This window comes from Carassius carassius, chromosome 43 (genome assembly GCF_963082965.1).
Source record: "Carassius carassius chromosome 43, fCarCar2.1, whole genome shotgun sequence".
Lineage (NCBI taxonomy): Eukaryota > Metazoa > Chordata > Actinopteri > Cypriniformes > Cyprinidae > Carassius > Carassius carassius.
The window spans coordinates 27,038,648-27,106,440 of record NC_081797.1 but is presented as its reverse complement, the minus strand read 5'-3'; the positions used below and the strand labels follow the sequence as shown (position 1 = coordinate 27,106,440).

The 67,793-nt window shown below is 42.9% G+C and overlaps 1 protein-coding gene across 2 annotated transcripts; it reads right to left on the bottom strand.

Moving 5' to 3' along the window:
• Positions 1 to 7,334: 7,334 nt before the first annotated feature.
• Positions 7,335 to 39,185, bottom strand: LOC132124883 (CD44 antigen-like). Of its 2 annotated transcripts, XM_059536030.1 has the most exons (7): positions 39,032 to 39,185; positions 17,993 to 18,161; positions 17,756 to 17,892; positions 17,592 to 17,675; positions 11,035 to 11,286; positions 8,448 to 8,529; positions 7,335 to 7,887 (listed from the first exon to the last, which is right to left on the bottom strand). In XM_059536030.1, exons 1-7 carry the CDS (start codon positions 39,096 to 39,098, stop codon positions 7,761 to 7,763), a joined length of 918 nt encoding a protein of 305 aa, XP_059392013.1. In that variant the 5' UTR covers positions 39,099 to 39,185; the 3' UTR covers positions 7,335 to 7,760. The 2 variants fall into 2 exon arrangements, with proteins under 2 accessions (XP_059392013.1, XP_059392014.1); XM_059536031.1 differs by lacking the exons at positions 7,335 to 7,887; positions 8,448 to 8,529 and adding an exon at positions 10,211 to 10,594.
• Positions 39,186 to 67,793: the final 28,608 nt, after the last annotated feature.

The following is a 67,793-nucleotide window of genomic DNA, read 5'->3' as shown; positions in this document are numbered from 1 at the left end:
CCAGGTATGTCGGTCCCTTCAAAATTTTGAGACAAATAACTCCAGTTTCATTCCGTTTAGATCTGCCCACTAATTATCGTATCTCTCCAACATTCCATGAATCACTTCTAAAACCTGCTGGTGGTCCGGGAGGAGAACCGGAGGATGAAGCCAGACTGCAGAATCCCCCGCCTATTCTGGTGGACGGCGTATCGAGTGCACAAGTTGCTTGACTCCAGGCGCCGGGGTGGCACTCTCCAGTATCTGGCCGATTGGGAGGGGTACGGACCGGAGGAGCGTTCTTGGATCAGAGCTGGAGATATCCTCGACCCCACACTCACAGAGGAGTTTCATCAGACACATCCGGAGAAACCTGCCCCTCGACCTCGTGGTAGACCCCGGCGTCGGTTGCTTCCTCGCGTCAGGAGCCGCTTGCAGGGGGAGGGCTCTGTTACAAAAGAAGCTCCCGAGCTGTCTCCTTCCCACCACCAGAGGGAACTCTCACCTGAATATTGACTGCACCCATTGAACTCCAATTCCAATCCTGCCGCATTCCAAGGACTAATTACACACACACCTGCAAATAATATACACACACACATATAAGCAGCTCACTCACTCCTACTCACCGCGAAGTCTTGATTTGCCCCGGCTGTCACTTCTGAGCGTTTGTATCCATTTATTCTGCCTTCTTGTTTTGACCTGGACTGTTTAACGTTTATCGATTGTTCTCTGCCTGCCCTGATTCGGATTGACCTGTTCCTGTGATTGTTTGCTTGTTACCCTGATCTTGTGCCTGTATCTGGTTCTGTCTCAGCCCTTCCTTCTCCATTGTATCCACTGGTGATTGACCCTGTCTTGTCTGACTATCGAAATAAAGCTGCAAATGGATGCCGCCTCTGCTGATGCTTCGCAACAGTTACTGCTGTGATGTTGGGAAATGTCAACACTTGTTGATGCTTTATTTTTCGATAATTTAGCCACTGTATTGAATAAATACATGGGGTTATGTTTGTTTTCTTCTAAAAGAGAAGAAAAGTAATCGGATCTAGCAGTTTTTAATGCTTTTCTGTAGGATAGGTTACTTACCTGCCAAGCAATACGAAATACCCCTAGTTTTGTTTTCCTCCAGCTGCACTCCATTTTTCGGGCTGCTCTCTTTAGGGTGCGAGTATGCTCATTATACCATGGTGTCAGACTGTTTTCCTTAACCTTCCTTAAGCGTAAAGGAGCAACTGTATTTAAAATGTTAGAAAAGAGAGAGCCCATAGTTTTTGTTACATCATCAAGTTGTTCTGAGGTTTTGGATATGCAATGGAATGCAAATGCTTGTCACTCATCTCTTGAGAAGAGGAACAAATACGAATGCAGCTTCTTATTGGATAACACTCACAATGAGCTCATTCAGAGCCCTTCAGCACTGAATGAGCAAACTCCCAGCCAAAAATAGATGGCAGATAGATTGTGTGCATCCTCAAGTGCCAGAAACCTCTGGAATGGAGGCACACACTTTTCACACCAACCTGCCTTGGTCTCTTTCATAGAAGGCGAACTTCTGTTTTAGACACTCCAAAAAGAAAGTCTTACTGGTTAGTAATGCATGAAGCTGGTGATGTTATTTGTGGAGATGATCAATCATCTTCTGCTGAAATCTTGGGAGATTTAATGTCTTCTTTTATTTCAGTTGATTTCAGTTATGAAATACCAGTTGAAGGTTGTTGCTGAAGTCAGTTGTAGTGCTTGTGTTTCTCTTTCCTTCAGTGATTGCGCTTGTTAACGGCAGCTGTTCATCACTAATGCTCAATTAGCACTTAATAAATTGCATATTATCTCCTTGACTTTAACACTGCTTCAGTGTTACTTTAAAACTTTTGTAGTGTGGGACCAAATATGCTCCAAGTAGTTTCAAAGGCACTTCAAAGGCATTTTTTTTACTAATATGAGTGTTGATGTGGATTTAAGTGTACGCTCACTCTAAGATCAAACCTGAGCATATGCGCACTTCATAAATGAGGCCTCCGATGACAATGATTTCTTCTCCAGACCACTCACCACAAAGTTGCAAAGTCCAATTAAGCTTGCTGGTTACCTTGCATGTGCCTCAGACACTTACTTTATTCCATCCCATCCATCAAGAAGCTATCTAAGTGTTACGGACGCAGACACAAAACGAGAGATCTAGTTGCAATGTTTAATGGGGAATCCAAAAATCAATCCAAAAAACAATAAACATGAAAAACACTAGGGAACACGAGAAAGCAGGGTGACCTGAAACAAGGACTCCGTGAAACAGATAGAAACAGACTGGTTTATATGGACAGATGAAAACGATGAAAGTGGGAACAGCTGAGTGCAATTACCAGGTGTGCAATTAACAGTGATGAATGGGACAAAGGCTAGTGGGAAATGTAGTGCCTGCAGTGGGGTGAATATGGGGAAGTGAGACCACTAGTGGACACCCAGGGAAACAAAGACCAGACACTGTGAAATTACCCCCCCCCACCCCCCCAAGGAGCAGCCACCAGATGCTCCACCGAACACAAGAACAAACCAAAGAACACAGAGACCAGGAGGGAGGTGGACTGGTGAAGGATAAGGGGGAGGGTTGGAGGGCCAGGTCCATAGAAGGGAACAGGGACAGGAAGTGAAAAAAAAACAAAACAACAACATCGAGATGAGGAGGGAGGTGGACCGGCGGAGGACCAGGGAGAGGGACGGAGGGCCAGGTCCATAGAGGGAAACAGAGACCGGAAGTGAAAAACAAAAAAACAACAACAAAAAAAAGAGGCGCAGAGGACCACCACAGCCGAGCAGACGAGACAGATGCCCACCAGGGCAGTGCAGAGGACCACCACCTCAGTGTGGTCGAGACAGAAGCCGACCAGGGCGGCGCAGAGGACCAAATTGCAGAGGACCAAATCAGCGGGGACCTGGTCAGTGGGGACCTGACTCGACTCTGGACGGTCAACTGAGGCTGCCATCCGGTGCAGTGGCACTGTGCCGGCGGCCATCTTGTGCAGTGGCGCTGGGCCGGCGGCCATCTTGTGCAGTTTTGCTGGGCTGGCGGTCATCTTGTGCTGTGGCGCTGGGCCGGCAGCCATCTTGGGCAGTGGCTCTGGGCCGGCGGCCACGTTGTGCTGTGGCGTGGGCTAGCGGCCATCTGGTGCAGTGGCGCTGGGCTGGCGGCCATCTTGTGCAGTGGCGCTGGGCCGGCTGCCATCTTGTGCAGTGGCGCTGGGCTGGCGGCCATCCTGTGCTGTGACGCTGGGCCGGCAAACCATCTTGGGCAGTGGCACTGGGCCGGCGGCCACGTTGTGCTGTGGCGTGGGATAGCGGCCATCTGGTGCAGTGGCGCTGGGCTGGCGGCCATCCTGTCTGGAGACACAGGTCTAGAGTCGGCCATCGTGTCTGGAGGGACAGGTGTGGCTGGGGTATCCCACTGAGACCGATGCTGTAGGTACCTGGTGAACCCCCAAAAGTCCAGGATCTCCAGCCCCTTCATCTCCCAACCAGGCACAGGGTCATCCAGGCAGGCGTTAAAAAGGTCTTTAAGTGCCTCATCATTGTACCCCAGTCCTACTGCCATAGTCCAAAGCATTTGCGCCAATCCACCCCCCTCACTCCCCTCTTGACGGAGGGTGATTAGATTTAGGAACCTCCCCCTCCGCTCCTCTATGCTGGCTGGGGAATGGATACGAAATCCCACATTGCTGGATCTGGGCATGATGGACTCCTTGTGTTACGAACGCAGACACAAAATGAGAGATCCAGTTGCAGTGTTTAATGGGGAATCAAAAAATCAATCCAAAAACAGGCAAGAGGTCAAAAATATAACAAAAGCAGTCCAAAAAACAAGAAACATGAAAAACACTAGGGAAAACGAGAAAGCATGGTGATATGAAACAAGGACTCCATGAAACAGATAGAAACAGACCGGTTTATATGGACAGATGAAAACGATGAAAGTGGGGACAGATGAGTACAATTACCAGGTGTGCAATTAACAGTGATGAATAGGACAAAGGCTAGTGTGAAATGTAGTGCCTGCAGTGGGGTGACTATGGGGAAGTGAGACCACTAGTGGACACCCAGGGAAACACAGACCAGACACTGTGACACAAGTTAAACACACCTACCTGCCTAAGCTGCATGGGAACGACTTTTTAGCTGTGCTGATCTGTTATTCACAACCAAGCGAAGCTGATTAGACTCTGTGAGCTTTGAAAACCAGCTTCTGGTTGAAAATGAACAGAAGGTTCAGAGGGTGAACTGTCCGAGATGTGTAAATATGTCCAAGTAAGGCTCTTTCCCAGCTGTTTGATTTCAGGACACTGGGTAAAGTTCAAAGTGTTTACAAAGTTCCATAATTATTTTTAGTATTATTTTATTGTGTTTTGTTGTCTGGATCTTTTCTGATTCAGTAGTTACTGATGATAATTCATTAAATATCACTAGCTGAAATGTAATTAAGAAGTCTGAATAGTTTTGTAAAGAGTATTTTGTGCTTTTACCCAATTACTTTTTTTAACACCAGTAGTTGTAAATGTGTAATTTCAGCAATGTAACAGTACTTGTACTCGAGAACAAATTTCCAGTTCTGATCTGGCATTCAAAGCAGTGAGCACATTATCATCTTAACTTTACTCTTGCAGAATGGAAGAGAACTGAAAGGAGGATCAGAAAGCAGGAGACAAAGTAATAGTAACAACTTTATTGAATAACCTTTCTTGATTCGTGCTCAATGACAAGTTGACTTATCTGAACGGCACTGGTGATATACCAAGCAAGGGCGCAAGTATAACATTAAAAGTAACCAGTCATTTAATATTTTAATACAAAATTAATATTAAGAAAAAAATCAAACACAGAGAGATGCAACAGCATGCAGTACAACATAGATGTGTGTTTGCTCTCTTGATGCCCCCCCCCCCCCCCCCCACATGCTCTCACTCAAACACATACAGTATAGATTGCTATTAAGAACTCAATATAGACCTTTACAACTCTTGCTTCCTTACGTTTTGTTTCAGATGCATGTCCATCTCAGTCTCTAAGGTTCTCCTTTCTTCTGTTTTCGTACTTATTTTCTCTGGTCACGTTTTTATAATGTAAAACTGGCAACACTTTACAGTCTGAACTAATGCACAGCTAACATATGACTCATGTGAAACTAAGCCATTCATTGCCTATTGGCCAATCAGCAATGAATAAAGAATTAATCTGGGCCTGGTTCCCTTTTAACGCTCACTCTTAGCGCGCTAAGAAGACTCAAAAGATATATCTTACCAAAGTTGTTTATGTTCCTAAGTGTGTTCCCCCGAAGTGTCCCTTAGGAAGCTTCTTAACACGCTGCCTCTTATGTTCAACATTACAAAGGCGCTGTCCCGAGTGAAGGTGCTGAATTATTTGCCATCGATTGCTCAGGAATCGATTTTCCACTTCACGCGAAGGTGCATTGCAGCGTTAAGAAAGACAACACATTCTATGCAAATGAAACATTCTTCAACTTATTCCAGTAACATTTATTTTAACATAGTTTAAGTTATCAGTGGAATATAGACGATAAATTAAATTATTACAATCAGAACTGATTGGCAAGCAGCTGCAGTTACTTCTGTTTAATGCTGTTTTGATTGCCATTGGTTAATGTTTTCAATAAAAAGCAACCTATCTATAATGAACAGAGAGAGAGTTAGATACAGAATATGCTGGGGAAGCAACGTAAAAAAAGGGCACCAAGCTTCTCGTCAGAGGAACTTGAAGTTTTGCTGGACCTTGCCACCAGGTCGGAGATCACACCCCTATGGTCCACTATAACCTGCACGTTTATGGCCGTGTATCCCTTTCGCGATATGTACGCCTGATCAATCACTGATTGATTGGAGATAGGGATGAGTGTGCCATCCACCAGGCCCAAGACTCTGAAGATGCCAACAATGGCCGGCACCGTCTTTGATTCAATACAAGGACACGTTGGATCGCTGCAATTGTTGGTTGCTTACTGGACACCACCATGCTTACACATTTATAGATCTTAGCCATTTAGAGCCAAATTAATTGTCAGAAGTGATTGCCAATTTAAATGCTTTAATGACATTACAAAATAGCGTAGGCTAATTACCACCATATTAGTTCTGATACCACATAAAGTCAACTTCATAAATAGGCCTGTATCCATTGCGAACATATTTTATTATTAGTCTTAAAATGTCCATAAGATAAAATCATTGTTGAGCCACACAACACTGTCAACATACCATAGTTTGACTTGTACTGCGCTGCGCTGATTTCTAAAGACTGCTGCACAGTGGCGGTGACTAGCGTCTTGAGCTCAAACAACGCTAAGAGAGAGCTTACGAATGGTCCAGACCAACCTTACGAAAGTTTGACTTACAGAAGATATACTTAGCGTACGAATGTGTCAGGAATCATGCCATAAGGTTAAGAGAGAGGTCAAGGAATAGGTTAAGAACTACTTAGCGATAAGAACGTTTTGGGGAACCGGGCAATGATTAATAAATTAAGTCATATGATTTATAGTTAACTACATGTGTCACGTGTATTAATTCCTTATCAACATCTAGTAAGCTACTAACAGTGTGAATGAATTACAACAATGTTTCAAAGCCATGTATTTCAACTTCCAGGAATCTGATTTAATAAATCATTTCGTCATAATTGCAGGTGATGCTGGAGATCATAGAAGGTGATGGAGGACTGGAGCACATCTCATCTAGGTGGTGCCAAGTAGCAATGAACATGCTGCTCACAAAGATACTCAGAAGACATGAGAGAAGAGGTAAAAGGAGCTCTTTCTCACACAAGGCCAGACAAAGTTGGTCTCTGAGCTGTGTTCTTATGATGAGATGATTGACGACAGGTGCTGGTGATGGTGAGCATTGTGATTGGGTGACAGGACAAGACAACAGCCTAATTCACTTACTGCTGTCTTTCATTAACGTTAAACAAACAGTTAGAGAAAATCACTCACTGCCCTTGACTTTTGTAGCTTCCACAAGACTTAATCTATAATATATACAGTTACGAATATGCAGTTTTATTTTACATTTGTTTTTTTTATTCAATTTCTTATTTTATTAGTATTTTCTCTATTGAATTTATTTGTGTTATTGCTTGTTTTTTATTTGATTTTAATTACTGACTATTCACTAATGTCTAATAATGTTTGAACTGATTAAACTTATTTTAGTTAGGCTAGTACTGTTTTTTTACATTACAAAAAAAAAAAAAACATATCTGCAGTTGTGCTTTGATAGAAATGTCAAAGAATGTGTTTGGATCAGGTAAATCGATTAAAGTCATTACCATGGGAGCATATTACTTAATATTATGAGTTAAGAGTCAGGTGCCTCTACAAGTCATAACAATGTTATCTTTGCAAATACTTAGCTAATGCTTTTTTTTTTTTTTTAAACCAGACAGCTGGAAGTTGGAATACGTACACGCTTTGACTCACTGTGGTGAACACAATAATAAAATGACTTAAATGTCCTAATTGAACTATGGCCTAATCCTGGTTTAGTCTAAGATCTGTCAGTGAAACTGGGTCTATTGATCAAACATTTTATCAGATGCTGATGTAAGTAATGAGTGGCTTAGTTCTTTACAAATCATACATTATCTCAAGACTATCTGTGCATTAGTTCAGCATGAATGAAGGCATATTAGTGCATCCTTATTGTAAGGTGTTAGTGAAAAACTGCTGGTGTTCTCATTCCTCTGGGTTTCCTCCATTCACTTATCCACACTGATCTGTTACATTAGATCTCAGATTCAGTATTCACGAGTTTGACAGTCTCCTGCTCCTTTGTGAATGAAGCTGCTGCACCATTTCCTTCTCTGCTGCTCTCTTTTGTAATAATCAGTGTCTGTTTCTTGCCACACCATCTGTGGGAAAATAAAACATGCACATTCACTTAAACCCAATAACACTGTAACTTAATCAATTGCTGGCAGCTTCATTTCTGTATTTTGTCATTTTTATTATAAAATGTTGTGTACTGTCTGTTTATTCTTTTGGAGCACAGATGTTTAAGTGCCCTTTATTTAAAAGATATTTAGGGCCTGTTCAATACCCACACTTGCGGGTGCACGCATAGAGAGGAAGTACAAGCAATATGATCCCAGCGCTGATAAACGCCAACACTATCACACCCCACCCAAGCAACTTTGAAGCGTTACATTTAAAAAAAACCACAAGCCTTCCTTTAGAAAAGCAGCGTATATTCATCTAAACGACAGTGTTGATATCGTGGTTTCTAAACCCATTTGGCAAGACTTAGCAACTGTTTTAGCAACTTAGCTTTTATCATAACAATCAAGTGCTCTTTTATACACATTCAAGATCACACTTGCACACAGTGGCCAGAATTACCAGCAGTACATAACACAAGTAGACAAATTGACAAGTGTGTGAGGCTGGTGGTATTTTTGTATGTACAATGTACCTTTTTCTGTTTGCTACAATAACACAGACAAACAGAATGAGAAGAACTGCCAAAATGATGGTGAGCAAAAGGATGAGCCAGTCTGAGGATAAGAATAAATGAGATGTTATTTCAAAACAAGGAATAAAGAAAAAGCAATGCAGTTGTGCAAGTCAGAGTGCAAATTGCTAAATAATCACTATGTCAGCAGTTTGGGTGTGTGTTCTTAATAGACAAAATATATATTTTCATGCTTTTCCCTTTTCGTGTGTTCTCCCAGTATGTGAGGTTTGTCTGCCATCAGCAAATAATCAAATAGATATTTACAATTTTTAGACAACCAAAAGCTGTTAGGCACAAGCTTCCGATTAACTTAAAAATATGCTGCTTTAAACTGAGGCTGTTTTTGACAGATTTAATGTATTCAACAACACTCAGGGTCAACTTTGTTTCGCATTTGTGTTTGTACTGCAAATGTAATCATGGGATTCAAAATTCTACTTCCACAGTTAATTCCACAGTTTAATTCAGACAAAGCTGTACTTAATGAGTAGCATTACGACTGTATATGTACTATGAAAAAAACACAGCCCTTCATTTTCCCCATCCGTCAAGGATGGTGATCATACCTCCTAAAACGGTTTTTAACTCCAGTCCTTAAGGGTCAGTGTCCTGTTTAACAATTACCCTCGCTACCACTTTTTCCAGTACTCACCCAATACGATACTTTTATTTTTGGTACTTGCTGATACCAAGTACCGAAACTGATATTTTTTTTGCATTTGTTAATTTTTTTATATTGGGTACATAAACCAAAAGAGTATGTATAATGTTGAAACCTGAATGTTAAACCTGAACTTCAAATTATTTCCCCAGACTTGGTCTGAATAATTTTTGGTCCCAAATTTGTATTGGTTTTACTGGTAGTCCACTGTATAAAGAATTGTTGGATATAATTTATCACAGTTTACTTTATTTTGCTATCCTCACTTACATAAATAACCTGTAGTGTCCTGTACCCACTAATAAAAAAATAATAAATAAAATTATATCTGGTCTCTGAATAATTTTTGTTTTGACTGTATATCCTTTGGTTATTCTCACACTTAATTATGCCCATTAAAATTTATTTTCCAACTTTCTTTGTTCATTTTATTCCTCTGTGGTTCATCATCTGTAATTTAGTAGCATTAGAGCTTCATTGCAGCGACTTCATATAATTGTACTGTAATCACACGCTTTTCTGTAATAATGACGGGAACCACTTGTTAAAATCACCTGGGATATTTTCACAAATAGAAGTTGGATTTTTTTTTTTTTACCTGAAACGTGCTGTGATTTGTATTCCAAAGCCACTCATATAATGCAGAAACACTCAAGTAAGCAAGACACGCACAACACGTGCATGTGTTTGTACTGTTGCAGAACGAGAGGGACAGCAGTAACATACTCCCTAGCGCAAATTATTTTTATAGTGAATGCTCCTATAAACTCTTTTTTAAGATTTAATTTTAATCCAAATGCATGTGCTGAGTGAACCAAAGTTCACACAACAGAAGTTAGCACGCTCTCTTTCGCTCTTTCCCTACCATTAAGTAACTTGTGCATTGTTTTACTTACTTGTTTCTGACAAATCTGACCAAACTACAAACTTTCCAGTAATAATGGGAATTATTTATCAGCTTGCGCACGTCAGCTATACAGGCGTTAATTCTGGATGTTTAACATTATATTCTATGTAGACAACCTTACTCTCTAATAACTCCATTCTGCTGTCTGTTGTTCTGTTGTCAGAGTTTCTTTGTCTGAATATGGCACTTATCACATGCTGTGTGGTATCTGCGTTTGGTATCGGGGCATTTTAACATGTACGAGTATGATTACAGGAGCTCAGTATCTGGCCCGACATCGATAGCTGCTGACCTACAAAGTTTAGCACCAACTTGCCTCGATAGACCTGCCTGGAAGTTTCTAGCATGCCTAGTAAGAGTTGATTACTTTGGTTCAAGTGGGTTTGGAGGTAAACCCTGCAGGTGCAGGACTGGAAACCTGCCTGTTCAGAATTGCATTCAATTAAAAGACAGATGGGTTAAAACAGGGATTGATAGTGAAGCCTGCAGGACACTGGCCCTCCAGGACTGGAGTTGTTGAAGATCCCTGACCTAACCCTATATAAAAAATAAATAAAAAGTATATTCTCATCATGTATGTTTTGAAGCAAAAGGTACTGGTTTGAGCTGGTTTAAGCTGGTCCTCAGCTTAGGGCCAGCACATGACCAACATAAACCAGCTCATGAGCAGCAGTCATGCTTCAAAACATAACTAATGAGCAAATGCGTTTTTGTTTTTTTCATGCCTTATAATGATTTTGTTTAATCATGCCTTAAAGCAAATAGTAGACTCAGAATGAATTTGCAATTAATTACATAAAAGAAATACAGAAGCACAGTAACAGAACAGATTAAAGAAGAGGGAAGAAGTCATTTTCAGTAACAATGACATACAATTAAGAAACAGAACAGTGTATTACTGTATATTTTGTAAAGAATTAACTTATGAGAAGATAGATGTGGTTAAAATTTCCATGACTTTAAACAGAAAATGTCACCTGCTTTATTTGATGTTGTTTGACTGATAGATGCTGTTTTACTCAGTCCTGAGGAAGTTGTGAGCTCTGTACCACGTGTATCAGGGTTTATCTGATCATCTGTTTGATCAGTGCGCTTCTGTTCCACTGGGCTCTGTGTGGGGCTTCTCTGCATCCAGTCAACTGGAGTTGAGGACTCGGACACAAATGTGTCTTCAGATGCTGAATTTTCAGACTCATCCCCTCCAGCATTTGTATGGTGTGTTGTGACTTCTGTCGAATGTAAGTTATGCAGAATTACAACTTGCTGTCTTATAGGTATTACTTGAACTTATTTATCACTGCCAAAACTAACAAATCAAAACAGCTTAGCATTTATGTGGTCATTTTTAAAGAAATAAATCGATCTGTGCAGGGATGGAAAGTTTGACAGGGTTTTTCTGGAAACTTAAAGGTCCCATGACATGGATTATTTCCTTTTCTTTAAATGCTTTTTAATGTTTCCTTAGGTGTAATTATATTGTTAGTATGATTTTTACATTTAAAATTTAGAAATAAAAAGCATTTTTTATATCCTGATATTAGCCCTCTGGCTTGATGTCATGTGGTGGAGTGGAGGATGAACCCAAATGCAGACAGTAGTCACAACAACACAGTTTATTATACAAAAAACAGGAAAACAAAACCCACGAGGGGGCAAAACAAGGGCTAGACAGACGAAAGATGACAAAACTAGACTAACACTTTACAAACTAGACTATGACTGAAACAGGATCAAACGACTAGACAAGACTCTCTACAGACTTACTTACGGACAGCTCTCACATTGATTAACATATGACAACAGTTGGCAACATTTGGCAATGAACCGACAAAGGGACAGAGAAACACACGAGGTAATTAAGGGAGGCTACTAATGAACACAACAGGTGGAACAGGTGAAACAATGATGACAAAACTAGGGTAACAAGGGGGGCGGGGCAAGGAAACGAGACAACACAAGCACATGGCCCAAAGACAAGGCCATGTGCTTGTACACAAAACACAGGCCTGTCATGATCCTGCCACAAGACTAGAGAAAGATCAGGACATGGAGGCAGAATCATGACACTTGAATGCTCTGTTTGAAGGGGCGTGTCTGCTGTGAGACTCCGAGTAAACCACAACTGTTGTGATTGGCTGACATCTTTGCATTCGAAATGTGTATTACATGTGGACCCCTCATATATATATATATATATATATATATATATATATATATATATATATACATATATATATATTTACTATTACAGCTGTCAAATCGTGGATTTGTTGATTATATAATTATTTTTCCGATCTTTTCCCATCACATGAAAGGCTGCAGTGATGAGCAGCATTGAGTAGACCGAGTCTGTTTATCGCGTGAATGCATTGATCTCATTATTGCAACATGTTTTCTCTCACAAAATGTTTTCACCACAACTAACAGCAAACACATGAATACAGTAAGAGCTTTGTTGTGCAGCATAACAGCGTCATTCATTGTAACGGCAGTTTGGGCAAGAGTGCAGATATACTCGCGATGTGTGAGAGCTCCGAAAAAATAAAGGGAGCGTTCTTTGATCGCTCTCTGTAGTTAAATCACAATTTAAATAACAGATTTGTTTGATGCTACTAAGAGAAACAACGTGAAGTTGATCGTTTAATCACTGGCTTGATTCACTGATGCATAAACAGTATTAAACGATTTAGAAAGAAAGTCTGTGTGAACTTGAATAATTAACTACACATCAGAAATCACTGATCACAGATCAGGCTTTAATGAACACTGTTACTCACTGTTTGTGCCGGTGCTGTCGAATCCATATCATAAAAGTCTGTTTGTAACGCCTGTGCTGACATTGCGACTGAATTATATGTAAATATTTGGGCGGGCAAAGCAGAGAAAGGGGAGGTAACATTTCTCTTTACAACGTCACAAAGAGGAGATTCCAGATCAGACCGTTTGAGCTTCTGTTTTCTCAAAGGCAGAGAAAGATAGCAAAATCTCGATTTACACCGATTAAAATTTTTAGAAACTTGGGGACCACATACAGGCTAGGGGAACTCATTATAATGTTAAAAAACCTCAGAAAGTGAAATTTTCATGTCATAGGACCTTTAAGAACAAGTAAGACTGATGCATGTACACATGAATTCAAAGATAACACTGATCTACAGAACTTGTCTGCTTAAGAGATCAAATTTGATATTAATTATGCATTTTGATGTGCTGAATTCATGTATGACAGTGTGTATATATATATATATATATATATATATATGACATATTGTTTTCATTTGTTCAAGGCGCACGTTTCTGTGTGAGTAGTGTGTGATCCTCAGTCATTTAGTGTGTGATGGCCAGATTTTCTTCTTTGACTATTTACAAAGTTGGTAAGTGTATGAAGCCCAGTGTTTTAAAATCTACTAAGATTATAAAACCCACATAGGCAAACAACATGAGGAATGATTGTTGATGGGAGGAGTGTGGCCCAGATCAGGCTAAGATCTGGCAGCATATTATGTGACCCATGATAAACAAGATAAATACAATATTGCATGATAATGGTTAAATTGTGTAGTAAAAAAGTGTAGTATTGTTAAAATGTAGTCTTTGAAATGGCAAGTCAAAACAGAATGAAAAATTATCATTCATTTAATCATAAATAAAATTAAGTAAATCAGTCAAGTGCACTTAATTAAAATTGTATTAAACTGTATATTATTATTCTTGGGATAAATAATCTTAGAATCCTTACATGAAGAGAGAGAGCAAGATCATTTAACCATTATCATGTAATATGTATTTGGTTTACCATGGGGCACACACTGATCTATAATAGAGAGTGTTTGATAAGTTTTACGGCAGCGATATCAAACGCTCATTGGCTCTCGTCGGTTTCGTCATAGGTTGGGACATGGTGTGTTTCCAGTGATGCGTGTTTTGAATGAGAAACACACGCCTTGACGGAGTGGATCGGGATAGTATTTTCAGCGTTTAACAACTTAAATTATGCCCTGCTCCTCACACTACTATTATATTCTGCCAGAGTGGACTGCAACTGCAATGCATCGTCATTTGGACTACAGTGATACTGCTCTGTCACATCTGTAATAAATAATTATGATTAGTTATGTATCTGTTACGTTTCTCTTATAGACTGTATACTTTATACACTCACTCTTCATTGGTTTATTTCTTCTATATAAAGGTAAATAGAAAACCAATGCCATTTTTTTATTGCACAGTTACATGATGTGTGGGTTTTAAGTCTGATTTTCTATTTAGTTTAATGTACTTTATTGCCATAGTTTGTGTGTACATTTCAGACGGCAAGCAGTTTCGGCCCAGAACCGGCCAGATGTGGGCCACATCTGGGCCAAGACTATGTTGCTGTCTGGGTTACCAAAGCATGTCACAAAATGAATAATGGAGATTAAAGTAATACACAATGTAATAATATGAAATATTAAGTTTCTGTATTCCAGACAGCAACAGTGTTGGGCCAGATCCGGCCCACATCTGGCCCGTGTGAAATCCATGCTTGCTGTCTGGGTTGGGTCTGGGCTATATAAGGCTCAGGTGTGGCTCAGATTTGGGGATTCTGGTTTACTTAACCCTCTAGCCCTCTTCAGTCATTTTTGACCGAAAATTTTTATATTTTGAAATGTAAAAAATTGTAGCTTCAACAGAATGAGATGACACTTGGTGACTTTTGTCACATTAGCAATATGAACACACAAAAAAATCATGGACATGATTTGGATATGTTAAAGAGTCAAAAAAAAGTCACACTTAACTTCTTCGCGGTCAAAAATGACCGACATAGGAAAAGAATGGGAGAAAATAGAAGAAATGTGAAAACTCAGTGAATCTTTTGGTGGTACAAACTACAAATCAGCCACTGGTCAGGAAAAAAGTGTGCAGCAATCAAGGGGTGACTCTCCAGAATATCAGGAGGGCAAAATAGACACCAATCAATAAATGGAAAAAATACAAAAGGGGCTCTCTCTCTCTCACACACTCACACACACATAGAAATGAACTGTTAAGACTGCAAGAGAGCACATTGTGAGAATATGTGAAATCAATAAATGAAAACAAAAGGCTTGCTTTCTCTCTATCTCACACACACAGAAATGAACTGGTAAGACTTCATCAGAATAAAATCTTTTTTTTTCCAAGTTATTGAATTAAAATCAATAAATCATAAATCAAAAAATCCAAAATTGATTCTCATTCTCTCTCTCTAACATTTCATTCCTTATTTTGTTAGATTTTTCAATTATCAAATACTGAGTAACAAAAATGCTTTCTATGTGTTCCCTTTCTATCAAGATTTTAATGTTTGACTGTAATCATAATGTAAAACCTGATACTTATCTAACCAAAAAAATTTAAACCTCGACAAAAAGTTATCTTTTAGAATGTCTAGATATAGATCTAAATGCAAAACCTAAAAAAATGAAGATATGAGGTCTAAAAAACTATGGGCTCTGAATATATCTCTATAGAGTGCTAAAACCAGAGGTTACGCAACATTACACAAGTTTTTACTTTTTTAATGCCTCCAGATTGCCCAATTCTCACATCAAAAAATGGATTTTAAATGCTTTCACTCTATTTTAATGAGATCTTTTGCATTTATTAAAAAAGAGTAAATAAATAAAGAGATAAAAAAAATATATATTAATTCTAATGGAGAAAATAGCTCATTAAAATTGTATAAATATTGCATAGTATCATAAAATTCCATAAAAATCATATAATAATATAATAATCAAAAAATATTATTGAACAAAAATATATTACATTGGTTTTCCTGAAGAAAAAAAAAGTAACATTTCACAGCTTCGGTCACTTTTGACCGCGAAGAAGGTAAGTGTGACTCCCAAACGAAGAGGGTCAGAGGGTTAAGGCTGAAAATTGGCACCAAAAATAAAACCTGTTTTGGCCCAGATCAGGGTGATTAACTGGCTGAGATTCGGGACGGTTATGGCCCATGTGTGGCCCTTGTCTTCAATCCAGTTCTGGGCCACTTCAGGGCCATCATTCTTTGTGGCACTTGGACCAAGGGAAAAGAGATTGTTTGGCCTGGATCTGGGCCAGAAGACATTTGCTACGTGGGAAGTCGTGTAGTGCATTCCAGCCTTAATGCTTTAAATCTCCACAAACAGGTTATATAAATAACATTTATAGTATTGTAACACTCAGCCCAGAGGGTTATTAAAATTGAAATGGGGTCTGACTTTTCTGTGTGAGAGTTCAAATGTGTTAAAAGAATGACATAAAACAGAAATACGGATACTAAGAATAGTGTATTTACAGGTTCACAATAAAAGACTTCAAAACAACACTATAAAACCAGGTAAACTCAGTCTGTTAAAAGAATACAGGTATTTTGTCCACACCCTAAAAACAGTCCAAGAATCCCAATTTGTCATTGATCCGGAAAGGTAAGTCCAATGAAAAAGAAACTCTGTGAAGCTGTGAATCGCTTCCTGGATTGTTTCCCATGCTACTCTTCTTGTAGTACTTCTGCTTCCTGTCAGGTCACTGATCAGGCCAACCATACAGTTATTAAAGACACACACACACACACTAAGATGGTTAAGAGGCATAAAATGGACATGGGAAAAATTAAAACCAATTAAAACTTCATAATACATAATATAATACACCAATGTAATAAATAGAGCTGTTAAAACATGTCCCTTGTGTGACAGTGTCACATAGTCTCCCCCCTTTGCCTACGGCACCTCGGGGAAGTTCTGTCACCCATTGTCCATAAAATGTGTTCCCACTTTCCAGTGTGGCTTAAAATGTCTTTGAAATAAATGAGCTAAAACTAGATGTTCCCAGGTGGGCCTTAGTCTGCTGGAAGGAGCTGGGGAACGGTTGTAGTGTGGTGGCAGCTTGTACCAGCCTGGGTAACCCTGGGTAGATGGCACAGTTCCTCTCTGGTAGACTGCCTCCCAAATAACCTGTATTCTTTTAACAGCCTGAGTTTACCTGGTTTTATTGTGTTGTTTTAAAGTCTTTTATGTGAACATTGTAAATACACCATTCTTACTAAACATAGTTCTGTTTTAAGCCATTCTTTTAACACCTGCAGTTCTCTCACACCGTAAAATCTGACCCCATTTTAAAATGTGTAACCCAGATCGTTACAGTATTAATAATACGTCAAAAAAACAATTTCTCCATTGTTTCAATGTGAAATCATTTACTGTGCTAGTCACTCACTGTTGTTTAGTGTGTGTGGAAGGGGATTGGGGGGGGGGGGGGAAATCTATATTAAATTTGCAGTGTCAATGCAAAAGGCACTGTAGCATATGCATAAAAAGAGCTAATCAATGATTTTAAGCAAGTGTACTGTACAAATAATGTGCTAAAAATCAAACAAACATTAAATATAAAATCGTACATTAAATGTAAACATCCAGTCACTGGGTTTGATATCTTCTTATACAATTCATGAATATACTTTTTTTTCCAGACAAAATTTCCTTCCAAATACATTCAATATGTTATTCCTTGGTAACTGTCATACCTGTAAATGCTGAGACAGAGTCGCCATCTGTTTTGTTTAAACTGTCAGGGTCAATCATAGCTGTGCAGTTCTTCTCTGACGTATCTGATTAAAATCAATGGTTTGTTAAAAAGATAATTGATTGTTTCTTGATTAAAAATGGCAGAATATGGTTCAAATCAAACCTTCAGCATCATAACAGATGGCATCATATTTTTCACTGTTTTGAGTTATTTTGATGATGCCGGTTTGGTTGCCAGCACAGTTTTTATTTTGGATGTGACGGAGTATCACCACCTCTGAGCCGTTTATCCATCCATACCTGCACACAAAATGTAAGTTTATATTCAGGTGGAGTGCAAAATATGAAAGATTCTGTATGCTTAATTGTCATTTGTTTATGTTTATCTGACTATAAGAACCTGCATGTCTGAAGTCCTTTATTGTGGGCTTTTTTCACCTGCTCCAGACTGGCTAATGAAGAGGCTAAATGCTCACACAACCTCCTGGCCTCCTCAAACGTCAGACTATAGCGTTCTCTCCCCTCCACGTGAAACACTCCAGCAAAGCTGCAGCTCCTTGAGCGTACAACTGCAGGAGAAACATTAACGATAGGAATGAGTCAATTTTATTAGAAGCAAGATTTTCTGAAACATCAGAAGAAGGAAGAGAAAGGAAACAGTGAGAGAGACTGAAGGTTTAGTGCAGATTTGAGGTTAAATCTTAAAAAGGGAAAGAAGCTGACAACACATAAAGATCAAGAGTTTTAGGACTAGTTAATAACGCCCCACATCTGTCTGGCTAACTTTAGATGTCACACTGCTGAGGTGAAAGGAGCAGGTGAGGCATGGATCTAATCACAGACTGATTTCCTCAAGTAAAGCACAGGAAGAAGAAGCTAATACAACCATCAGAGTACAACCCCAGAAATCTTAAAACATGAAGTGACAAATGATGACTTAAAATGAGGGTGAACGAATAGATATTGTATATATAGATGCCTCATTTGTGACTGTTATATATATATATATATATATATATATATATATATATATATATATATATATATATATATATATAACAATTATAGTCATTCTTTAATTGTATGTTTAATTTTCAAAGCTTACTATAATATTAGTTCTCTTACGAGAGCTCTCTCGTACTGCGTCTTAGCTAAGACGCTACGGGAAAAGTCTCTTTTCACGAAATACTGAAGCAAAAAATTACCCTTAATTTTGTATTTTTGTAAAGCGCATTTGCAGCAGTACACAGCCATAGGCGAGACGGCTTGTTCGCTCATTGGCTTGTTCTGCAGCAACTGCACAGCCTATCAAGCGCAGGCTGATGCTTCGCGCCCTTCTTGCCACTTCCCGCCGAAATGGGTGTGGCCCAACCTATAAAAGGAGCTCGAAAAGGCTGACTCACCTGATTTTTCATCTCTTGTCAATGTCAATGTCACCTTTATTTATATAGCGCTTTAAACAAAATACATTGCGTCAAAGCAACTGAACAACATTCATTAGGAAAACAGTGTCAATAATGCAAAAATGATAGTTAAAGGCAGTTCATCATTGAATTCAGTTATGTCATCTCTGTTCAGTTAAATAGTGTCTGTGCATTTATTTGCAATCAAGTCAACGATATCACTGTAGATGAAGTGTCCCCAACTAAGCAAGCCAGAGGCGACAGCGGCAAGGAACCGAAACTCCATCGGTGACAGAATGGAGAAAAAAACCTTGGGAGAAACCAGGCTCAGTTGGGGGGCCAGTTCTCCTCTGACCAGACGAAACCAGTAGTTCAATTCCAGGCTGCAGCAAAGTCAGATTGTGCAGAAGAATCATCTGTTTCCTGTGGTCTTGTCCTGGTGCTCCTCTGAGACAAGGTCTTTACAGGGGATCTGTATCTGGGGCTCTAGTTGTCCTGGTCTCCGCTGTCTTTCAGGGATGTAGAGGTCCTTTCTAGGTGCTGATCCACCATCTGGTCTGGATACGTACTGGATCCGGGTGACTGCAGTGACCCTCTGATCTGGACACAGACTGGATCTGGTGGCTACGGTGACCTCGGAACAAGAGAGAAACAGACTAATATTAGCGTAGATGCCATTCTTCTAATAATGTAGCAAGTACATAGGTTGTTATGGGAAGTGTTTCCGGTTCCGGTTTACCTAATTAATGCAGCCTAAAAATCCTTTAACGGATTTGGATAATAAAAGCATATTAGTATTTTATGTGTATGCCAGGTTAAAGAGATGGGTCTTCAATAAATAGTTTTGAGAATGTAGCGGACGTATAGGATTATAATGTAAAAGGAGCTCATTCAAATACTGAGGTGCTAAACCATTCAGGGCTTTATAAGTAATAAGCAATATTTTAAAATCTATGCGATGCTTGATAGGGAGCCAGTGCAGTGTTGACAGGACCGGGCTAATATGGTCATACTTCCTGGTTCTAGTAAGAACTCTTGCTGCTGCATCTAGCTGTAGTTTGTTTACTAAGCGTGCAGAACAACCACCCAATAAAGCATTACAATAATCTAACCTTGAGGTCATAAATGCATGGATTAACATTTCTGCATTTGACATTGAGAGCATAGGCCGTAATTTAGATATATTTTTGAGATGGAAAAATGCAGTTTTACAAATGCTAGAAACGTGGCTTTCTAAGGAAAGATTGCGATCAAATAGTCTTAGCTACCATCAAGTCTTAGACAGTGTTCTAGGTTATTACAAGCAGAGTTTTTAGGTCCTATAATTAACACCTCTGTTTTTTCAGAATTTAGCAGTAAGAAATTACTCGTCATCCAGTTTTTTTATATCCATCCATCCATCCATCCATCTTCTACCGCTTATCCGGGGCCGGGTCGCGGGGGCAGCAGTCTAAGCAGAGAACCCCAGACTTCCCTCTCCCTAGACACTTCCTCCAGCTCTTCTGGGGGGACACCGAGGCGTTCCCAGGCCAGCCGGGAGACATAGTCTCTCCAGCGTGTCCTAGGTCTCCCCCGGGGTCTCCTCCCAGTGGGATGTGCCCGGAACACCTTCCCGGGAAGGCGTCCAGGAGGCATCCGGAACAGATGCCCGAGCCACCTCAGCTGACCCCTCTCGATGTGGAGGAGCAGCGGCTCTACTCTGAGCTCCTCCCGGGTGACTGAGCTTCTCACCCTATCTCTAAGGGATCGCCCAGCCACCCTGCGGAGAAAGCACATTTCGGCCGCCTGTATCCGGGATCTTGTCCTTTCGGTCATGACCCAAAGCTCATGACCATAGGTGAGAGTAGGAACGTAGATTGACCGGTAAATCGAGAGCTTCGCCTTGCGGCTCAGCTCTTTCTTCACCACGACAGACCGGTACATCGACCGCATTACTGCAGAAGCTGCACCGATCCGTCTGTCAATCTCCCGTTCCATCCTTCCCTCACTCGTGAACAAGACCCCAAGATACTTAAACTCCTCCACTTGAGGCAGGAACTCTCCACCAACCTGAAGTGGGCAAGCCACCCTTTTCCGACTGAGGACCATGGCCTCGGATTTGGAGGTGCTGATTCTCATCCCAGCCGCTTCACACTCGGCTGCAAACCGTCCCAGTGCATGCTGAAGGTCCTGGCCTGATGAGGCCAACACGACAACATCATCCGCAAAGAGCAGAGACGAAATCGTGTTGTCACCAAACCCGACCCCCTCCGGCCCCTGGCTGCGCCTAGAAATTCTGTCCATAAAAATCATGAACAGAACCGGCGACAAAGGGCAGCCCTGCCGGAGTCCAACACGCACGGGAACAAGTCTGACTTACAGCTGGCAATACGAACCAAGCTCCTGCTCCGTTCGTACAGGGACCGGATAGCCCTTATCAAAGGGCCCCGGACCCCATACTCCCGGAGAACCCTCCACAGGCCGTCGCGAGGGACACAGTCGAATGCCTTCTCCAAATCCACAAAGCACATGTGGACTGGTTGGGCATACTCCCATGAACCCTCCAGCACCCTGTAGAGGGTATAGAGCTGGTCCAGTGTTCCACGGCCTGGACGAAAACCACACTGTTCCTCCTGAATCCGAGGTTCTACTATTGGCCGGATTCTCCTCTCCAGTACCCTGGCATAGACTTTCCCAGGGAGGCTGAGAAGTGTGATCCCCCTGTAGTTGGAACACACCCTCCGGTCCCCCTTCTTAAAAAGAGGGACCACCACCCCGGTCTGCCATCCCAGAGGCACCGTCCCCGACTGCCACGCGATGCTGCAGAGGCGTGTCAGCCAAGACAGCCCCACAACATCCAGAGACTTGAGGTACTCAGGGCGGATCTCATCCACCCCCGGTGCCTTGCCACCGAGGAGTTTCTTGACTACCTCGGTGACTTCAGCTTGGGTTATGGACGAGTCCACATCTGAGCCCTCAGCCTCTGCTTCCTCAATGGAAGACGTGACAGCGGGATTGAGGAGATCCTCTAAGTATTCCTTCCACCGTCCAACGACATCCCCAGTTGAGGTCAACAGCTCCCCACCTCTACTGTAAACAGCGTTGGTAGGGCACTGCTTCCCTCTCCTGAGGCGCCGGACGGTTTGCCAGAATCTCTTCGAGGCTGACCGATAGTCCTTCTCCATGGCCTCACCGAACTCCTCCCAGGCCCGAGTTTTTGCCTCCACAACCACCCGGGCTGTAGTCCGCTTGGCCTGCCGGTACCTGTCAGCTGCCTCTGGAGTCCCACAAGCCAACCAGGCCCGATAGGACTCCTTCTTCAGCTTGACGGCATCCCTTACTTCCGGTGTCCACCACCGGGTTCGGGGATTGCCGCCTCGACAGGCACCGGAAACCTTACGGCCACAGCTCCGAGCGGCCGCTTCGACAATGGAGGTGGAGAACATGGTCCACTCGGACTCAATATCTCCAGCCTCCCTCGGGATCCGGTCGAAGCTCTGCCGGAGGTGGGAGTTGAAGATCTCTCTGACAGGAGACTCGGCCAAACGTTCCCAGCAGACCCTCACAGTACGTTTGGGTCTGCCGAGTCTGTCCAGCTTCCTCCCCCGCCATCGGATCCAACTCACCACCAGGTAGTGATCGGTTGACAGCTCCGCCCCTCTCTTCACCCGAGTGTCCAAGACATACGGCCGGAGGTCGGATGAAACGACCACAAAGTCAATCATCGACCTACGGCCTAGGGTGTCCTGGTGCCACGTGTACTGATGGACACCCTTATGCTTGAACATGGTGTTCGTTATGGACAAGCTGTAACTAGCACAGAAGTCCAATAACTGAACACCGCTCGGGTTCAGATCAGGGGGGCCGTTCCTCCCAATCACGCCCCTCCAGGTGTCACTGTCGTTGCCCACGTGGGCGTTGAAGTCCCCCAGTAAAACGACGGAGTCCCCAGTCGAAGCACTTTCCAGCACCCCTCCCAGAGACTCCAAGAAGGCTGGGTACTCTGCATTGCCGTTCGGCCCGTAGGCACAAACGACAGTTAGAGACCTATCCCCGACCCGAAGGCGCAGGGAAGCGACCCTCTCGTTCACCGGGGTAAACTCCAACACATGGCAGCTGAGCTGGGGGGCTATAAGCAAACCCACACCAGCCCGCCGCCTCTCACCTTGGGCAACTCCAGAGTGGTGAAGAGTCCATCCTCTCTCGAGGAGTGTGGTACCAGAGCCCAAGCTGTGCGTAGAGATGAGTCCGACTATCGCTAGTCGGAACCTCTCTACCTCACGCACAATCTCGGGCTCCTTCCCCGCCAGTGAGGTGACGTTCCACGTCCCTAGAGCTAGTTTCCGTGTCCAGGGATCGGGCTGTCGAGGCCCCCGCCTTCGACTGCCACCCGATTGTCTAAGCACCGGCCCCTTACGGTCCCTCCTGTAGGTGGTGAGCCCACGGGAAGGTGGCCCCACGTCGCTCCTTCGGGCTGAGCCCGGCCGGACCCCGTGGGGGGAGGCCCGGCCACCAGGCGCTCGCATACGAGCCCCAACCCCGGGCCTGGCTCCAGGGTGGGGCCCCGGCTGCGCCATACCGGGCGACGTCACGGTCCTTTGATTGTTCCTTCTCATAAGGGGTTTTTTTAATATCAACTATGCAATCCATTAGTTTTTCAAATTGGTGTGTTTCACCGGGCTGCGAAGAAATATAGAGCTGAGTATCATCAGCATAACAGTGAAAGCTAACACCATGTTTCCTGATGATATCTCCCAAGGGTAACATATAAAGCGTGAAGAGTAGCGGCCCTAGTACTGAGCCTTGAGGTACTTCATACTGCACTTGTGATCGATAGGATACATCTTCATTCACTGCTACGAACTGATGGCGGTCATATAAGTACGATTTAAACCATGCTAATGCACTTCCACTGATGCCAACAAAGTGTTCAAGTCTATGCAAAAGAATGTTGTGGTCAATTGTGTCAAACGCAGCACTAAGATCCAATAAAACTAATAGAGAGATACACCCACGATCAGATGATAAGAGCAGATCATTTGTAACTCTAAGAAGAGCAGTCTCAGTACTATGATACGGTCTAAATCCTGACTGGAAATCCTCACATATACCATTTTTCTCTAAGAAGGAAAATAATTGTGTGGATACCACCTTTTCTAGTATCTTGGACAGAAAAGGGAGATTCGAGATTGGTCTATAATTAACTAGTTCTTTGGGGTCAAGTTGTGGTTTTTTGATGAGAGGCTTAATAACAGCCAGTTTGAAGGTTTTGGGGACATGTCCTAATGACAATGAGGAATTAATTATAGTCAGAAGAGGATCTATGACTTCTGGAAGCACCTCTTTCAGGAGCTTAGATGGTATAGGGTCTAACATACATGTTGTTGGTTTAGATGATTTAACAAGTTTATACAATTCTTCCTCTCCTATGGTAGAGAATGAGTGGAACTGTTCCTCAGGGGGTCTATAGTGCACTGTCTGATGTGATACTGTAGCTGACGGCTGAATGGTTGCAATTTTATCTCTAATAGTATCGATTTTAGAAGTAAAGTAGTTCATAAAGTCATTACTGCTGTGGTGTTGGGAAATGTCAACACTTGTTGAGGCTTTATTTTTCGTTAATTTAGCCACTGTATTGAATAAATACCTGGGGTTATGTTTGTTTTCTTCTAAAAGAGAAGAAAAGTAATCGGATCTAGCAGTTTTTAATGCTTTTCTGTAGGATATGTTACTTTCCCGCCAAGCAATATGAAATACCTCTAGTTTTGTTTTCCTCCAGCTGCGCTCCATTTTTCGGGCTGCTCTCTTTAGGATGCGAGTATGCTCATTATACCATGTTGTCAAACTGTTTTCCTTAACCTTCCTTAAGCGTAAAGGAGCAACTTTATTTAAAGTGCTAGAAAAGAGAGAGTCCATAGTTTCTGTTACATCATCAAGTTGTTCTGAGGTTTTGGATATGCTAAGGAATTTGGATACATCAGGAAGATAACTTAAAAAGCAGTCTTTTGTGTTAGAAGTGATGGTTCTTCCATACTTGTAACAAGAAGTAGAATTTACAATTTTGGCTATATGAATTTTGCAAAGAACTAAATAATGATCTGAGATATCATCACTTGGCTGAATAATTTCAACACCATCAACATCAATTCCATGTGACAGTATTAAATCTAGAGTATGATTTCGACAATGAGTAGGTCCTGAAACGTGTTGTCTAACACCAATAGAGTTCAGAATGTCTATAAATGCTGATCCCAATGCATCGTTTTCATTATCAACATGGATATTAAAATCACCAACTATTAAAACTTTATCTGCAGCCAGAACTAACTCGGATGTAAAATCACCAAACTCTTTAATAAAGTCTGTATGGTGCCCTGGTGGCCTGTATACAGTAGCCAGCACAAACATAACAGGGGATTTATCATTAACATTTGTTTCTTTGGATAATGTTATATGAAGTACCATTACTTCAAACGAGTTATACTTGTAGCCTGCCCTCTGAGAAATCCTGAAAACGTTGTTATAAATTGAAGCAACACCTCCACCTTTGCCTTTTAGACGTGGCTCATGTTTATAACAGTAATCTTGGGGGGTGGACTCATTTAAAATAATGTAATCATCAGGTTTTAGCCAGGTTTCTGTCAAACAGAGTACATCTATATTATGATCAGTGATCATATTATTTACAAAAAGTGTTTTCGTAGAAAGGGATCTGATATTCTATAAGCCAAGCTTTATCATTTGTTTATCCATATTGCTTCTGTTTTTTATTTGTTGAACCTCAATTAAATTGTTAATCTTAACTTGGTTTGGACGTTTTTTGTATTTTCTAGTTCGGGGAACAGACACAGTCTCTATAGTGTGATATCTAGGTGAAAGAGTCTCTATGTGCTGAGAATTAACTGACCTCTGTGACGGGAGGCAGCTAGCAGACGGTCGGTTTAGCCAGTCTGTCTGCTTCCTGACCTGGGCCCCAGTTAGTCAAGTATAAACACTAAGACTATTTGCCATATTTCTAGAGAGAAGAGTGGCGCCACCCCAGGAGGGATGAAGACCATCTCTTTTAAACAGGTCAGGTCTGCCCCAAAAGCTCGTCCAATTGTCTATGAAACCTCTCTTCAGCAAAGCTCACGCATCGCTGGATCACGGGGGAAGCAAGCGCCGTCTGAGAAAGCATATCAGCGGAACGAGCCATTCTGAAGCTGCTTGCATCGCCGCCTTCCACTGCCGTTCCTGCTGCGCTATCCGGCGCCTATATCCTTTCAATCCTGTTATATCCAAGCTGTTCTTTATGTGTGTGTGTGTGTGTTCACCCTGCGACACACACTCGTAAAAGAGCTCGCGTCTTTTTTAAGATGCCTTCCTCCGGCTCGTCAGAGCCCCGGTACGTCATCTGCGTCTCCTGCCTGGGTGAAGATCATGCAGCGCTCGCGCTCGCTGACGGCGGATGCCCCCACTGCGAGCTGTTGCCATGCTGACTCTGAGGACTCGTCTGGCCTTTTTCTCTGAGCCTGCATTCTCCGCTGCGCTGAGGCGCCGTGAAAGCGCCGCTTCCAGCGGATTCCGGAACCGTCTTCAGCTCAACCGAGCTCGCCGGTTCGCCTGCTTCACCGCCCCCCCCTGCATCGCTTCCCGGTGGGCAGCGCCCGCTGTTTGCCGGCGCGTCGTCCGAGGAAGTCGATCTCAGGGCCGCGTCGGGGGAAGAGGATACGCGTTCTCTGCTAGCTTCGGGCAGTGAGGGCTGGGCGAGCTCTGAGGATCTCGCGCCTTCTGCTCAGAAGCCCAGCAGACGAGCTGACATCGAGAAGGAGCCGGGGTGAATGCTCGCGTTGCCTGCGACGAGTCTCGGCCACGAGTGGTCTGCACCAGCGCCCCCCCTCTCGTTCCCGGCTGTATGGTATTTTCCTTTCGGATGAGCGTACTTCTCAAAGCCCGCCTCATTTCTTCCTGAGCTTCACGAAGAGGTGGCGAAGGCTTGGAACGCTCCATATTCAGCGCAAACTCGTTCGTCTGTCTCACTAGCATTCTCCACAGTGATGATGCTAAAAACAGGAACTACCAGTCACTTCCGCCGGTGGAACAGGCGATAGCAATGCACCTTTGTCCGCCCTCTGCTGGACGGCGGCAAAAGCGGTGTTGCCATCTAAAGCCTGCTGTGTGACGCTGCGGCTGCACTACTCGCGATGGCTGCTTCATCGAAGCGCAGGTGTACGAGTTCCGCTGTGGCCGAGCTCTCACCCAAGCGCGCCGCTGTTTCAGTTCCAGGAATTGTGACTGTCTCAGCGTTTTCTGCAACGCGCAAGCCTGCACAGTTGCCCGCTTGCCTGCACACAAAAGCCGTTATCACAACAGCTTCAGCAACGCAGCTCAAGGACCCCGTTCTCGCTCTACCGGCCGTCGCCCCGCGCCGCGGGGACCGCGGCAGAGGATTACGGTTAGGCCGGGAGCCCCGAATCCATCCTAGGAAACCCATCTTTGCATGCTGCATGACGCTGCGTCTGCACTACACACGATGGCTGCTTCATCGAAGCGCCGGTGTACGAGTTCCGCTGTGGCCGGGCTCTCACCTAAGCGCGCCGCTGTTTCAGTTCCAGAGATTGTGACTGTTTCAGCGTCTTTTGCAATGCGCAAGCCTGTACGGTTGCCCGCTTTCCTGCACACAAAAACCGTTATCACGGCTACCCAGATATTTCCCGCAGAAGGTGTAATTTCTGGTGTCCCGGCCACGGCCGATAGTGCTATAAATGCAGTGACGATGCCCACTCCTCAGTGCCCATCTCCACATGTAGGCACAGCCCGGCACACAGGGCTCGCGCACATAAGATCGACACAGATCGGTCGCGTGGCTTCTGTAAAAACGAGGCCCGTGCACGTACGCTCTGCACAGGCAGACAGCGAGTTGAAAGTGGTAAATGTGCACATATGCAGCCCACAGTTACTCGCAGACATATCGAGTCCCACGGGACCTGCTCAGCCTTCCCCCAGTCGGTTAAGCACCGGGACGGGGTCGAGGAGGAGCGATCTGCCCTCTGTGATCAGCGCGCTCCCCGCCTCAAATGCGCAGCACACCCGAGCGCCGCCGTTGCCCAGTCAACAGAGCGCGCTTCGCATCCAGCCCTTAGCCATTCATGCAGATGCATGGTCAGCGCTTCCAGGGGTTTTGGATTGGGTGCTAGGCATTATAAAGAGAGGCTACTCGCTACAGTTTTTTCAACGCCCTCCGCACTTTTCAGCACGCGTCGAAACTACGGTCAAAACAGAAGTAGCACACATACTTCGGGCCGAAATATCAAAACTATTGAGCAAAGGGGCTGTAGCGCCTGTGACTCAAGCTCAAAGCGAGAGGGGGCTGTACAGCAGATACTTTCTGGTGCCCAAGAGAGACTGGGGTCTCAGGCCCATACTGGATCTAAGACAGCTGAACAAAGCATTGATGAAACGCAGTTTCAAAATGCTTACGACCAGGAAACTCCTCGCGCAGATTCACAGAGGGGACTGGTTCATGTCAATAGATCTGAAGGACGCGTATTTTCAAATACAGATAGCGTCAAACCACAGGCGATATTTGAGATTCGCCTTCGAGGGCCAGGCATACCAGTTTACAGTCCTGCCGTTCGGCTTGTCCGTGGCTCCTCGTACGTTTACCGTACGAATTCTGAATTATTATTTGGACGACTGGCTGGTTCTGGCCTGATCACAGGGCCGTTTTACTCGATCACCTCGAGAAGCTCGGCCTCAGTGTCATTTGGCGAAAAGTTCGCTGAACCCCAGTCAGACGATTCTGTTTCTGGGTATAGTTCTTAACTCGTGTTCCATGACGGCGCGGCTGTCACCACAGCGCGTGATGGGCATTCAGCGCGCAGCGAGTTCTTTCCGCTGCGGCGCGACCGTGTCGCTCAAACACTGTCAGAAGATGCTGGGCCTCATGGCCTCAGCATCTCCGGCTCTGCAGCTGGGCCTGCTCCGCATGCGCCCCCTGCAGTTCTGGCTGAAGACGCGGGTGCCACGCAGAGCGTGGGCGTCTGGCCGGCTGCATCTCAAGGTCAATCAGAGCTGTGTCACAGCTCTGGCACCTTGGACAGCGAACGGCTGGTACCGATCAGGTGTAAGCCTGGGGACTTCCCCGAATGTGAAGATGGTGTCGACTTTCCCCACTCACCATCATGAACAGCACTGTGACTGCAGTGGAGTCATTCAGATTCCTGGGAACCACCATCTCTCAGGACCTGAAGTGGGACAATCACATTGGCTCCATTGTGAAAAAAGCCCAACAAAGGTTGTACTTCCTTCGCCAGCTGAGGAAGTTTAACCTGCCACAGGAGCTGCTGAAACAGTTCTACTCAGCCGTCATTGAGTCAGTCCTGTGTACTTCAATTACTGTCTGGTTTGGTTCAGCAACAAAATCAGATATCAGAAGACTACAGAGAACTGTTCGGACTGCTGAAAGGATTATTGGTGCTCCCCTGCCCACCCTCCAAGAACTGTACACATCCAGAGTGAGGAAAAGGACTCAGAAAATCACTCTGGATCCCTCACATCCAAGTCACCCCATCTTTGAACTTTTGCCATCTGGCCGGCGCCTCAGAGCCGCAAATACAAGAACAGCAAGGCACAAGAATAGTTTCTTCCCCCAGGCAATCTACCTCATGAACAGTTAAATGTTTCCCACTTAAACTTATGCAAAAATGTGCAATATCCTTATTTATTTGTTGCCCCTCCATCCTAGAACATTCCTGCATCTCACTCAATCCTATTCCATTATCATTTATAGCACAATTGTTTATACACTTATTTATTTTTCAATTTGTAATTCTCCTGTAATTTTTTTTTTTTTTTTTTGTCTGTGTGTTGTTGTCTCTGTTTACTGGAAGCTTATGTCACTAAAACAAATTCCTTGTATGCGCAAGCATACTTGGCAATAAAGCTCTTTCTGATTCTGATTCTGATTCTGATGTCTGTGGTGTCCTACATAAATCGCCAGGGCGGTCTCGGGTCCTGAAACCTGTACAGGCTAGCCGAACGCCTCCTGGTTTGGGCTCAGCGCAACGTGCGTTCGCTGAGGGCAATGCATGTGCCTGGGCTACAGAATCTAGGTCCAGACAGGCTGTCCAGAGGCAATGTTCCTACGGGCGAATGGTCTCTACACCCGCAAACAGTCCGGCTGTTGTGGGAGAGATTTGGCAGGGCGGAGGTGGACCTCTTCGCGTCCCACGAAAACGCTCACTGCCCTGCGTTCTTTTCCAAGAACGAAAGCGCGCTGTCACGGGAATGCTTTATGCTTTCCCTCCCGTCTCCCTCCTTCCGCAGGTGATAGAACGGGTGAGAGAAACGAGATGTTCAATACTGCTTGTAGCACCTCTTTGGAAGAACCAACCATGGTTCCCAGATTTGATGCAGTTAGCAGATATCGCCCCGTGGCCAGTACCGTTGAGGAGGGACCTCCTCTCGCAGGCCAGGGGCTCAATTTGGCACCCTCAACCGGAGTTGTGGTCCCTCCATGTGTGGGCGCTCAACGGTTACCCGCTGATCTCGCAGTGGGAGTGCTAAATACCATCACTCAGGCTAGAGCTCCGTCGACACCTCGAAGTGGATGCCTCGAAGTGATCGGTGTTCTCCAGCTGGTGCACAGCTCGAGGATATTCACCCCTTAGTTGTGAGGTGACGGAGGTTCTCTCCTTCCTACAGGAGCTGTTGGATAAGGGCAGAGCCCCATCCACGCTCAACGTTTATGTGGCGGCCATCGCAGCATTTTCTGAAACAGCGCTCGGTCAGTCAATAGGAAGGAATGATTTGGTCATCCGGTTCCTCAGAGGAGCTAGGAGGCTGAATCCTCCCAGACCTCCGTCAGTCCCTATGTGGGACCTCGCGGCGGTTTTGGAGGCCATGAAGGGTCCCCCTTTTGAGCCTATCCAATCGGTTAGCCTTCAGCATCTGTCGTTCAAGACAGTATTCTTGTTGGCTCTCGCTTCGGTGAAGCGTGTGGGTGATTTGCACGCGCTCTCGGTGAGCCAGTCGTGCTTGGAGTTTGGGCCTAATGACTCAAGGGTCATACTCAAACCTAGGCACGGTTATGTGCCGAAATCCCTCAACATGCCGTTTCGGGCTCAGGTTATTGCCCTGTCTGCCCTGCTGGTGTCAGGAGAGGATAGAGACTCGAGTCTTCTTTGCCCTGTCAGGGTTTTAAGAGCTTATGTGTCTCGCTCTGCTGCCTTTCGGCAGATGGAGCAGCTGTTTGTCTCATTCGGTGGACATTCCAAGGGAATGGCTGTTTCAAGACAGACTCTATCCAGATGGATAGTTGACGCCATAGCGTAAGCTTACGCTTCCAGGGGCCTTCAGTGCCCGTTGGGCGTCAGAGCACACTCCACTAGAGGCGTCGCCTCGTCGTGGGCGTGGTCTACTGGGATCTCCTTGCAGGATATATGTATGGCGGCAGGTTGGGCCTCGCCGTCTACATTTATCAGGTTCTATAACCTGGAGGTTCCCGCCTTGCAAGCAAGGCTGCTGTTGGTATAGTTGAATCAGGGCCCTGAGGGGAATTCTGAGTTCACGAGCGCTATGCGCTGCCGACTGTTATATGGGCAGTATTGCGTAAGACCCGCATTGCCACATTGGTCAGGCCTTGCCTCGGCTGTGTGATGTCATATTACCGCATCTACGGATGCTGTTAGATATGGGACGGAGGGCTTTCCGCCCTTTCTGTCCTGGACTCTCTGTGAGTCCCTCAGGTGACTGTGCACTGTAAATCCTGGGCGTTGCTTCAGGTTTATTGGTGTGATCCCTGCGCGCACGAAGTTTTACATTGGGTTCCCGTAGCGTCTTAGTTAAGACGCAGTACGAGAGAGCTCTCGTAAGAGAACGTACTCGGTTACTAAACGCAACCTCGGTTCACTCTAGAAGTGCGAACGAGTACTGCGTTCTCTGCCGTGCGTACGATTCACTCTGGTTCACTTCGGCGATGAAATAAATCAGGTGAGTCAGCCTTTTTGAGCTCCTTTTATAGGTTGGGCCACACCCGTTTCGGCGGGAAGTGGCAAGAAGGGCGCGAAGAGCCCTTATTGGTCTGATGTTGCATCAGCCTGCGCTCGATAGGCTGTGCAGCTGCCGCAGAACAAGCCAATGAGCGAACGAGCCGTCTCGCCTATGGCTGTGTACTGCTGCAAATGCGCTTTACAAAAATACAAAATTAAGGATAATTTTTTGCTTCAGTATTTCGTGAAAAGAGACTTTTCCCGTAGCGTCTTAGCTAAGACGCAGTACTCGTTCGCTCTTCTAGAGAGAACCGAGGTTACGTTTAGTAACCGAGTATGCTTTATCTTATTTGCCTCTTAAGGGTAGTAGCTTGACAGGCAAATATAAGGTACTATGGGGGAGAGAAGGCAGGCAGAGGCAAAGATTGAACTGCCGGAGCTTTAATCAAATTAACAAAACAAACAAATAGCCAGGAACACAGAAAGCAAGACAACAGAAACACGAACAACCAGAAAGACTACAAACTGACACATAGGACAGGAAGTAATACCAACATCCTGAGAAGGCGAAAGGACCATTTAACATATGAAACATAAAAAACATAGAAATAGGCGATGCAATGCATGCTTTGTTCATTGTGAAATTGTTTGTTCAGATGACTTAAGATTTATTAAAATCACGATTGAGATGATTTAGATTGGGACAGCATTTGAACAAATATTTTAATCAACAAAATCATTTTTGTTATTAACATTTTAAGTGTATTATTGTTCAGTTTATACAAAATAATAGAATGACTCTTTCTTCAAACAAATTTTTTTAATTTTTTAGAAGAACACTTGCACCACTTTAAGTAAGTCCTAGCCACTGCATACCAGGATCACCTTGCTGTCTACGGAGGGTCACAAAGCTCACAGATTTAATCAAAAATATCTTAATTTGTGTTCCGAAGATGAACACAGGTCCTATAGGTTTGGAACAACATGAGGGTGAGTAATTAAAGACAGAAAAACTTTTTTTGTAGTGAACTATCCCTTTAAAGTATTATTTCCAGTATAATGTGTTGATTGAAATGACAAATTGTGAAATAATTCTTTATATTTATTTTTTAACTGCTCTTTGTGTCATGCCTGATATGCTCTGGCGCCCCATTGTTACAGCCCCAAAGGCCTCCTTTTAAAGGGATACACCATTCCAAAATAAAAGTTTTGTCATTATTCACTTACCCCCATGTTGTCCAAACCCGTAAAATGTTTGTTCGTCTTCGGAATGCAATTTAAGAGAGACTTGACTTGTTGCTTGAGACTGTCCCATAGACTGCCAAATAACACTGTCAAGGTCCAGGAAAGTACGAAAAGCATCATCAGAATAGTCCACCTGCCATCAGTGGTTCAACCGTGACATTATGAAGTGATGAGAATACTTTTGTAGAGCAAGAAAACAAAAATAACAACTTTATTCAACGATTCCTCTCCTCTGTGTCTCTCCTAATCAGCATAGTGCCATTTTGGCAATTCTTAGAAGTACACAGATAACTATTCTATATGTAAGTAAAAAATAATGACCTAAGAAAATGGTAAAAAAAAAAAAAAAAACAAGTTGAAACAAGTTCGGCTGATACATCTATTTAATTTCATGTTGGATGGTAAAAAAATCCACATTCTGATGCATTAGAAAAAGTATAAGAAAACCATGATAGAAGAGGAAAAATATTGAATAAAATATGATGAATGAATATAAAATAATGTTTTCTCGATACGGTTAAAAAGCTTCATCTAGACCCCCTCATTATTTAGACCCCCAAATAAGACCAGTTCCAATCGGATAATGAACATCTCAGGGAAAAAAAAAATTCTGTTTGTAATGTAGCTTTGTCAAAAAAGAAGATCCCTTAAAAACATTGTGTCAAACTAATTTTCCCTTACCTTTTGGCCTGTTAAAATATATATTTTTCCCGATCCTGGTAAAATGTACAACCTTTTTATATTTTTAGTGATGACAAAAACTAGCATAAATGTTTTGCATAAAACCATCGAAAATGTTTTGAATGTGGCTTTCTAACGAAATTTCACATAATTTATTTATTTCTTTTAATTTAAAAGGAGAATAGGACTCTGGGGCGAATGAATGCACATACGTGCATGAATGATATAGAAAGGGTGAGGGGGGGGGAGCTTTTCCAACTTAAACATTTCAATTGAAGATTTGTCATGCTTGCACAAGGAAGATTTTCTACTGGAAAATTTAGGTGTAATTTTATTTATTTATTGTTTTATCACCAATTTATCAATAGTCATGTTACCTATTTTATTTAAATTATTTTATACATTAGATTATATATGCGAGCACACACATATTGTGATCTCATGATCTGATAGAATTGTTTATTAATTATTGCCCTTAACCCTCTGGAGTCTAAGGGTATTTTTGGGGCCTGGAGAAGTTTTGTCATGCCCTGACATTTGTGCTTTTTTCAGTTTCTTATAAATATCTAAATGGGTAAAGTCTAATCTCACTGTAATCAGCACAAACTGGGCTGTAATAATATGTGAAATTATTGTACGTACATGATTGTGTTTTTGAGAAAAAAAATGTTATGCGTGGTTAGTGAAAAACTAAAAAAAAAAAACACATAAAGAACAATGGTTCCCGGGATTTTTGAGAACTGGAGCTTGTAGCCTAGAATTTCTCTTTCTAAATTATGTGAAAATCATCTTGTTTACTCACTCACAGAAAACAATATATTGATTTAAATTTTCTAAGACACTTTTTGTTGGTAAAAGTCATATGCGAGTAGGCGTCAACTATCATGATTATCATTGTGATTTACACCTGAGAAGACAAAGGCCTGCATAATGAGCTGCATAATGAGCCTCTCAGTCATCTGTGTCACTGAGAGGGAAGAGTTACAAGAAAGAATGTGAGAACAAAATAAATCTATATAATTGTATGTTTGTAGTTTATTTAGAATATATTTAATTATCCCACAACATACTTTAATATCCACTTGGGGGAGCAGTTAAACAGTTTATTAGGAACAATCAAAGCTGACTTTCAAACTAATTTTTTTGCATCAGTACAGTCACACAATCCTTCAGAAATCCTTTTAACAATCTTATTTTCTAAAAGTATTGTTATTATTATTATCATTATTATCATTATTAATGTTGAAAAGAGCTGAGAATATTTTTTCAGGTTTTTTAGGGGGGATAAATTAAAAGAACACCATTTTTTGTTACATTTGTTAGTTACATTTATTTGTTACATTTATATTATTTACATCAAGCTTTTGAATGGTATAGTATTGTATATTGTTATTGAAACTTCATAATGTTTCACTTGATTATATATTTAGTCAGGAATTATAGTTTGGAAAAAGTCTTTGGAAAAAGTCTAACTAGTAAAATGTTTACACGTTATGTGAAAACTAGTACAAGTATATAAATAAATAAAAAGAGACTTACTCATGTTTATGATCTCTGCTCAATAAAGTGCTTCATTCTTTTTTTCTGAGGAAATCCATTTCTCAAATCCTCAACCACATCACATCTTTTCGGGGTGAATTATGTTTTATTCCTCTCGTCGTGAAGCAAACAGTAAAATAAAAACTTGAAGAACAGTCTGGCTGCTTTTTCTTCTGTGTGGGCGTATTCAAGCCGCACGCTTCAGTTTGAATCTGAATAGCGCGTTCGGCGCGGGGGCGTGGTCACATTAGATATAATGTAGGGAGACGTGAAAAACAGACATCGCGTTGTTTTCATATGGATTACTTTAACACAGATTATCTGTTTTCGGCAGCACTTCTTTAGTTTAAAAGTAGACATGTCAAGCTTTCTATAGATATCTCTCTCATGTCTCTTCACTGAGTTACAGTTCATTTTAATGACGTGTTTGTAAATGAAGATCAGCGCAGACAAAGGCTGCAAAGAGCACACCTTGTTTGTTATCTTTATTTTATAAGTGCACAAAGTTTTGTTGTTATTATGTCTGTATCCAAAAAAAGTAGACCCTTTACAGGTTCGATTGATGTATTGCTCTTATCTGTACGATTAAAACTGAAAGTGTAATTTAAGTTCTTTTCAGGGTTATCAGGAGAAAATGACTCATAACGCGTATCCGTGTTAATCTACTCCAGAGGGTTAAAACCAATATCTTTGCCTTCCATAGAGTGTGTGAGAGAGACAGCAAAAAAACCCTGCCTTGGAATGCAACTGGACACCAGGTGGGGAAAGCCCCCAGATGTAGGAACATTCAAATCTACAAAAAACATTCCTCAGGACGGACCATAAAATCTTTAAAAACATTCCTACATTTGTACAAACATCTTTTGTCATCCCCGGAAGTCAAAGACTGACGTTGGAATTTCGCATATGCTGGTTTACACATCTTGATAGGTCACGGTGTCAATACAACGTGGGTGGGTGTCATGTGGGTGGGCTACGTGGGAGAAGGGAAAGGTCACAAAGGTCAAACTCATCAATCAAAGTGACAGAAGGTGTATCATAGGGACTACTCTTTTATGAACGCCATCTATTCGTAGCAGTGAATGAAGAGGTATCATATCAATCACAAGTGCAGTATGGAGTACCTCAAGGCTCAGTACTAGGGCCGCTACTATTAACGCTTTACATGTTACCCTTGAGAGATATCATCAGGAGACACAGTGTTAGCTTTTACCGTTATGCAACTTTATATTTCTTCGCAGCCAGGCGAAACATACCAATTAGAAAAACTAACGGAATGTATAGTCAATATAAAAAACTGGATGACAAGTAATTTCTTACTGCTAAATTCTGAAAAAACAGAGGTGTTAATTATAGGACCTAAAAACTCTGCTTGTAATAACCTAGAACACTGTCTAAGACTTGATGGTTGCTCTGTCAATTCTTCATCATCAGTTAGGAACCTAGGTGTGCTACTTGATCGCAATCTTTCCTTAGAAAGCCACATTTCTAGCATTTGTAAAACTACATTTTTTAATCTCGAAAAAATATCTATATTATGGCCTATGCTCTCAATGTCAAATGCAGAAATTTTAATCCACGCATTTATGACCTCAAGGTTAGATTATTGTAATGCTTTGGCTGGTTATTCTGCACGCTTAGTAAACAAACTACAGCTAGTCCAAAATGCAGCAGCAAGAGTTCTTACTAGAACCAGGAAGTATGACCGTATTAGCCCGGTCCTGTCAACACTGCACTGGCTCCCTGTTAAACATTGTATAGATTTTCTTCTATTCTTCTATTCATCATTAGAAGAATGGCATCTACGCTAATATTTGTCTGTTTCTCTCTTGTTCCGAGGTCACCGTAGCCACCAGATCCAGTCTGTGTCCAGATCAGAGGGTCACTGCAGTCACCCGGATCCAGTACGTATCCAGACCAGATGGTGGATCAGCACCTATAAAAGGACCTCTACATCCCTGAAAGACAGCGGAGACCAGGACAACTAGAGCCCCAGATACAGATCCCCTGTAAAGACCTTGTCTCAGAGTACCACCAGGACAAGACCACAGGAAACAGATGATTCTTCTGCACAATCTGACTTTGCTGCAGTCTGGAATTGAACTACTGGTTTCGTCTGGTCAGAGGAGAACTGGCCCCACAACTGAGCCTGGTTTCTCCCAAGGTTTTTTTCTCCATTCTGTCACCGATGGAGTTTCAGTTCCTTGCCGCTGTCGCCTCTGGCTTGCTTAGTTGGGGTCACTTCATCTACAGCGATATCGTTGACTTGATTGCAAATAAATGCACAGACACTATTTAACTGAACAGAGATGACATAACTGAATCCAATGATGAACTGCCTTTAACTATCATTTTTGCATTATTGACACTGTTTTCCTAATGAATGTTGTTCAGCTGCTTTGACACAATCTTTTTTTGTTTAAAGCGCTATATAAATAAAGGTGACTTGACTTGACATTGTCTGCCTCTCTCTCCTATGGAATTGTTGACTCACAGAGAGACAATTCTCTACAGTTCAATCAGTCAATTCTGTTTGATCATAATTTCCACATTCCAGTGACTGAACAATTCTGCACTCTGTCCTGCATTTTCTTTCTTTCTTTTTGACAGGTCTGTTTCACTCATGTCACGGGTCTGGTTGCTTTGGGTTTGTTTTTGATCTGTCCTGGTTTGGGGAGGAGCCCAGTTCCTTTGTTCGATCATCCTTACATTGTGCTCTGTTGGAGAGCTGGACCTTTACCATTACCTTCCTTTTTGTTCATTATTTGTTTATTTGTATCACCTAGACTAAATAAATGTTTTGTTTAATATGATATTTTTAATTTTGCCTTCCTGAGTTTTGATTCCATTAAAGCTCTCGCTGGTTTTCTTTTGAAAAGCTGAAATTTACTCCTGTCCACTAACAAGTCTCTTCAGCCAACAAAGAGTTTCCCACAGTTCCCTCAAAACAAACACATCTCACTCTGACATCTTTCATGCTGAGTTTTAACCCAAAACACCTAAAATTCCCCCACAATGAGAAAGTGGTAAAGTCAAAGTAAAACAGTGAAATGTAATTGGGTGGTCACTGTGGGGCTGAGCAAGCTTAATTTTGTTCTCCATTAAGGATTTTCATTGGTATTGCTTTCATCAATAGTTCAGATAAAAAGAACATCAGATGGGATTTAATATGTGAAGAAGAGATCAATGATATAATATAATAAACCACAGTAGCAAGATTTATCAGATTAATTCACCCGACTCAGATTTGGCAAGTCAACCTTCAAAGTTTCCAAGAACTACATGTGACAAACTTCAGAACAAAATGTTAGCACAGTAACTGCTTATGAAAACAGAGAGTGCATTTTTGGGTGGAGGTGGTACAGAGATGCTACAACACAAGCTGAATATTTTAATGTGATGAAAATCTGGAACCAGAATCTTTCTTTCACTTTGTTTTGGTTTGTTTTTGTAATGCTGAAATGTTAATCCGCTCAGCATATCTCCCTTTCCACTGTAATAAACAAGTGAGCACTGTTTATCTGTCCTCAGACACACACTTAGCCCTGCTCCATTCATACTCTGTAAAATTCATAGAATTCAAAGAAAGATGTGTAATGTTCCTCTGAAGATTCTTCTTACCTGTGGTATCTTCTGATCTCGAGGAGGCCAGTAATGCAGAGGCGAGACCCAACAGAATAATCCACATCCTGATGCTGATGAGGAAACTATATGTGAATCCAGACTGTGTACAGTAGAGCTTAGAGTCTGCTGCAAGTTTGGAGATTTGAGTGTCTTAACTAATAAAGATCAGAGGAAAGGGAAGTGCATGTATAACCACACCCTTCTACATCTCCCTTCACTCTCTCTCTCTGGTGTTTGTGTCGTAAGAGATTGACATAACTCTTGAATCATCCCTCACCTCCAAATCACCCTGCTACTGCTTCTCAGCCCCGTTAATGTATATTTATGTTAATTTTTTTTTTCATATTTGAAACATTTGTTGGTCATTTTGTGTGAGTATCTGCAAAGATGATAAAATAATTTTGGCACGTTGAATATCAAAGTTTCCGAGAACTACATGTGACAGCTACTGTGAGCTCACAAAGAGCCTCTGCACCCAATGAATCACTTAAAATATCCAGACATAAATCAAAAGAAAAGATACATAAAGCCTATTTAAGCATGATTAAGATTTGTTTCACTGTGACATTATTTTAAATACATTTCCCCACAAATTTTCATGACTTTATGTTTATACAAATGAATGTTTAAAATTACTATAATGCAGGCTTTTTTTTCACTTAGTACAAATTAGAAGCAGCACATCTACCACACCAGCATTCATCAGACACATGACTTCATGAAATAATTAAGCCAAATTACCTTTCAGATTGAGATTCACAAAAAAAAAAATATTTGTTAAGCAACAACAGCTGACAAACACAAAGACAATATAAGCTGCATTATGTTTGTCATGAAAAACAGAATCGGCTTGTTTGAAAACAGGACAAATTCTTCATTTGTTGTTATGAACAGAATAAACCAGACACCTTCTGGAAACTCAGATCTTCGAGACTTCTCTCCTCTCACTTCCTGTGTAGAGTTGCCGCTTTAAATAGTGGTATGATTCTGTCCTTTGCTATGGTGATACACACAAACAAATGTATTGTAGGCTACACAAACTCCTGAACACCTGATGCAGTAAAGACGAGTCTGCTTAAACGGAATTTCACTGTAACACTTTATAATGCCTTATTTAATGTCTTTCACAGAAAGCTATCATTTAAATTCACAATAAAGACATTTAAGGCACAGATCATGTGGCTACAACAATGGTCATACAGATCTGACAAAGTCATACAAGTCTGAAAAAAAGCTAAATACACTCACTATTAACATAACATGAAAAAAAGTGAGTATGAAATCATATTAAATCAAGTCAACAGTTTCTGCCTGTTTCAGGTCATGGCAGTTTTGTCTAAAAATTCATAAATAGTTACAGATTATTTTTATCTTCTCATCATTTGTGTTGATTTTGAAGTATGAAAGATGGCAGATGGCAGTAGATCAGCTGTGACTCAGAACGGCCTTCTAAGAGCTGAAGCTGTGCTGAACAACCACAGTTATATCATGTTAAGCAGAGTCTGGTATCTGCTGGAATTTTATTGAAAAGATGAGAATTATTGTACCTTTTACAAAGGATTTAAAAGAATTGGGTTTTTTCAAAATTACACTGATCAGAAAAAAAAAACAGGAAGTGGTTGTGGTGGATGTGGTGTTGCAATCTGCACCATGGTAACACACAAACACAAGAGTAAGTGCTAATGAAACACTTCTAAGTGAGTAACTAGCAACACAGCACTGCATATCCAGTATTATTTATGTACAACAGCTTATTGTACTTTGTGTTTTTAGGTCACTTCCCCTTACCTGCTTTTACATTCCTGTACTTGTATGTGTGTGTGTTCCCTTGTTAGTGGCCATAGTCAGTCTCATTAGTTGTCATGATAGTTCATTAGCCACACCCCCTCATTATCCTGTTAAGTTTGTTCTCTTCTATATAGATAGTGCTGTGTTTCTTTCTCGTTCTCTGTTCCTGTGGGTGGTTGCTCAAACCCCCCCAACAGGATTTTTTTTTTTTACATTTACACCATAGTTTTCAAAACTTAATAATAACTGGGCTAAGTTATCATGCAGAAACACAGCAAAAAAATATTGTCAAACATTTCATCTTCATTACTCAGTAATTAACTATTCTGGGTGTTTGTTTTTTTCTCCTTTGGATGGTGTGTTTGATGAATTTACTACACAAAATTTATCTTGCAAAGTTAAATTCTCTATTTCAGTTTTATCACGTGATAGAAAGTCTAAGGCCATCTCAAGCCGAAGGGCAAACTCATCTAATTTGCGGCCTATTATGCATCAAACTAACATTGATGTAAAGACACAAAGCACAGCCATCAAGTTAGCATTTTTTAAACATTCGCTCACTAAAAAATAAATCATTTCTAATCAATGACTTTATAACCACAAACAATCTGGATTTTATGTTTCTAAACGAAACATGGCTTGAAGACAGCTGCAATGCAACAGTCCTTAATGAAGCAGCCCCTCCTAACTTCACTTACATGAGTGTCTGCAGGACTGTTAGGAGAGGTGGGGGTGTAGCTGCTCTATTTAAAGATGTCTATCAATGCAAGCAAGTGCCATTTGGTCAGTACTTGTCTTTTGAATATCTAGGGATTGTGCTGCAAGGTGCTCTACACATTCTGTTTATTATTATTTACAGGCCTCCAAAATACTCTCCAGCCTTTGTTGAAGAGGTCACAGAAATGTTATCAATGATTTCCTCAGAGTTTGACTGTTTTGCTATTGCAGGGGATTTTAATATTCACATAGATAATTCAGAAAACAAAACTACAAAAGAAATGATAACGGTTCTAAACACTTTTGACTTGACTCAGCATGTGCATGGACCCACACACAAAGGTGGACACACTCTAGACTTAATCATCAGTAGGGGTCTAAACATTTCATCCATTGTTATTAAGGACGTAGCACTATCTGATCACTTCTGTATTTTCTTTGATATTTTGATGTCTGCTACAACTGAATCTAGATCGGTCTCTGTCAGAAAGAGATGTATTAACGAGAACACAAGTGTACTATTTATGGAGGCTATATCTTTAACACCAAGCCATTTCTGCAGACTCTGTTGATATTCTCCTTGATTCATTCAACTCAAAAGTTAAGAATGTTATTGATGATATTGCTCCAATAATAATCAGTAAGAAAACAAACAGACAGAAATCAGTTTGGAGAAGATAAACAGCAGTTCAGACTATGAAAAGACAATGCAGAAAAGCAGAGCGGATGTGGCGGAAGACAAAACTTGAAATTCACTATAGCATCTACAAAGACAGCCTTCATGCTTTTAATGTGAAACTAGCCACAGCTAGACAGAATTTCTTCTCAAACCTTATAAACAGTAACTTAAATAACACTCGTACTCTTTTTGCCACTGTTGAGAGACTGACAAACCCCCCAAGTCAGATTCCCAGTGAAATGCTCTCAGACAGCAAATGCAATGAGTTTGCATCCTTCTTTTCTGAGAAGATCATCAATATCAGGAAGGCGATTAGCACATCCTCAAGAAATGCAGAGGTCAGACAGATTAGGCCACAATATCAAAAAGATACTATGTTGATTTTTGAAGCAATTGATAGCAAAATTCTGGAAGACATAGTGCAGCACTTAAAATTGTCAACCTGCTATCTTGACACACTTCCCACATCTTTTTTCAAAAATGTGTTTAACTGCTTAGAAGCAGATCTTTTAGAAGTGGTGAACACCTCATTTCTTTCTGGGACATTTCCAAACTCCTTAAAAAATGCAGTTGTTAAGCCCCTCCTGAAAAAGAGCAATCTTTATAACACCATTTTGAGCAATTTTAGACCAATATCTAATCTTCCTTTAATAGGTAAAATTATAGAAAAGTTCGTTTTTAATCAGCTGAACAAATACTTAAACTCAAATGGATACCTGGACAATTTTCAATCTGGTTTTCGACCGCATCACAGCACAGAGACAGCACTCATTAAGATAATAAATGATGCTGCGTTTGACACTGTCGATCATAACATACTACTAGAGAGACTGGAAAACTGGGTCGGGCTTTCTGGGATGGTACTCAAATGGTTCAGGTCATACTTAGAAGGGAGAGGTTATTATGTGAGTCTAGGAGAGCATAAGTCTAAGTGGACGTCCATGACATGTGGAGTCCCACAAGGCTCAATTCTTGCACCGCTCTTGTTTAGCCTGTATATGCTTCCACTAAGTCAAATAATGAGAAAGAACCAAATTGCCTATCACAGCTATGCTGATGATACCCAGATTTACCTAGCCTTATCTCCAAATGACTACAGCCCCATTGGTTCCCTCTGCCAATGCATTGATGAAATTAATAGTTGGATGTGCCAGAACTTTCTTCAGTTAAACAAGGAAAAAACTGAAGTCATTGCATTTGGAAACAAAGATGAAGTGTTCAAGGTGAATGCATACCTTAACTCTAGGGGTCAAACAACTAAAAATCAAGTCAGGAATCTTGGTGTGATTCTGGAGACAGACCTTAGTTTCAATAGTCATGCAGACATTGCAAGAATTAGATATTTTGTTTCCAGCCAAGACTTGGAGATACTTGTTCATGCCTTCATCACCAACAGGGTGGACTATTGTAATGGGCTCCTCACCGGCCTTCCCAAAAAGACCATTAGACAGCTGCAGCTCATCCAGAACGCTGCTGCCAGGATTCTGACTAGAACCAGAAAATCTGAGGATATCACACCAGTCCTCAGGTCCTTACACTGGCTTCAAGTTACATTTATTTACATTGATTTTAAAGTACTTCTACTCATATATAAGTCACTAAATGACCTAGGACCAAAATATATTTCAGATATGCTCACTGAATATAAGCCTAACAGACCACTCAGATCATTAGGATCGAGTCAGTTAGAAATACCAAGGGTTCACACAAAACAAGGGGAGTCCTCCTTTAGTTACTATGCCGCCTGCAGTTGGAATCAGCTTCCAGAAGAGATCAGATGTGCTAAAACACTGGTCACATTTAAATCTAGACTTAAAACTCATCTGTTTAGCTGTGCATTTATTGAATGAGCACTGTGCAATGTCCGAACTGATTGCAATATATATTTTCACTGTTTTTTTTTTATTTTTTATTTTATCTAAAATCATTTTCTAACTGTTTTAAATTCATTTTAAATAAGTACAGTTTTAATAATTTTAAAAGATTTAAAATTGCTTGTTTTATTCATGTTATTATTTTTCTTCATTATTATTTTACTTTCTTTTATGTAAAGCACTTTGAATTACCATTGTGTACGAAATGTGCTATATAAATAAACTTGCCTTGCCTTGCCTAAATGCATGGACTGCAAACACATGATTTAGTAACCAAATAATAGGCCTACACACATTCTTTCTATGAGGGTTACATTTCACTAAATAAAATGATTTAATAAATAACTGTTTACAATAAGCACTTTTTCGCATGTACACAGGACAAAGTTTGAGGGCGCACACAATCTAAGGGAGCTCAGAGCCATAATCACTAACTTATATGGGAGAGCAAGCCGAGAGATTCATGCTAGCACCCTCTCGTATTACAATAATGCACTCTTGACATTTGCCATTAAAATAACACAAAAAAACTGCCTCAAATGAACTATGAAAAAAAATAAAGTTGTACAAGAAACAATCAATTTCTAATTGTTTAAAATGAACGGATCTGATGTTTTTCCGTGGCCATTCGTGCCCCTGAGCACCCATGGGAAAGTCACCTATGAGCGTTTCAACTTGAAAACGCTAAAGGCTAATCATTTATATATAGTTTAATTTGACAAAATGGAACGCTTTGTACCCCTCCTTGAACTGCCACCTTAACGTGGTGGAGGGGTTTGAGTACCCGAATGACCCTAGGAGCTATGTTGTCCGGGGCTATATGCCCCTGGTAGGGTCTCCCAAGGCAAACAGGTCCTAGGCGACGGGTCCGACTAAGAGCGGTTCAGAACCCCCTTATGAGAAGACTAAATCTAAGGACCGTGACGTCGCCCGGTATAGCGCAGCCGGGGCCCCACCCTGGAGCCAGGCCCGGGGTTGGGGCTCGTATGCGAGCGCCTGGTGGCCGGGCCTCTCCCCACGGGGTCCGGCCGGGCTCAGCCCGAAGGAGCGACGTGGGGCCGCCTTCCCGTGGGCTCACCACCTACAGGAGGGACCGTAAGGGGCCGGTGCTTAGACAATCGGGCGGCAGTCGAAGGCGGGGGCCTCGACAGCCCGATCCCTGGACACGGAAACTAGCTCTAGGGACGTGGAACGTCACCTCACTGGCGGGGAAGGAGCCCGAGATTGTGCGTGAGGTTGAGAGGTTCCGACTAGCGATAGTCGGGCTCACCTCTACGCACAGCTTGGGCTCTGGAACCACACTCCTCGAGAGAGGATGGACTCTTCACCACTCTGGAGTTGCCCATGGTGAGAGGCGGCGGGCTGGTGTGGGTTTGCTTATAGCCCCCCAGCTCAGCTGCCATGTGTTGGAGTTTACCCCGGTGAACGAGAGGGTCGCTTCCCTGCGCCTTCGGGTCGGGGATAGGTCTCTCACTGTCGTTTGTGCCTACGGGCCGAACGGCAGTGCAGAGTACCCGGCCTTCTTGGAGTCTCTGGGAGGGGTGCTGGAAAGTGCTCCGACTGGGGACTCCGTCGTTTTACTGGGGGACTTCAACGCCCACGTGGGCAACGACAGTGACACCTGGAGGGGCGTGATTGGGAGGAACGGCCCCCCTGATCTGAACCCGAGCGGTGTTCAGTTATTGGACTTCTGTGCTAGTTACAGCTTGTCCATAACGAACACCATGTTCAAGCATAAGGGTGTCCATCAGTACACGTGGCACCAGGACACCCTAGGCCGTAGGTCGATGATCGACTTTGTGGTCGTTTCATCCGACCTCCGGCCGTATGTCTTGGACACTCGGGTGAAGTGAGGGGCGGAGCTGTTAACCGATCACCACCTGGTGGTGAGTTGGATCCGATGGCGGGGGAGGAAGCTGGACAGACTCGGCAGACCCAAACGTACTGTGAGGGTCTGCTGGGAACGTTTGGCCGAGTCTCCTGTCAGAGAGATCTTCAACTCCCACCTCCGGCAGAGCTTCGACCGAATCCCGAGGGAGGCTGGAGATATTGAGTCCGAGTGGACCATGTTCTCCACCTCCATTGTCGAAGCGGCCGCTCGGAGCTGTGGCCGTAAGGTTTCCGGTGCCTGTCGAGGTGGCAATCCCCGAACCCGGTGGTGGACACCGGAAGTAAGGGATGCCGTCATGCTGAAGAAGGAGTCCTATCGGGCCTGGTTGGCTTGTGGGACTCCTGAGGCAGCTGACAGGTACCGGCAGGCCAAGCGGACTACAGCCCGGGTGGTTGTGGAGGCAAAAACTCGGGCCTGGGAGGAGTTCGGTGAGGCCATGGAGAAGGACTATCGGTCAGCCTCGAAGAGATTCTGGCAAACCGTCCGGCGCCTCAAGAGAGGGAAGCAGTGCCCTACCAACGCTGTTTACAGTAAAGGTGGGGAGCTGTTGACCTCAACTGGGGATGTCGTTGGACGGTGGAAGGAATACTTCGAGGATCTCCTCAATCCCGCTGTCACGTCTTCCATTAAAGGAAGCAGAGGCTGAGGGCTCAGATGTCGTCCATCACCCAAGCTGAAGTCACCGAGGTAGTCAAGAAACTCCTCGGTGGCAAGGCACCGGGGGTGGATGAGATCCGCCCTGAGTACCTCAAGTCTCTGGATGTTGTGGGGCTGTCTTGGCTGACACGCCTCTGCAGCATCGCGTGGCAGTCGGGGACGGTGCCTCTGGGATGGCAGACCGGGGTGGTGGTCCCTCTTTTTAAGAAGGGGGACCGGAGGGTGTGTTCCAACTACAGGGGGATCACACTTCTCAGCCTCCCTGGGAAAGTCTATGCCAGGGTATTGGAGAGGAGAATCCGGCCGATAGTAGAACCTCGGATTCAGGAGGAACAGTGTGGTTTTCGTCCAGGCCGTGGAACACTGGACCAGCTCTATACCCTCTACAGGGTGCTGGAGGGTTCATGGGAGTTTGCCCAACCAGTCCACATGTGCTTTGTGGATTTGGAGAAGGCATTCGACTGTGTCCCTCGCGGCGGCCTGTGGAGGGTGCTCCGGGAGTATGGGGTCCGGGGCCCTTTGCTAAGGGCTATCCGGTCCCTGTACGACCGGAGCAGGAGCTTGGTTCGTATTGCCAGCAGTAAGTCAGACTTGTTCCCGGTGCGTGTTGGACTCCGGCAGGGCTGCCCTTTGTCGCCGGTTCTGTTCATGATTTTTATGGACAGAATTTCTAGGCGCAGCCAGGGGCCGGAGGGGGTCAGGTTTGGTGACGACACGATTTCGTCTCTGCTCTTTGCGGATGATGTTGTCGTGTTGGCCTCATCAAGCCAGGACCTTCAGCATGCACTGGGACGGTTTGCAGCCGAGTGTGAAGCGGCTGGGATGAGAATCAGCACCTCCAAATCCGAGGCCATGGTCCTCAGTCGGAAAAGGGTGGCTTGCCCACTTCAGGTTGATGGAGAGTTCCTGCCTCAAGTGGAGGAGTTTAAGTATCTTGGGGTCTTGTTCACGAGTGAGGGAAGGATGGAACGGGAGATTGACAGACGGATCGGTGCAGCTTCTGCAGTAATGTGGTCGATGTACCGGTCTGTCGTGGTGAAGAAAGAGCTGAGCCGCAAGGCGAAGCTCTCGATTTACTGGTCAATCTACGTTCCTACTCTCACCTATGGTCATGAGCTTTGGGTCATGACCGAAAGGACAAGATCCCGGATACAGGCGGCCGAAATGAGCTTTCTCCGCAGGGTGGCTGGGCGATCCCTTAGAGATAGGGTGAGAAGCTCAGTCACCCGGGAGGAGCTCAGAGTAGAGCCACTGCTCCTCCACATCGAGAGGGGTCAGCTGAGGTGGCTCGGGCATCTGTTCCGGATGCCTCCTGGACGCCTTCCCAGGAAGGTGTTCCGGGCGCGTCCCACTGGGAGGAGACCCCGGGGTAGACCTAGGACACGCTGGAGAGACTATGTCTCCCGGCTGTCCTGGGAACGCCTCGGTGTCCCCCCAGAAGAGCTGGAGGAAGTGTCTAGGGAGAGGGAAGTCTGGGGTTCTCTGCTTAGACTGCTGCCCCCGCGACCCGGCCCCGGATAAGCGGAAGAAGATGGATGGATGGATGGATGGATGGAACGCTTTGTAATATCTACATCCCGAGTAAGTGACTCATCTGCCTCTAACGAAAAACAGCTGGTGCAAATCCAGATGTAGATCCTAATAAACCCACTGCAAAAGCCTGCGCTAAACGCATATGAGACAAGTCTAGAAAGTACACGCACAATGCAACTTGTTTCACAAATGCAAAGATACTGTGGCAAAACATACAAAAAGATTTAGATAGACATCAACCCTCCACATACAAACCCCAGCAATGGAGACAATCTTCTAACAAATTCAGATAAACAGATTAAATGCAATGCATTTGCAATACATGCACGTATCTTCTGTTAAATGATAGAAGTATGATAGACGTACCACAACTTTAATCTTACACTGTAATATAACACATCACGTATAAAAACACAGCAGTTATTTAAATATTAGAACAAAGATTACAGTCATCGTCAACTGATCTCAGTGGAACTTATGGCGCTTTTCCATGGCATGATATGACTCGGTACAGTTCACATTTGGGGTTTTTCTACTGGGTACAGTCCCTGGTACCTGGTACTTTTTTTAATACTACAGAAGTTCCAAGTGAACTGTACTGTTACGTGTAAACTCTGGAGTAAAACTCGTTCAGATCATCTGCCAGTTGTTGATTCTGCACAGTGCTGGGGGATAGTGTCTTGTACCACACTGATGCTGAGTCGCTGGAAGTGAACTGAGTCCTTATTTTTCCAGAAAAATTCCTCTTTGCCACTCTGATCTCCTTTTCCAGTGTATATTTAGCCTGTTTATACAAAACATTGTCCCCCTTCCTGTAAGCATCTTCTTTGGCCTGACGGAGCTGTCGGAGTTTTGCAGTGAACCAGGTTTTGTCATTGTTGTAAGTTAGATGAGTCCTGGTAGGAATACACATATCCTCACAGATACTGATATAAGATGTTACAGTCTTTGTGAGCTCGTCCAGATCAGTGGCAGCAGCTTCAAAAACACTCCAGTCAGTGAGCTAACAATAAGATTGTAAATCCTGCTCTGCTTCATTAGTCCATCTTTTTACATTCCTTGATAAAGTCAAGTCAAGTCACCTTTATTTATATAAAGCTTTAAACAAAAAAAGATTGTGTCAAAGCAACTGAACAACATTAATTGGGAAAATGGTGTGTCAATAATGTAAAATCACAGTTAAAGGCAGTTCATCATTGAATTCATCTCAGTTCAGTTTAAATAGTGTCTATGCATTCATTTGCAATCAAGTCAATGATATCGCTGTAGATGAAGTGACCCCAACTAAGCAAGCCAGAGGCGACAGCGGAAAGGAACCTAAACTCCATTGGTGACAGAATGGAGAAAAAACCTTTGGAGAAACCAGGCTCAGTTGGGGAGACAGTTCTCCTCTGACCAGACTAAACCAGTAGTTCAATTCCAGGCTGCAGCAAAGTCAGATTGTGCAGAAGAATCTGCTGTCTTTCAGGGCTGTAGAGGTCCTTTCTAGGTGCTGATCCACCATCTGGTCTGGATACGTACTGGATCCGGGTGACTGCAGTGACCCTCTGATCTGGATATAGACTGGATCTGGTGGCTACGGTGACCTCGGAATAAGAGAGAAACAGACTAATATTAGCGTAGATGCCATTCTTTTAACGATGTAGCAAGTACATCGGGTGTTATGGGAAGTGTTCCCGGTTCCAGTTTACTTAATTAATGCATCCAAAAAATCCTTTAATGGATTTGGAAATTAAAAGCAAAGTAGTGTGTTATGTGGAAGCCAGGTTAAAGAGATAGGTGTTTAATCTAGATTTAAACTGCAAGAGTGTGTCTGCCTCCCGAACAATGTTAGGTAGGTTATTCCAGAGTCCAGGTGCTAAATAGGAAAAGGATCTGCCGCCCAGAGTTGATTTTTTAGGGCTTTATAATATTATTATGGCACAGTAATATAGTAATAATGTACTACTTTTCTCTTTTTTTTTTCCTGATCATTTGGAATGAGAATAAAAAGACAAAAAACAAAACAAAACAAAAAAAACAACAACAATCAAATACAAAAAAACCTTGCAAATAAGTTTAAACATCCATTCAATATCTATTATTTCCTGAGTATTACTGATGAACTGATCAAAAAGTAGGCTACTGTTCACATGTGTTTTACTACTATATAGTGTAGTAATATAGTAATAATTTAGTACTTTTTCCTGTTTTATTGTTGGCTTCCTCTTTTCTGATAATTTGGAATGAGGATAAAAAAGACACACACACAAAAACATGCAAATATGTTCAAACATCAATTGAATATCTAATATTTCCTGAATATTATGAAATTCGACCCCTGGTGACGTCATAATATGCAAATTAGATTAGTATATATACACCCCACATAAACTTTTGATCATGCCAAACATTGTTGTAATTGACTGTAGATCTCTATCTTTAAGCCCTTTCAAGCCACAATCTTTTGAAATCTTGATGTCAAAATACAACATTTTTTCCAAAAAACCATGGCGCCTTAAGGGTTAAACGTGCAGAACAACCACCCAATAAAGTATTACAGTAATCTAACCTTGAGGTCATAAATGCATGGATTAACATTTCTGCATTTGACATTGAGAGCATAGGCCTTAATTTAGATATATTTTTGAGATGGAAAAATGCAGTTTTACAAATGCTAGAAACGTGGCTTTCTAAGGAAAGATTTCTATCAAATAGCACACCTAGGTTCCTAACTGATGACGAAGAATTGACAGAGAAGCCATTAAGTCTTAGTGTACTAGGTTATTACATGCAGAGTTTTTAGGTCCTATAATTAACACCTCTGTTTTTTCAGAATTTAGCAGTAAGAAATTACTCCTCATCCAGTTTTTTATATCGACTATGCATTCCGTTCATTTTTAACAAATTGGTATGTTTCGCTGGGTCGTGAAGAAATATAGAGCTTAGTATCATCATCATGACAGTGAAAGCTAACACCATGTTTCCTGAAGATATCTCCCAAGGGTAATATGTAAAGCGTAAAGAGTAATGGCCCTAGTACTGAGTCTTGAGGTACTCCATACTGCATTGTGATCAATATGATACCTCTTCATTCACTGCTACGAATTGTTGGCGGTCATATAAGTACGATTTAAACCACTTCCATTAATGCCAACAAAGTGTTCTAGTCTATGCAAAAGAATGTTGTGGTCAATAGTGTCAAACGCAGCACTAAGATCCAATAGCACTACAGAGAGATACAACCACGATCAGATGATAAAAGCAGGTCATTTGTAACTCTAAGTTGAGCAGTCTCAGTACTATGATACGGTCTAAATCCTGATTGGAAATCCTCACAGATACTATTTTCTCTAAGAAGGAATATAATTGTGAGGATACGACCTTTTCTAGTATCTTGGACAGAAAAGGGAGATTCGAGATTGGTCTATAATTAACTAGTTCTTTGGGGTCAAGTTTTGGATTTTGATGAGAGGCTTAATAACAGCCAGTTTGAAGGTTTTGGGGACATATCGTAATGAAAAAGAGGAATTAATAATAGTCAGAAGAGGATCTATGACTTCTGGAAGCACCCCTTTTAGAATCTTAGATGGAATAGGGTCTAACATACATTTTGTTGGTTTAGATGATTTAACCTCTTAACCTGCACCCTGAAGCGGGCGTCTTGAATTCCCCTTGTTTGCACTTGTCATTATTTATGAATAGGTGAAACCTGACAAATTTAATCTAGACAAAATATATATCATTATGAAGATAAAGCCTCAAGCATCGACAACAGATTGTTGTTTTTCAATGGAAAGCTTATAAAGGATGTATTTGCTAAATTTGTGTAAGCAGTACACCTCAAAACATTAAGAATAAAAACGCAATACATACCAGATTCGTCATAATAACAAGTCATAAACACATCCACAACAGTAAATCCCAGTTTAGTTAGGAAGGTAAGGGTCCACTGAAAGACATCCCATAGAGCACGTTTAGTCCAAGGAAGCAATAACATTATAATATGGATGATAATTCCTTTGTTTACGTTTCAGTTCTTCAGGACAGAATTGTTTGTGTCCGTTGTAGAATAACTCACGCTCAGAAACTGCATCTTGGTGGTAAAAAAAACGGCATGGTTTTGTAGCATACAGTGTCACAAACAGAATGATATGATCCATGAAAAATAAAAGTGAAAGATAGGCAGAAGATTGTTTATTTGAATTCTGGTGCTCTCTTGTGATGGCTCGTGACGCATGCTCTGACGCACCTGTCATCTGATGGAGGCGGAACTTAGCGATCGTCTTTTTCTTTGTTTGTTTTATTTTTCAACAGTTTTCAAATATGTGTGAGTGTGTTTTATGTTGAATGTGCCTGTATCTGCATGATTACCATCTGTTTAAGCACAAATCAGCTCGCTATTACTGTGTAATGATGGCTATTGATGTGAACGCCATCTATATGAATAGAGTGTGATTTTTGACTTCATGGCGCATTTGTATTATTACCATCTCTATAACTGGCCATCAGCACATCAACATGTCAATGAATGAATAGACAATGAAGTGCCTTGAAATTTTTTTACCACACTGAATTGTTTTTTTTAATTTGATATAAAAATACATAAAATCAGTCCTGGAGCAATCCAGAAAAGTAATTGGTTGAAAGTTACAGGTCTGTGTTGTGTGTGCAGCTCATGAGCTGATTGCCTTCACCTGTCACTTGTTTCCGTTCTCCCTTTTATTCTCTGCTCTGTCTGCCCCTTGTCGTCAGTAGATTTTGTGTTGTCATCAATGTACAGTTGTTATTGTGCTGTGTGTCTGTTGTATTACCGAGGATTCTTTCTGTTGGCCGTGTGCCCGACGTCCCGTTGGGCATTGCACCTGAGGTGGTGAATAAATAAATTAAATTAAAACAATTTAACTTTAATACCGTTGCAGTGTTACTTTAACACTCCTTTGTGACTGTTTCTGTAAAGTGGGACCATACAGTTATGGCCAAAAATATTGGCACCCTTGGTAAATATAATCAAAGAAGGCTGTGAAAATTAATCCGCATTGGTAATCCTTTTGATCTTTTATTTAAAAAAATCATAACAATCTATAATATAATAATATCATTATGAAATAAATGTTTTCTCTAATATACATTGGCCACAATTAACGGCACCCTTTTATTCAATACTTTTTGAAACCTTCATTTAACAGTTTAACAGCTCTAAATGTTCTCCTACAATGCCTGATGAGGTTAGAGAACACCTGAGCGTCCAGGACCTCTAGCAGAAATATAGGCTGACAACATTAAAAATACAGCTGTATATTTCATTGTACACATGGTGTACTTTTTATCCCTGTGTTCACCAAACCCATTATGAGTGTTTGCTGCTAAAAAGCAAATTTTTAGTTTCATCTGACCATAGAAGCCCGTCCCATTTGAAGTTCCAGTCATGTATGATAACTGAATATGCTGGAGTTTGTTTTTGGATGAGCTAGGATAATTTTTCTTGAAACCCTCCCAAACATCAACCGGGTTATGTACAGTAGGTACTGTTTGACAATTTTTTAAGGTTTTCTGACCTTGAGACTCAACTATTTTCTGCAGTTTCTTCAGCTGTGGTCTTTTGAGAATCTTTAGATACTCAACCCTCCTCCTCAATGTGCAGTAGGTGTAATGATACAGTCAGAGATTCAATAGCAGATACAAGTCTTTATTGAGAAAAGATCAGATGTAGGAAGATCGTGTGAATTCCGGTGTTATCCCTTTGCAACACAGAGATGCAGAGGACAACCCGATCTCTCAGGAAGATAATTCGGGTATGGAGATCCGGAAGACGTGAAGAACCAAGAGTGCTGAAGAGGAAGGATCACAGGAGACTGACTGGGAAACACGAGTGGAAACATCCACAATGATCTGACAATGACAAGGTGAAAACAGAGAGACTAAATAGGGCTCCTAAATCAGCTGGTGTGAGGATTAGCAGCCGTAACAGCGATTGACTGAATATGTTGGTTCCCCCGTCTACGAGTCGCGGCGGCTGAGGAACCGCGGTCAGCGGATTAAGATGAGAATGAAAAAGAGGTTTCAATTTGGAGACATGAAAAACGGAATGAACTCTCCTGTATGCCGGAGGAAGTTCGAATCGGACTGTCACTGGACTAAGAATTAAATTTGCTGACTTTGAGAACCGGTCCACTACAGTCAAAACAACCGTCATGCCATTAGAGGGTGGGAGGGTGGTGACAAAATCTAGTGCTATATGGGACCAGGGTCTCGAAGGGACAGACTGCAGTTGGAGTAACCCATCAGGAGGTTGGTTAGATGTCTTACCAATAGCGCAAATCAAGAAAGCCAAGAAAAAACTGTGAATGTCGCGAGCCATTAATAGCCACCAGAATCGTTGCTTTACTAAACAGCTGGTGCAGTTAACACCTGGATACCAGGCCACGTGGAGCAATGACCCCATCGTATAACCTTGGACCATAACTCCTCCGACACAAATAATCAACTCGGTGGGCAACCAGGTGGAGGTGTTACCCCTTCTAAGGCCATCTTGACCTTTGATTCGACTTCCATTCTGAGTGTGGAGATAACCACTTCCTCAGGTAAATTGCACTCGGGAGTAACCGGGTGTTTGAATGGGTCAAAAATACCAGATAAGGAATCAGGTTTTATGTTCTTGGAACCTGGGCGGTTCAAGAGAGAAAAATCAAAACGTGATTCCTGATAGAAGTGATAAGTATACTGAGTCTTTGAGCTAGTGTAATATCCATAAAATTACCTTCCGCTCCCGAGTCAAAAGTGCTTGACAGTGAAATGATATCATGGCAGTCTCACCAGAAGGAGAGTAGAGGATGAGGTCTTACCCAAGGAGATCCCACCCAACAGTAGCCTCCTGTTTACTGCCAAGCTCTTTCATTTACTGGACAAGTGTTCAAGAGGCGTCCCGCTCTGCCACAGTAAAGGCAAAGACCCCTTGTTCTACGATGCCCTTTCTCCTCCCAGGAGAGCCGAGCCCTACCCACCTGCATGGGTTCGTGATCGAAAATGGGACTGACCGCATCACCACCACTTGCCTGAAGGCTCTCGATGCTTCCAGGAAGCCGGGTCATTCTGGTCCGCTCTTCCAGTCGGTGTAAGTGAACATCCAGCCTCAGCGCTAAGTCGATGAGTTCGTCAAGCTTTTTAAGCAAGTCCAGGAGATCTCTTTCTGGATGCGGTCAGCCAGCCCATGCAGGAACATGTCCCACTGCGCCTCCTCATTCCATTGGCACTCAGCAGCCAGGGTATGGAAATCAATCAAGTAATCCGACACGGATCGATTGCCTTGACGAGGGTCGGCGAGTTGACGAGCTGCCTCCCATCCTGAAACTGCTCGATCAAATACCCGCTTCATCTTGTCGGTAAGTGCCTGGAGCAAGGAACAGCATCGATGTTGGTTCTCCCACACCGCCGTTCCCCACAAAGCCGCCGAAAGTAGAGTCAGTACGAATGCCACCTTAGATCCCTCCGTGCAGAAAGTCTGTGGTTGGAGGGAAAAAACATAGAGAACTTTTTGTCAAAAAAGCCCTACAATAGCTTGGCTCACAGGAATATACTTCAGGAGTAGGTAAGCGTGGTTCAGGTTGGCGGCCCGATGTAACAGGTGTGGGGGAAACAGACGGTGTGCTGGGCGCAGTGGGTTTAGCTAGATGTTGAAGTTGTTGGGTGAGCTCAGACATCTGTGCTACCAAGGCTTGCACTGCTCGTCCCATAATGGCCAGGTTTTCCTCTTGTTGATCCATTCTGGAAATAGAGAAATAAGCCAGTGTAAGGACCTGAGGACTTGTGTGATATGCTCAGATTTTCTGGTTTTTAATAATTTTAGTGTCTGTGGAAAAAAAAAACCTTTGGACTTACTCTTTATAAACCAGATTTGATAATGCTCAACAATATTAAAGGTAATAGACACTGAAGTGCCTTGAAAAAAATGTAAACAAAAAAACAATTGTTTTTTAATTTGATATAAAAATAACATAAAAACAGTCCTGGAGCAATCTAGAAAACTGGTGGGTTGAAAGTCACATGTCTCGTGAGTTTCTATTTCAAATCTGAAGAAAATACCATGAAAAATTAGATTCCTGCAACCATTTTTCTGAGACTATGTCTAGTCAGGCCGGCAATACCGCGACTTAGGCGCCCTTGAGCAAGGCACCAAACCCCTAACTGCTCCCTGGGCGCCGCAGTATTAATGGCAGCCCACTGCTCCAGGTGTGTGTTCACTGCTGTTTGTGTGTGCACTTTGGATGGGTGAAATTCTGAGTATGGGTGACTATACTTGGCTGAATGTCATGTCACTCATTCAGCAGAGGAGATCAACATTCACTGAATCCTCAGGAAGCAAGGCACGCTGCTGGGTAAACAGCAGGAGCGGATCACCGCTTCTTCTCATGCTTTTTCAGAGCTGTCACTTCAACTGACCCAGCTCACAGAACAGCTTGATCGGCTTCAGATTATTCCTTTCACAACTCCTGTTGTACAATCTCTGTCTGAACCAGAGACAGTTGCTTCCCGTCATGCCGAACCTCGTCTTAATCCACCTGCTCCATACTCTGGTGAGCCCAACTCATGTCGTTCCTTTCTGTCACAATGTTTGATGACTTTTTCACTCCAGCCCTCTTGTTTTCTCATGGAGTGATCTAAAGTGACATTCACCATCATGCTTTTAATAGGACAAGAGAGAGAATGGGAAATAGCCATGTGGGACAATGAACATCAATGTTGCAGCTCATTTAAAGAGTTTTCGAAGGGGCTCTGCAAGGTGTTCAATCGCTCCGCGCTTGGGACGGAGGTGGCGTGGGCTTTATCTTTGCTGCAACAGTGAGGTCAGTCTGTGTTGGGCTACTCTATAGAGTTCCGCTACCGGCGTTTTTCGTCCAAGGAGGGGCGAACGGTGAGCGTCACTAATACATTGCTGCCCTCTGTTGGTCGTTCCATCCTCCAGGCTTCATTACAATTTAATAGAACTATTCATCAGGTGTCAGCTTTGATTGATTCTGGAGAGGAGGGTGATTTTATGGACATTGAGCTGACTGCCTGATTAGGTGTTCCATTAGTTCCACTGACCGAGTCCATTTCAGCCAGGACTCTTTGGTGAGCAGGTGAGCCTTGCAAATGTACCGGAGGCTTACCATGACTTGAGAGCAGTTTTCAGTAAGTCCCGAGCTTCATTTCTTCCTCCGCACTGCCTGTACGACTGTACAATAGATCTGTTGCCTGGCACTTCTCCACCTAGGTGGTGCCTTTACTCTCTTTCCGGGCCTGAGTGGGAGGCCATGGAGAAGTACATCAATGATTTTCAGGTAGCTGGCATCATCCGGCACTCTTCCTCTCCGGCTGGGGTGGGGTTCTTCTTTGTGGGGAAGAAAGGTGGATTGCTCGGTCCCTGTATAGATTATCGGGGCTTGAAGGACATCATGGTCAAGAATCATTATCCTTTGCTGTTGATGTCATCGGCATTCAAGCTCTTGCAGGGGGTGAAAATAATTACACAGTCGGACCTTCGCAATGGTTATTACCAAGTTCAAATTAGGGAGGGGGACGAATGGAAGACCACCTTCAACACCCCCATGGAGCACTTTGAGTATTTAGTTATGCCCTTAGGACTTTCTAACTCCCACCGTCTTCCAGGCACTCGTCAATGACGTGCTTAGAGACATGGTCGACCAGTTTGTATTTGTTTATCTCAACGACATCCTGATCTTCTCCCAGAACGAGCGCGACCATGTCAGGCGACACGCGACACGTCACACGTCAGGCGAGTGTTCCAGCAACTGCTTGGGAATCATTTATTCACTAAGGTGGAGAAGTGCGAGTTTCACGCATGGTCGGTTCCGTTCCTAGGATTTATTCTTTCACCTGAAGGAATCCGAATGGATCCCGCCAAGGTAAAAGCAGTTGCTGATTGGCCTACCCCAGATAGTTGTAGAGCGGTCCAACGGTTTCTGGAGTTTGCCAATTTTTACAGGCGCTTCATTCAGAATTTCAGCCAGGTCGCCCCTCCTCTGACGGATCTCACCTCCACTTGAAGACATTTCATTTGGTCGCCACAGGCTCAGGCTGCATTTTCAAACTTAAAGAGTCATTTTGTTTCGGCTCCCATTCTCGCTACTCACGATCTGTTTCATCAGTTCGTTATGGAGGTGGATACATCAGACGTTGGAGCGTGGGTGATTTTGTCTCAGAGATCACCCTCGGATGACAGAGTACATCACTGCGCATTTTTTCTCATCGTTTAACCCCCTCGGAACAGAATTATGACATCAGGTATAGAGTTACTGGCTGTTAAGTTGGCGCTGGAGGAGTGTTGCCACTGGTTAGAGGATACGGAGGTCCCTTTTATAGTGAAAGTTCCCTTTTTTGACCAATCATTAGAACTTATTAAGCCTCTCATCAAAAAACCACAACTTGACCCCAAAGAGCTAGTTAATTATAGACCAATCTCGAATCTCCCTTTTCTGTCCAAGATACTAGAAAAGGTGGTATCCTCACAATTATATTCCTTCTTAGAGAAAAATGGTATATGTGAGGATTTCCAGTCAGGATTTAGACCGTATCATAGTACTGAGACTGCTCTCCTTAGAGTTACAAATGATCTACTCTTATCATCTGATCGTGGGTGTATTTCTCTATTAGTTTTATTGGATCTTAGTGCTGCGTTTGACACAATTGACCACAACATTCTTTTGCATAGACTTGAACACTTTGTTGGCATTAATGGAAGTGCATTAGCATGGTTTAAATCGTACTTATATGACCGCCATCAGTTCGTAGCAGTGAATGAAGATGTATCATATCGATCACAAGTGCAGTATGGAGTACCTCAAGGCTCAGTACTAGGACCGCTACTCTTCACGCTTTATATGTTACCCTTGGGAGATATCATCAGGAAACATGGTGTTAGCTTTCACTGTTATGCTGATGATACTCAGCTCTACATTTCTTCACGGCCCGGTGAAACACACCAATTTGAAAAACTAATGGAGTGCATAGTCGATATAAAAAACTGGATGACGAGTAATTTCTTACTGCTAAATTCTGAAAAAACAGAGGTGTTAATTATAGGACCTAAAAATCCCTAGAGAAAGTACCTAGAAAAAATACCTAGAATATCAAAATCAACTGCTGGCGGCAGATCCTTTTCCTATTTGGCGCCTAAACTCAGGAATAACCTACCTAACATTGTTCGGGAGGCAGACACACTCTTGCAGTTTAAATCTAGATTAAAGACCCATCTCTTTAACCTGGCTTACACATAACATACTAATTTGCTTTTAATATCCAAATCCGTTAAAGTATTTTTAGGCTGCATTAATTAGGTAAACCGGAACCGGAAACACTTCCCATAACACCCTATGTACTTGCTACATCATTAGAAGAATGGCATCTATTCTAATATTTGTCTGTTTCTCTCTTATTCCGAGGTCACTGTGGCCACCAGATCCAGTCTGTATCCAGATCAGAGGGTCACTGCAGTCACCCGGATCCAGTACGTATCCAGACCAGATGGTGGATCAGCACCTAGAAAGAACCTCTACTGCCCTGAAAGACAGCGGAGACCAGGACAACTAGAGCCCCAGATACAGATCCCCTGTAAAGACCTTGTCTCAGAGGACCACCAGGACAAGGCCACAGGAAACAGATGATTCTTCTGCACAATCTGACTTTGCTGAAGCCTGGAATTGAACTACTGGTTTCGTCTGGTCAGAGGAGAACTGCCCCCCCAACTGAGCCTGGTTTCTCCCAAGGTTTTTTCTCCATTCTGTCACAGATGGAGTTTTGGTTCCTTGCCGCTGTTGCCTCTGGCTTGCTTAGTTGGGGTCACTTCATCTATAGCGATACCGTTGACTTGATTGCAAATAAATGCACAGACACTATTTAACTAAAGAGAGATGGCATCACTGAATTCAATGATGAACTTCCTTTATGTCACGGTTCATGACGGCTGTTGTGTGTGTGTGTGTGTGTGTGGGCGTGGTCACTGATCAGCGATGATCAGCAGCGCCAGCTGGTTTCAATTGTTTGTCCCTATATAAGTTCAGTAACTGGTGTTTCATGTTGTCAGATCGTTGTTTTCTCCCCGGTGTGCTCCCGTGCTGTTCCTGTGTCCTTGTTCCTGCCTAGTGTTCCTGTCTTCGTCGTTCGTTCCTGGATCGTCACGCAACACTGGATTACAGCTACTTCACGTGGATTACTCACTCACCGGGATTCAAGGGATCGTCACTGGATCGAGCACCACCACCAGTTGTCCACCGAAGTCCCTGCGTCATCTGACCATCAGCCTTGTGTCCGCCCGCCTGTGTCTCCTGTGATCGTGCTCATTATCCTGACCTTCTTGCTGTTTGTCAATAAATACGACTTGCATTTACATCCTGTGTCTGTCATACGTTACAGAACGTTACAGAATGATCTGACCATTATGGATGTAGCAGGCGCTTCTACATGGGACGAGTTTGCGGCTCCAAGTATCGCTAGAATGGACTCTCAGGAGGAAAACATCTCCCTCACAGGGAGGGCGGTCCAAGCGCTTGTGACGCAGGTGTCCGAGCTCACCCAGCAGATACAACAGCTCCGAGTCTCCACTGCGCCACCCACACTGCCGACTCCACCCCCTCTTCCAGAGCCGCAGCCGCGGCGCGAACCGAGACTACCGACACCCAAAGGTTATTCAGGTGAACCAGAGTTTTGCAGGGCTTTTCTGACCCGATGTTCTATGCACTTTGCATTACAGCCTCAGACGTTCAACCAAGAGCGATCCAAGGTTGCGTTTGTGTTGACGCTACTCTCCGGCCGGGCGGCTCTCTGGGGAACGGCGGTGTGGGAGAATCAAGACCCATGCTGCGCCTCGTTCCAGGCACTCTCCGAGGAGATGAGGAGGGTTTTCGATCGGCGGTGGCGGGTAGGGAGGCGGCCAGACTACTCGCCGATCTTCGCCAAGGTCACAGTTCGGTGTCGGAGTAATTCCATCCAGTTCCGCACCCTGGCTGCAGAATGCCGATGGAACGAGGAGGCGCAGTGGGACAGATTCCTGCATGGGTTGGCTGACCGTATCCAGAGAGAGATTTTCATGCTGGACCTTCCTACTAGTCTCAATGGGTTTATCGAATTAGCTCTTCGAGTAGATGCTCGGCTGAACAGAATGGGCCGTTTCCAACAAGATCATCCAGTTCGCGGCATGGAGAACCGACGTTCTGAATTCCCTGATACGGTCAGCCCCTCTTATGATCCGGAACCCATGCAGGTGGGTAGAGCTCGGCTTTCCCGGGAGGAGAAGGAACGGCGGAGATCCCATGGACTGTGCCTTTACTGCGGGAGGGCGGGCCACCTCATTAAAACTCCAAGCCCGGTAGTGACTATGAGGCTACTATCGGGCGGGATCTCCACCGGGAAGACCTCACACACTTCCCACACTCACGACACCCAGGCTTTATTGGATTCAGGGGCCGAAGGTAATTTTATAGATAAAGTGAAGAAGTGACATTCAGCCAAGTATGGTGACCCATACTCAGAATTTGTGCTCTGCATTTAACCCATCCGAAGTGCACACACACAGAGCAGTGAACACAAACACACACACACTGTGAGCACACACCCGGAGCAGTGGGCAGCCATTTATGCTGCGGCGCCCGGGGAGCAGTTGGGGGTTCGATGCCTTGCTCAAGGGCACCTAAGTCGTGGTATTGAAGGTGGAGAGAGAACTGTACATGCACTCCCCCCACCCACAATTCCTGCCGGCCCGGGACTCGAACTCACAACCTTTCGATTGGGAGTCCGACTCTCTAACCATTAGGCCACGACTTCACCACAAATATATTGACCATCTCCACATTTCCACCACCCCTCTCACATACACAATCACTGTCAATGCCCTCAATGGACAACAGCCAACATTACACATGCCTCTGAACCCATCACTCTCATCACGTCTGGCAACCACACTGAGACAATAACATTCCTCCTCATAAGCTCACCTCTGGCACCCATCGTACTTGGTCATCCTTGGTTCACACAACACAATCCCAGAGTCGATTGGGGGCACAACACCATTTCTATGTGGAGTAATACGTGTCATGAGTCATGTCTGGTGTCTGCATGTTCATCTGTACCTGTGTCTGTTTTCCAGAAGGAGGTGGTGAATTTATCTAACATGCCCGAAGAGTACCAGGACCTGAGAGAAGTGTTCAGTAAGTCTCGTGCTGCTTCTCTTCCTCCACATCGTCCCTATGACTGTGCTATAGACTTAGTACCAGGTGGGTCTCCGCCCAAGGGGAAGTTATATTCACTTTCTGTTCCAGAGAGGGAGGCTATGGAGAAATATATTTCGGATTCTCTAGCAACCAAATTCATTAGACCTTCCTCATCTCCAGCAGGGGTGGGGTTCTTTTTTGTGGGGAAGAAGGATGGGTCTCTGCGACCGTGCATTGATTATCGAGGGTTGAACAACATCATGGTAAAGAATACTTATCCTTTACCGTTGATGTCTTCAGCTTTCGAGCGATTGCAGGGAGCATCTATCTTTACAAAATTGGATTTACGAAACGCTTATCATTTGGTTCGCCTAAGGAAGGGAGATGAATGGAAGACTGCATTTAATACCCCTAGAGGGCACTTTGAATACTTGGTTATGCCCTTTGGGCTCTCCAACTCGCCCGCGGTCTTCCAGGCACTCGTCAATGACGTGTTGAGAGATATGGTCGATCAATTCATATATGTTTACCTGGATGACATATTGATCTTTTCCTCTTCTCTCCAGGAACACTTTCAGCACGTCAGACGAGTGCTTCAGAGGTTGCTAGAGAATGGGCTTTTTGTCAAGGCGGAGAAATGCGTATTTCATGCACAGTCCGTCCCCTTTTTAGGGTACATCGTCTCGTCTGAGGGAGTGCGTATGGATCCTGATAAGATTAAGGCTGTGATAGATTGGCCAAGTCCAGATTCCCGTAAGGCCCTACAGAGGTTTCTGGGATTTGCCAATTTTTATCGACGTTTCATTCGTAACTTCAACCAACTAGTCGCTCCTCTGACCGCCTTGACCTCCCCCAGAATGACGTTCAGGTGGTCCGATACAGCGGAAGCTGTATTTGCCAAACTCAAGAGCCGCTTCATTTCGGCTCCCATCCTCGTTGCCCCTGATCCATCACGGCAGTTCGTGGTGGAGGTCGATGCGTCAGAGGTGGGGGTAGGAGCAGTTCTTTCTCAACGTTCTGCCACAGACAATAAGGTTCACCCTTGCGTGTTTTTTTCTCATCGTTTATCACCTGCTGAACGTAATTATGACATTGGTAACCGGGAGTTGTAGGCAGTCAAGTTAGCACTGGAGGAATGGCGGCACTGGTTAGAGGGTTCTGGGGTACCTTTTATCGTTTGGACCGATCACAAGAACCAAGAATACATTAGAACTACTAAAAGACTCAACTCTAGGCAGGCTCGGTGGGCCCTTTTTTTCGGTCGTTTTGACTTTTCTCTTTCGTACCGCCCGGGTTCCAAAAAAATCAAACCCGATTCCTTATCTCGTATTTTTGACCATTCCGAACGCCCGTCTACTCCCGAGTGTATTTTACCCGAGACATTAGTGGTCTCCACTCTCAGATGGGAGGTCGAATCGAGGGTCATGAAGGCCTTAGAAGGGGTAACGCCTCCGCCCGATTGCCCACCGAACCGGTTATTCATGCCTGAGGAGTATCGGTCTGAAGTCATTCAGTGGGGTCATTGCTCCAGTATAGCTTGTCATCCAGGAGTCAATCGTACCAGTTTTTTGGTTAAGCAACGATTCTGGTGGCCGTTAATGGCTCATGATATCCGTCGTTTTGTTTTGGCTTGCTCTGTTTGTGCCACTGGTAAGACGTCCAACCGACCCCCTGATGGGTTACTACAACCGCTGTCAGTCCCTTCGAGACCCCACGCTAGATTTTGTCACCAACCCTCCCGCCCTCCCAGGGCAAGACTGTCGTTTTGACGGTCGTGGACTGGTTCTCGAAGGCGGCTCATTTTATTGCCTTGCCCAAATTACCTCCAGCCAAGGAGAGAGCGGTTACTGTCATAGATCACGTCTTTCGGTTACAAGGACACTGTAGTCCTTACTGTGGTGGACAAGTTCTCAAAGGCACATTTGTCATGGTTCAGATTGCCTCATCCGCTTCCCTGTTGTCTGTGTCCTGTCATTTTCTGCAGCTCGTGACCTGGGTAATCAGCACTAGCGTGATACATTGGTGCTGGTGTGTGCAGATCACATTCACCTGTCGCTATTTCCCATTCTCCCTTTTATTCTCTGCTGTGTCTGCCCCTTGTTGTCAGTAGATTTCATGTTGACATTCATGTATTTTCTCATATTTAATTTGGATAAGACAGAGATATTACTTATTGGACCAAAAAACAATACTCAGAATCTAGTAGACTACAGTTTGCAACTAGACAGATGTACTGTTACTTCCTCTACAGTCAAAAATCTGGGTTTTATATTAGACAGCAACTTATCTTTTGAAAACCATATTTCCCATGTTACAAAAACAGCATTCTTCTATCTTAGAAACATTGCCAAGCTATGAAACATGTTACCTGTTTCTGATGCAGAAAAGCTAGTTCATGCATTCATGACCTCTAGACTGGACTATTGTAATGCTCTGCTAGGTGTTTGTCCTGCATCTTCAATAAATAAGCTACAGGTAGTCCAAAATGCAGCGGCTAGAGTCCTTACCAGGTCAAGAAAATATGATCATATTACCCCAATTTTACAGTCTCTGCACTGGCTACCTATTAAATTCTGCATCAGTTATAACTTATCATTACTTACCTATAAGGCCATAAATGGTTAAGCTCCCACGGACCTAACTAGACTTATACCATGCTACAATCCATCATAGTCCCTAAGGTCACAAAACGCTGGACTTTTGGTAGTTCCTAGGACAGCAAAGTCCACTAAAGGAGGTAGAGCTTTTTCGCATTTGGCTCCCAAACTCTGGAATAGCCTTCCTAATAATGTTCGGGGTTCAGACACACTCTCTCTGTTTAAATCTAGATTAAAAACTCTATAATTTAAAATCTCTTTCGCCAAGCATTCGAATAATGCATAGTTTGCCTACTTTGCCTAATTTGTAACTGCAGTTGTATCTGATCAAATGTGCATTCTTATTCTTTAGCTTGGGTTAAACTAATTAATTTTACTTGGTTGGAAATGCAGCTACGCTAATTATATCTCTATTTGTTTCTCTGTTTTGCCAGTCTGGATCCAGAACACCTAAGAAGAGATGATGCCAACCCCTCAGAGGACCTCAGATGATGCCAACCCTGAAACAACATACAGAACTAACAAATATTGCTACTTACTATGCAATCATATAATAATTGCTGTTAATAGTGTTCATCGTCGACTGGTTGACTACGTCTTGTATCAATTTTTCTGAAAATTCCTAACACATGCACATAAACTGAGAGTCATAACTACTAAGCTACTACTAAATATTGTAGAAACTTAATTTTCTCTAAAGTTGCTTTGCAATGATCGTAAAAAGCACTATACAACTTGAATTTAATAAACTTGAATTGAATGTACGGTTGTTATTGTACATTAATGTCTGACAGATGACTCTGGAGTTTGTACACAAGTTTCTGTTCGTGTGTGTGTCACTACACATTGGATTATTATTGGATTTTCTATTGTGCTAAATAAACTGTTGCATGAATCCTCTGCGTCTGAGTTCTCTCTCTCCATGTTCCTGACAGCAAATATAAAAAATATTTAAAAACTGTATTGAAGGGTTCTACAAACTATTTTAGTCACTAAACATAACACTGCATAGTTTTTAAATTATAAAACAATAGACCGAAACTATCAAACAAAACTATCGAAACTAAATCCATCATATAAGTGTTTTATTTGAGCACTATAAAGTAGAAAATAAATAAAATTAAAAAGATTTAACTTTGAATGCAAACATTGTCGAAATCATACTCTAGATGTAATACTGTCACATGGAATTGATGTTGATAGTGTTGAAATTATGCAGCCAAGTGATGATATCTCAGATCATTATTTAGTTTTGTGCAAACTTCATATAGCCAAAATTGTAAATTCTACTTCTTGTTACAAGTATGGAAGAACCATCACTTCTAACACAAAAGACTGCTTTTGAAGTTATCTTCCTGATGTATCCGAATTCCTTAGCATATCCAAAACCTCAGAACAACTTGATGATGTACCAAAAACTATGGACTCTCTCTCTTTTTTAGCATTTTAAATACAGTTGCTCCTTAACGCTTAAGGAAACCAGTCTGACACCATGGTATAATGAGCATACTCGCACCCTAAAGAGAGCAGCACGAAAAATGGAGCGCAGCTGGAGGAAAACAAAACTAGAGGTATTTCATATTGCTTGACACAGAAAAGCATTAAAAACTACAGTAATGACTTTATGAACTACTTTACTTCTAAAATCGATACTATTAGAGATAAAATTGCAACCATTCAGCCGTCAGCTACAGTATCACGTCAGACAGTGCACTATAGACCCCCTGAGGAACAGTTCCACTCATTCTCTACCATAGGAGAGGAAGAATTGTATAAACTTTTTAAATCATCTAAACCAACAACATGTATGTTAGACCCTATACCATCTAAGCTCCTAAAAGAGGTGCTTCCAGAAGTCATAGATCCTCTTCTGACTATTATTAATTCCTCATTGTCATTAGGATATGTCCCCAAAACCTTCAAACTGGCTGTTATTAAGCCTCTCATCAAAAAAACACAACTTGACCCCAAAGAACTAGTTAATTATAGACCAATCTCGAATCTCCCTTTTCTGTCCAAGATACTAGAAAAGGTAGAATCCTCACAATTATATTCCTTCTTAGAGAAAAATGGTATCGGTGAGGATTTCCAGTCAGGATTTAGACCGTATCATTGTACTGAGACTGCTCAACTTAGAGTTACAAATGACCTGCTCTTATCATCTGATCGTGGTTGTATCTCTCTATTAGTTCTACTGGATCTTAGTGCTGCATTTGACAGAATTGACCACAACATTCTTTTGCATATCAGATTAATTTTGATCGTTCACTGAAGAATTTGAAGAATTGAAGAATTTATTTCACACACTTCATCATTTTAAAGACAAAATTAACAATAGTTACAGAAAGGTTATTGTGTGTAAAAAAGGGAAACCCCAAAGAAGCTACTGAAAGCTTTTAGGAGGGGGCCCAATAACACCATACAACATATAACATACAAGAACAAAAAGCTCAATTCATAAACACAAATAAATATAAATACAACAAGACGAACACTACAGCAAACAAACGATCCCAGCACAAATGTAACACTTTCAAAATGATCAAAAAGTATATGTCAAAAGCAGTCTTTCCTTAATATTTTTCTCGAAAACGGAGACAGAATGCATCAATTTAAGGTTTTCCTCAAGCTCATTCCAAATCTGCGGACCTCTACAGACAGCACTCAGGCTCGTACATTTCAATCGTCTTATTTTACCAGTAATTAAATGTTTTTCCCTTGTGTGATATGTATGCTGGGGTCGGCTGATTGGGACAAGTTCACACAACCTGTAATTTAACTTATGAACAACCTGGAATGTCATACAGACATTATGAAAGGTATTATATTCGGTAAGTCTT

Bases quoted from the DNA above. Each gene is read 5' to 3' on its own strand.
- LOC132124883 (XM_059536030.1), bottom strand. From the start codon at position 39,098: ATGTGGATTATTCTGTTGGGTCTCGCCTCTGCATTACTGGCCTCCTCG. The intron at 17,893-17,992 runs GTTCTTATAGTC...TTTTGTGTGCAG, and splicing joins AAAGGACTTCAGACATGCAG to GTATGGATGGATAAACGGCT. The intron at 11,287-17,591 runs GTATGACAGTTA...TACATTCGACAG, and splicing joins CTCTGTCTCAGCATTTACAG to AAGTCACAACACACCATACA.